The sequence below is a fragment of the Pleurodeles waltl genome, chromosome 2_1 (genome assembly GCF_031143425.1).
Source record: "Pleurodeles waltl isolate 20211129_DDA chromosome 2_1, aPleWal1.hap1.20221129, whole genome shotgun sequence".
NCBI classification, from domain to species: Eukaryota; Metazoa; Chordata; class Amphibia; order Caudata; family Salamandridae; genus Pleurodeles; species Pleurodeles waltl.
The window spans coordinates 93,441,038-93,513,126 of record NC_090438.1 but is presented as its reverse complement, the minus strand read 5'-3'; the positions used below and the strand labels follow the sequence as shown (position 1 = coordinate 93,513,126).

The 72,089-nt window shown below is 45.5% G+C and overlaps 1 protein-coding gene across 4 annotated transcripts; it reads right to left on the bottom strand.

The window, feature by feature from the left end:
• Nucleotides 1-14,193: 14,193 nt before the first annotated feature.
• AMER1 (APC membrane recruitment protein 1) lies at nt 14,194-61,648 on the bottom strand. Of its 4 annotated transcripts, XM_069210578.1 has the most exons (3): nt 61,541-61,627; nt 22,295-22,410; nt 14,194-18,705 (listed from the first exon to the last, which is right to left on the bottom strand). In XM_069210578.1, the coding sequence occupies exon 3, from the start codon at nt 18,601-18,603 to the stop codon at nt 15,136-15,138; it is 3,468 nt and encodes a 1,155-aa protein (XP_069066679.1). In that variant the 5' UTR covers nt 18,604-18,705; nt 22,295-22,410; nt 61,541-61,627; the 3' UTR covers nt 14,194-15,135. The 4 variants fall into 4 exon arrangements, with proteins under 4 accessions (XP_069066679.1, XP_069066671.1, XP_069066688.1 ...); XM_069210570.1 differs by lacking the exon at nt 22,295-22,410 and having other exon boundaries at nt 61,541-61,648; XM_069210587.1 differs by lacking the exon at nt 22,295-22,410 and having other exon boundaries at nt 61,573-61,628.
• Nucleotides 61,649-72,089: the final 10,441 nt, after the last annotated feature.

Sequence of the window (72,089 nt, the reverse complement as noted above, 5' to 3'; positions counted from 1 at the left end):
ACCTCATTAATGAGGCACACGTAGGTAAAACCATGTCTGGGTTGACGGTGTTCCCGTCAGGAGGGCATATCTGTTGTGTTCCAACAGGATCAGGACCAAGCCTGCCTTGCAAATCCCCAGCCTCTGTCTAAAGGGGCACATTCAGCAGAAACGATATATTCCTATAGGGAGGCCTGTACAATATCCAGTGAATGAGATTGTCTTGAATTTCTTCCATCGTCTTGTTGCTTTTGCATGTCTACCTGCCTGTATCTGCTTGCCTGTGTACGTGTCTGATATGGTCATGAATGTCCATGCTTGTCTAGCATGGTCCATGTTGGTAACGTTTTCCTATTTCAGTTCCAGTCTGAGAGACAGTTACACATGCGTTGGTGCTGGACGAGCACACATGGGACTAGGGCATGCAATCTGCAAAGAACTCGGGCATCAAAATGAGCCTTTTGCTCAGGATGGGGCACCTCCTTGTCCCGCTCTGTAATGACTCCAGATGAATGGTTTCCTGGAAATACTTGTACCAAGCTCTACAGATTCCTGTTCGCACTCGACCCCTGTCACTGCATCCAAACCACTTCCTGGTCTGCCTTTTCGTCATCAAATTTCCTGCGTCTACCACTACCTTGTCTGAACTTTGGCATGATCACCTTGTTCATATCTTTACGTTGCCCAAATCCCCTAACCACGTTAGCCACAAGACTTACCCCTACACTTTTCCTTACCTTTACTCCTACCCTTGTCTTTACCCTAATCTTAAATATTTCCTTTACATTCTCCTTCATAGCTACCTAGACACAAATTCTACACCTAACTTTCATCCTTAATATAACCCGAACTCAAAGTACTTCCCTTACCAACCGAATCCTAAACCTTCCCCTAACTTAACATGTTGGTTCTGTAATACCCTGATCCTAAAGCGGTCTCTTAGGTTTAACCCAATCCCCTCCCTTCACCATGCCTAAACCTTTCATTTACTCCAGATTTTGAGGGTTAAAATACACTAAAACCGGATAAATCATCATGCGAACTGTGCATCACAACTCTGCCCTACCTTCCCTTCTCCCGCTAACTCATCCATTCTGCTCACCCAGACACTTTAGGTTAAAACTATCAACTTCTTTCTTGAGAATGTGAAAGGCCAAACTCCTAGTTCCCTACGTAGCCTGCTCATCCCCTATGACAGCACAAATCAGGACTGGATCTCATTCTTTAGGATTTTAACAAGACCTTACTTCGACAAAGGGAACTATGCTCAATGCATCCCGACTTTTTCCTTCCAGCTGCAGACCACACAAATAATATGGTTAAACCTGTGCCAGATGTGATCATCAATCCTCCCCTCGCATTGGATGAACGTCCTGTTCTGTCGAAGGCTTATTCCTAACCACTGTCATAAATGCAGACTCTGGGCCCTGCAGCGCTGCATAACTACTGATGAATAACTTAGAAGTACTTGAGTAAGTAATAAGCTTGTCTCCAGGGCAGCAGGTTGTGTTGACGGTCAACAGGGGCACAGCTAACCAGGAAGCAATGTAGGTGCTCGACAATCCTTAGCTTGAATGCGCCTTCCATGCGACCCCTGGCAGCCAATGGGCGCCAAGCACTGCTTCCCAGGCAATCAAGAAAACTGCACAAATTTCAAATAATAACACCAAGGGGCAAATGTTGTTGGTGTGCCCCTCCCTTGGGCCAGGTGTTGGACCCGATTGGGGCCCCGCCATTACGGCATTGCTCCTTTATGCATTCACTTGACAAGGCTGAGGAGCAGTGAACAGGTAGCATGCCACACCTTCGCCAACCTTCCAACCAAGAACACCTTAATTGCAGTGTGGCCTGTGTGCAAAGTGTTTTGGGGTTATGTGTGATCACCAAAGTGCTGTTCCTTTCTGGTCACCTGTCGCTGCACTTAAGTATGAAATTAGACAAAGTGGAGTGAGGGATAGAACACGTGAGCTTAACATTGTTGTGTCTGGTTGGAAGGCCATCACTTGTAATTGTACATGGCATTTATGTAGTTCTTACTACCCCTGATGAAGCACTGAAGTGCTTTGCAACGAGTAGCACACACTACTGGAGAACCCAAGATTAGAGGATAGTAGAATAGTAATACTTTTTTTCTTCCTTGCATCAGTTATCTGAGGTTTGTGATCCTGATTTCTTTTGTGTTTTGTACAGCAAGGATAGGTTGATAGGAATGGATTTTAAACGGGAAGTAGTACTTTTTTTTGTAAGTAGTGGTTGGGTGTGCCTGTTGGTTGGGAGACATATCTATAAACAAAAATTTAAAAAAAGGGGAAAGTTTGAGAAGGGAATTTGGGGGGTTTACAGTCAGAAACATGAGAGATGAGTCAGAGAGTTAAAAGGTGGATTTTTTTTTATAGCAAAAAACTCTTGCACAAACATATATATATACACATGTGGGGCTTTATTGGCTGGAGAAAACCCCTATATATAAATACCCATATGTGCATACAAGTAGCAATATATACATGGTTGGATGCGCATATTTATCTTGTGATGAAGTATGCACATTTTTACATGATATCTCAAAATTTTGGTAACAGCCATAATCTCCTCTGTATATGCACCTATATAGACACAGAAGCAGCAATAATGTAATTGTCTTCTATACACATGTTATAGATATGTATATGCTTATAACAAACAGGAAGCATCGTTCAATCTACAATGACATGTAGAACGACAACTTTATCTCCATGCCATGAGAAACGGTTTGTCATGTCTGTGGGTACTGTTGTGTTGTGAGTATAGCTGTCATCTGGGGAAGAGCCAGCTCTTGTCTTATCTTCTGAAGATAAGTTGGTTGTCAGTGGATCTTAAGAGTGTGGGCAGTGAACGCCATAGTTTGGCTGCTTGAACAGAGAAAGATGTTCACCATGTTTCTTTCCTTGTATGTAGGAATATTGAGGCTGGGAGTTATTCTCGAACGTAGGTTCCTTTGTTGCATGTACTTGCTGATTTTCTTCCTGGTGGAGTGGTCCTTTGCCATGTATTGCTTGATGTCTAGTAGCTGTATATTATGGTCCAGGAAGGCAACTCAAGTCCAGTAGTGAAGTTTGGATGCCTTGCACCCTAGAGCAAGCAAGGAAAATAAATGGCCTCTGACTGCAGTTATGGCAGTATTATAAAGCAATTATCATGGTTCAATGGGTCGGCTCAAGCTTCTGGCCCTAGTGCCGCTGCACCTATGGTAGCTGCAGCCCTGCTAAAGTCCATCATTCACCAAACACTTCTTGAGGAATTGCTGTGGGCAATGAGTGTTGGCTATGTTGGAAGTGTTTTTGTTTTAAGGAAGATATGTAGTAGATTGCACTTCTCGGCACTGTGCCTGTTTCACTATGATTGTGACTGGAGTGGAATCAAGTAGTGAAATATATTTGCACAACCTGTACCTTGTGGGGGAAAATGCTACGGTTTGCGGTTGAGTGTAGTTCCAAGTCATCGGATGTCCATACTTTCTCTGTACAAGTGATTTCATCTATTTATTGGTCGGTGTGATCCTGCATCAACCTTCTGATAAGCACCAGTTTTTACTTTCCTTCCCCGATACCAAGTGAAACGAGAATGAGGGCTGGCCCTTGCCAGGAATGACTGTCTGGGTAATGCAGAGTACTCAGAAGGTAGAGCACCTGGCCAAAAGAAGCCAGCGAAGTTCTTGGAGCACTAATGTGATGCCTTCCTATGGACAAAGACGTAAGAGCAGTTGTGCTGCTACGTTGTGGACCCACTGCATATATGTGCAACACTGATTGCATCATTTCTCGTCATTTGAGGACTCAAAGCGGTTTGTTGTGGTTCAGAAACCCAACTCAGGTCCATGTCAACACAAAAGGGTTCATATCTCCATTGCTCAAATATTTTTAGCTCATATGTGTATAATTCAGAGATGTAAGCCCCCACTTGATGTCCACGACCCTGTATCGACCCCCAAACCCCATCCGGGGGGGAAATAAAAATCATCGGACCCTCTCCACATTTTTCACAAATATTCTGTTAAATTGGCAATGTTTAAATATGTCTAAACGTATTTAAACATTGTTGTTAAGTTATGTTACTGTTTTAAAAATGCAACCAAATACAGGTTGCCAAACATACGAGTCTGGTCAGGCAGGCCTTACTAACGTGCACAGGTATAAAGTGTGAATATTGGGAGTTTTAAAGACTTTTTAGAGTGCTTTCTGTTTTGAAACATACTCCTAGCTTGGACTGGTCCGCCCCATCCTTAGGCCATCCAGGGTCCTTCCTGCCTCCAGGAGAGCCACACTGCTGCTCAAGCGCTCTGGAAGAAGCTCTTCTGTCCCTGCCCCTCATGTTGGGGCAAGGAAGGGCTTCCAGACACTATCACTCCTCCAGACTTAGTAGCTGGTGAACTGATCCTTCCTGTATGGCAAGCAGTACAATGTACCTCGCAGCTTCCTGTGCACAGTATCTACTATGGCTTTGCAAGGGCTCGCAGGTGCACTGCAATCCCTTGCATATACACCTCGCATCAGATATAGCTCCCAGGTACACTATGCATATTGGCACATACCTTACGGAAAAAAGGTCCTTATTGTTGGTGATGCAGGGTTTCGTGCACTTATGTACCTTAGCACTAACGTGAAAACAAATGCAAGGAACACCAGGCTGGCTCACAAAATACTGACCTGGCACTTGGCGCGCACAATAACAGCCATTTATGTAGCAGAGACTGAGGGAAGTAGGCACACCTGTGATTCTAGGGCAACTGCATACAAGCAGCAGGTGGGCTGTGCCATTAAATGTCACGAGCAGGCGTTAGGGAAACGCACTTCCTTGCAATCTGTAATGATCTGTGGGGGATTAGCAGGCGGATTCCCCCTTTGTTCGATCAATTCTCATGAATTTCCACAGCGCAGCCCTGGAAAAGCTGGGGCCATCCCTGGAGCAGGATCTCTTTTACATAATCTCCCACGGCAACAGCAGATGAGACCCTAATTTGGCAGCTTGTCATACATCACAGATAATTAAACCACGTTCAAATTTCAATTTCCCTCCTGCGAGCTGGAGCGTGCTTTATCGCGGGCAAGCGCGTGCGGTTTAGAATAAAGAATCGGACCGAGCTCGTGCGCACGTCTTTGTGTCCACGATTAACTTTCCGGACTTCTTTAACAGCTAAAATGTGCGTATGGTCTGCAGGGCCAGGGCCAACAATGCTTCCATCCTTCCGAAGTCACTAAAACGAGTGCCAATTTTAATTGTGAGACAATTGTACATTAAAATGTTCTATTCAAAGCGCGTTGGCAATAGTGATTGTATGAGAAATTGTTTTGTGCAGATTTGCGCCGTGGGAGCCACACCTGAAACACAGGTAAAACACGATGGGACTTAATTGTGGGGGAACAGGTGTAGGACAGCACCGCAACTCTTCTACGCCAATGTGAAAAGGCAGGAATGCACCGCATTTTATGCAATACGGTGCACTCATGTCCTTTGTCCACGCACCAGCACACAGTGGACAGCCTGGTGCAAGGGTGTCTGTGTGGCACACAGGATTCTTTTTGCACAGCAAGCAGTACCTTCCTGCACAAAAACAATCCCGACAAGTGGTTTTGTCTTTCTATGTATGCTGCACAAAGCAGCACACACGGAAAGAGGTTAAAAAAAAAAAAAAAAAAAAAAGGAATACAAATATTTCTCCTCGTTATGCCTGCTGTGGGGAGGAGTAGAGTTTTGGCGCTTCCCCAAGGTTTACGTGATTAAGTAAATTTGGAACAGCATCAAAATCCATGGGTGTTGCGGTGGGAAAAACCCACCACAATACCCCTGGAATGCCTCTGGCGCAGAATAAAGCAACACAGCGACTTGCACTGCTTTGCCTTATTCCATATCTATGAAGCCATTCGATGAGGCTTTGCGTGGCCTTATACATATGGTTGAGAGGTTTGCGCCATTGGAGCATCAGAAAAAGAGACGATCGGGCAGTGCAAGCCCCTCAAACAATGCAGTTCAGTGGGGTGCTACCATGTATATTGGTCCCAAGATGGCTGCCAGCACCAAATATAAAAAATATATATATATATATATATATATATATATATATATATATATATATATATATATATTTTCTCTCTTTCTTTCCTAGGAACCCCACTCCTGGAAGGGATTCTAATTTTTCTGTTGATTAGTACTCCTCTACCAAATGTAAAGAGTGGCCCCTGAATCTTCCATCTCTCAGATAATTATCGACCATGAGCTGAATAGGGCCCCCATAAAGGGTTGATGCCCCGCCCCCTCTCCCTGAGGAGTCAGGGCCCCATCTGCACCGCAGAGGCTTGCTTTATGCCTCTGTATGAAGCAGCATGTTACTCCAAAGAGAAGTCATTACAGGGGAACCACATGGGGGCGTTTGTTAACAGTGGTTCCCCTCTGTAGGTGTTCTATAAAGTGTCCTACAGGTTCCCCTATGTGGGTGTTCTGTAAAGTGTCATATAACTGTCTTTTCAACGTAAGGTAGTATTCCTATTTTTCTCCTTGAGTTGTGCCCCCAGGGCAACACTAGCCCACATTTGACGTCACTTCCAGTACCTGCACCTCCAAGAAACAAAGATGGCTGACAAAGGCTCAGTCGCCTCTAGACTTGGTGGTGAAACACTTTGGGGGTAAAAGAGACCTGACAATCACGCTGCTGACACCCTGGAATAGGCAGCGGCGTGTGACAACAATACACTATGCCAACACTAAAACCGCCCCTTGGCACTGGATTGAGTGACATTACATTATCACGGCACTCGTGAGGTTGTTGGTGCTTGTGTGGTGAAAAATGCATAATGTAAAATTTCTGAGGCAATGGCAAATACCCATTTGAGACTGATGAACAGAAGAAAACCAGGAATAAGCAATGCGTTTGAACAGTCTGACATTCTCAGTAAAACATGTACTTCCAACAGGAGCAGCCTGTCAATAAGTTACCTTGTGTTCTACTGCAGCCTCTCAGAGTTTTCTAAAGAACAACTAGAGTGCTAACAGTCTTACTTATGACAAAAGTGTGGCGCACCAGAAGCCATCTTGATTGAATCAAACTGGTAAAAATTAAAACGTTTATTTTAGAAAGGAACAAAATGAGGGAGTTCATTTTGTCATAGAAATTATGGTTAGTGCTGTTGAACGAAAAATTAGGACGTCTTAAGTGAGTTCTCAAATATCTTTCTTTTTTATTTCATTAAAACATTCACACATGAGGACTGAAACCTGCTCTTGCAACACCAGCAGCAGACTGCCAGTTAAATCCCTGGCGATCAGCAGCTTATAGTGTTCTAATGAGTAACTAAAGTGCTAACATTCTGACTTTATGCCAAAAATGTGGTACATCTGAACGCCATCTTAGTGGAATCAAAGTGGAAAACTAAAAGCATTTTCTACTGAGGACACTTGCAGTATATAAGGAAATTTGGAAGGTTCCATAACAAACAAGTCTCCTAAGATGGCCACGGAGGAAAAGAAGAGCCCAAATGTAGCACACAGATCACCCAAATGTAGCCCAATGACAGACATGTGCAAAACTCTTAGGGGCATATTTACAAGCCCCTTGCACCTCCGGTGCATCAGTTTTTCCCCATATAAAAAGTAATGCACCTGCGGCACAAGGGGCTTGTAAATAACCCCCTTTCTTTTTTTTGCAGTTTTATATAGCACAGACCTCAAGGTATTGGAGTGCTTTACATGAGAATCAGTTACATTACAGAAGGACACATTCATTTTGGTACATAAAGACAGCAAATAATGTAAGAGTGCTTTCTCGCTATTTGAGAACTCAGAAGATATGTCAATTTAATTTTTTAGAGCACTAACCATAATTTCTTTGGGAATAAGACCCTCTCATTTTTAGATTTTCTAAAGAAAATGCTTTAGGTATACGTTTTTGATTACATCAAGATGATGTCAGGTATGCCACATTTTTGTAATAAATATGGAATGTTAGCAATCTAGTTGATTCGTTAGAATGATGTTGGGAGGCAGAGGTCAGGGGCGCAGACTCCGATAATTGAGGGCAGGGAGGAGGATGCAGAGGCAACAAGTTGGCCATGCTCGGCTGGCGGGAGGGGCAGTGGCAGTATAAAGAACCCTGGAGGGCAGGGAAAGGGGGAGGCAGGGGTGCCAAACCAATCATGCAGAACAGGCAAGAGAGGTTGTGGCAATATAAGAAACAACTGAAGGCAGAAGAAAGAGGCAGTACAACTATACATGCCAACAGACCCAATTCAGGCAGGAGACTCCCAATGTTTTTAAGCCCAGAACGGCTTTATTTTAGGTGCTTAAAATGTCCTCTTTTTCCAATACTACTCAGTGGGGAAAAACAATTCTCAAGGTTTTTGTTTTCAAAATCTCCCTCTTACCAAGTTCAGAATGTTGGCAAGTATGGTACATTGAATCACGGAGGGCAGGGGCACCAAACTGACCTTACAGGGCAAGTGTCAAGTTTTGCAGCAGCATAATACACCACACAGGGAAAGCGGGATGGCAGTGCAGCAATAGGGATGGGACAGGGCCATGCACATGGACAACGTAGAGCAGAGGGGAAGAGGCAAGGGCAGCAAGCTGATTGTACGGGACAGACAGGAGGGACAGTTGCATCATAACAGACCAAGCAGGACAAGGGGGGTGGGGGGCTGGTGCATGGAATCAGACAACAGAGGGTAGGGAAGATGTGGAAGCAAGCTAACTGATCAGGGGCAGGTGGAAATGGCTCTGGCAGAACAACTGCCACATAGGACTGTAATGAGAGAACACACACACACACTCACACTCTCTATGGGCATCTTACTTAACATATAAAAAAAAAAAAACTCCAGAAATTCACACACAAGAAAACTTAGGTTACAGGGACATTATAGTTAGGTTCAGATTTTACACACACAAAACCATAGAAATTCAGCTGTTAGTTATTTCAAATAACTATAACGCATGCTCTAAAGTAACTATAACTTGCGCCCTTGCCATGTACTGCTAATTACCCCAGTTATTACATCACTTCTGATGTCTTCTTTGACATCATTGATAATATCACTGTAACATTTGCAGTAAAATTATTGATGAGAAAACGGTGCATGGCGAGGGTGCAAAAACCCAAAGACTTGTACCAGTGGCATGATTTTTCCCAGACTGATCTGCCATTGGGGGCCCTTAAAAGCACTCTTAGGCTTAATCCTTGTCACTTCTGCATCAATTCTAGCATGTCAACCCTAAGGCGAGGAGACTATGATTAGGAATGATAGCGAGAGTCCTAAATGCATAATACTTGGTGATCCTGGTACAGCTTATTGTCCAGTTTTATTCCATTTATGTTGAGAGTCTGGTTTTCCCTGGTGGAATCAATGCAGAAGTGACAAGGGCTAAAACAAAGAGTTCTTTCCAGTCCAAGTGGCAGATTGGTCTGGAAAAAATAGTCTCAGTTGCCAGAAAAATTGAATTAATGTACCCTTTACTTTTGCAGGAAAAAAATCCTGAGTGCGAGCTCCAAATAATCATGCCACGGGTAAAAAGTCTGAGTTTTTACACAATGTGAGGGTACACAGCAAATATGAAGTGGTACTTTTTCAGCACTGAAGACAGTTTCCTTGAGGGCCGACCTCTGGCATATCAGAGATGAATCCAGTGAAACAAGAAGCTGTGGAAGCACAAAAAGGGAGGCAGCTGGTGGGGGAGGCTTCTGCCAAAAGCCATTGCTGTTTTTGGGAAAGCTGCTTGCACTTATGAAGTGCCCTCAGTACAGCAAGTCAGGTCTGGCCGGTCCCTAAAGAGGAGAGAAGCTGAACGTTTATGGGAGGAAAAAGAGACAGGCGTCTCATTCAACAGAGGGCAAAGCCACACATGCCCCTGCACTCCCCTACGGCTACTTGAGCAAGTCCAGCAGTTCATTTAGTTGAAAAGTACATCCTATGAACTTACAGGTACACAGGATATCAAATTCAGGGTTACACAGATGAATCACTTATATGTTAAAACCGATGTATATCCCACCTGTTGAGAAAGGAATCATATAGTAAGCTAGATAAACAGATGGGGGGTGTTTGTGTGTGTATATGTATGTATGTGTGTGTGTATATATACATCTATCTCCTTGTCGAATTCTGGCAGAAGCTCTGTGGCACCCATCTGAAACCCGCCTCATCACTTTGTGCCATCTCCGTTGTGACAGTAAGTACACACGTCTTGAGAAGTCCTGCTGCCGAGGTCAGAGGCACAGATCTTGAGTTTACATATTGTGTAGCATGATCAAGGTGCTAAAATCAGATGCAACGCAAGCAGCACGAGCGAAAGCAGCTCACTCAGTTATCAAGGACGGCATTTGTTATGGTTGACCTCCATGACCCTTAGAGACTGGGCGTGGCCGACCAATAATAACCGGTTAGCGTTACATATTGTCAAGTATACTCCCATCCACTCATACGTTCGACAACTAAATGCACCCATGCCTGACAGTTTCAGAAACAAAATGCGAAAAAGCGTTGACAACGCCAATCTTAGCCATGAGGCATTTTTTATGTATATTTTTGCATAGATATGCAATATACATTATAAGTGATAAAAAATAACAACGTCCCCATCTAAAGATGGTGTGGGTATGCCCACAAAAAAAAAGTAAAGATGAAATGGAAGCAGAGCGTGCCAGCTCTGGAACTGAAGCGGAATACTTTACAGGGAGATGTCTACATGAGCAAGAACATACCGGCACTCAGGGTGATGGGAGCCAATCACTGAAGTGATCCGAACCATTACCCCTGTGCCAAAGGATGCGTTTGGACGAAGCACAATTTGAATGACACTTGATCAGACCAATTGATGGAGAAGGCAGACCAAAAGCCTGTGTGTAGGTATATATAGACGTGCATTTTTTTTTTTTTTGGGGGGGGGGGGGGGGGGGGGGGGGGGACTCCTGAGGCAGTTAAAGCTGTTTCTGGACGCTGTACTAACGCAGCGCGATTACAATGCACCGCATTCATGGTGGCGACAGCTGGTGGCGAGCACGACCGGTCCCTCGCTTTCCTGTCTGTCGATTCGGGATTGATGCTAAATGAACAATAATGTCCCACTTAGATTGATTTGTGCAGGTCTGCGGAGCGCTCTCATCTGCGCCTCTAAACTCCCAACAGGCTAATTCAGACGAGAGCAGACCAAACGTGAAAAATCAAACCACACGCGAACCCTTGTTCACCAGCCCCTCGCCAACCCCCCACAGCCCGCACGGTCACATTAGCTCGGCGTCGCTCCACGAACTCACAGCGACGGTATTTAAAACGGACCGAGAGCGAATGTAGACGGCATTAACACCACCTGGGAGCGACGGACTCCTGACCCAAGGGGACTGTGCGTTATTGCGGGGTATCCCAAATGCAGCCACAAAACAGGAATACGGAGGGGATTCAGAATCCTTGTTTCATTTGTTGGACAACAGCCGCATCTCCTTGTGACGTCAGCAGTAAATTCGCGGGAAGGGACCACCACCGCCAAGGGACCACCATTTGAGTTTTTCTTTCGTCATAAATAACCTGGAAATCTCTCCCACTCATCCGTGCTCACTAGGACACGGAGTGCGATGCTCACTTCAGGGCCACGCTGAAGTGAATCAGTCACAACAGACAAGCCAACCACGCGTGGATACATGTGAAAAGATACTTTAAAAAGCAATGTATAAACACCACCACTATCAAATGTGCAAGTACCAAAAGCGCACTACATTTTATAGTTTAGTATAAAAAATACTGCCCACAAAAGCTTGTAAAACATACCACAAAACTTCAAGTTCAACACTGAAGATGCAGTGGTATTTTGAATTCCTTACTGAATGGGATCTTTAATCTGCCGAAGTGGCAGGAAGACGCCCAAGGCATTTATCACACGACGGTTCCCTCAATCCGCGTTAGGACATAGTCTTTCTTCTCTTGAGACCCAGGTCCTGCCATCATGTAGTCTTCTTATAGTGTCTACTGTATTACTGCTCTTGTTCCCTCCAGCCAGAAGTGTCTCCAGCTAGACAACGCCCTAACTCATGGCAATGGTAGTCTGGATAAGACCAATGAGAATAACATAACTAAAATATACAATACTAGGGGAATGATATGCTACTGGCTAGGCTCGGAGTATTTTGGCAGGATAGGTAAGGAATCTTTTTTGAATGCCACCAGCAAAACTAAGTCCACAAATGGGGAACTCACAAACAGATAGATAAGGAACTAAAAAACCTCCATTTACTAATTTGACAGATAAATGGTGGAAATGCCACTGATCACTGCCGGATTCACTCCCCACTGCAAACCGCATCAGCAAAGCCTTCAGCCTGGCAAGTCCAACTGAATTGAGACTCGTCACTTGCCAACCAAAGCACCTAGAAGCCCCAAGTAAGCATCACATGTACACAAAAAAGATATACCATGCAAGTGCGCCCACAGGAACAAATATTAAAGCCATGTCCAGTGAGGAACCGTGAATTACAATATACCACTTATATTTGTATATTCAAGCACCACAAATGAGGGGATTCGAACAAAATAGCCACACCACACAAGGTGTCATAGTCATTTGCCAATGTGTCTTACACCCCAAACTTTAGTGAGCACAAGTGAGCCAGAGTGGGCTTTAGGCTACACTGACAAATGATAATACGCAATGCGATAACCCTTATTTGGACAACACATTGTCAGTGTATGGCGTGACTACTTTGTTTGAACCCCATCATTTGCTGTGCTTGAACATACAAATATAATTTGGCATATTCAACTAATATTTACACGTATCTGTAGGATTCTTCCTCTGTAATTGTTCCAAAAGTTTTTTCTTTTTTTTTTAAATTTATTTTGGATGTCACGAGAGGACTTAACCTTGCAATTTATGTACCTTCGAATGATTCCCTTGTCGGCGGTTTACCTGATCAATAGTTGGACACCTAAGCCCACAAGAGACTCCTGGGTTGCCTTTTAATAAGCACTAAAGGAATTTAAAGGGGCCTCAAGATGGGGGAATGCCTGGGATAGCCAAGAGCCCATCAAAAATGCCCTTTAGTCAACAGAGAAAAACTGATTTAGGTTGATGGCATTAAAAGAAGTCAGTTGTGCAATTCAGGCTGTTGTCGCAAATCGAGATGCTGATCAGCAAAGCAGCTAGGCTAGTGGGCTCACAAGCATCAAACTGTTTTCACTTACCTCGCAAGAGGTTCCATTCTGTATATTCCCGTGTTTTGCTCTCAGGTACTGCTTTGCTGCAGGTCTGTGTCAAACATAGCTTGGTCGCCGCTGTCTTATGGCTTTCAGGTACAACAAATCCTACTGCGGCACTGTGAGCCTAAAGACAACATGCACATTTCATGTAGGCCCCACAAACACCTCTTCTTGTGCCATCTGAAATGTTGACAAGATATTTTTGGAGGAGACATTTGACCAAGCCGCAGTCAAAACTGCTGTGGAATTTTATCTGTGAAGCACCAAGTGACCTCTAGAAACGCATCAGAGGCACAGAAAACAGCAATAGATGCCAGTGTACCAGATTGCACCCAACACATTCTGATGTGATGTCATTGGAGAGCTACGGCCAAGGAAAAGTTCTCCAGAGCACTCGGACATCTGCAAGGACATTGATAAAGTGAAGGATCGGAGGAAAACAATATCACGTGACACCAAAAACACACCTATGTCCTTACTGCAGTCACAATTTTGCTCATCTGTGAAAAATGGCAGAGTTAAAACATGGCGTCTTCTTTAAACATTTCAATTAACTGCTTTTCAAATAAGTGATGGTAAAAAAATCTGTCGCCTACCACGAACATTTTCTCTGTTACAAAACATACACTCCAGGAATGTAATAAACTTAACTGAGCAAAAATACTTTCTCATAAACAGATTCCTTTTAGATTTTACCTTGGTCACGGTGCATGAGAATGACACTGGCTCCAGGTCACTGGTAGTGCAAAGGCATTTACTGGTAAGCAAATTGGCATCTTTGCCCCTAAGCACTCAACCTTTTCATGACAGTGAATGGGTAACCGTGTACAAACTGTCCAGTGGTTGAGCTGCCGGCAAACAGGTCCATACTCCTGCGTTCTGCACAAGTAACTAATCCAGTCCCATTTCAGCATTTGACGAGAATCTCAAGAAAACAACAACAAAGGTCTGTGGGCCTGTCTTAAAAGGAGGGCTGTCTCTGAAGAGCACATACTCGCAATCAAAGTTATGGAAAAAAAAAAATTTATTGACAAACAATTCCTTCCATTCAGCACCAAAATGTACACAGTTACAAAGGCGTACGCGGTCACCTCGATATGTATTGTGGCATTGTTACAATATTGTGTTCCTGCAAAAATCTCCATGTACACTACATACTTTAATAAAATAAAATACAAAAAAAAAAAAAAAATCAAGTGACACCGTTGTCTTTGGTGATTGGTATAAAACAGTGAAAAGAAGAACAGTGAAAAGAAGAACAGTGAAAAGAAGAACAGTGAAAAGAAGAACAGTGAAAAGTTATGCACACCACTTCATGTGCTCTAGTGTTTTATGCTTCAGTGGTAGGGCCACCTCTTCTTACTTAGCTGCATTCAATTGGCCAAAAGAAAGAAAAACAAAATATACAATTTAAAAAAACATTCAACTACAGAGCCTAATTTAGGCTGCTTATCAACCTCCAGTATTCTAAATAAAAGAATACCTTGCTCATACGAAAATAATGAAACTTCCTTCCAAAGAAAATTGACTCGACCTGCTACAATGTATCTACAGCTATCAGCTGAAATAGCTTAACGCGTACATCAACTTTCAAGTGCAGCAGAACCAGGGCGACCCAGGGGCGTTCTAGATGTGATCATGTTTGACTGGCGTAACTTGGCAGTATATAAAAGACCAGCATGACCCATCACCTGGATACCTGTGCACCCGCGAGCCTTGCACGTGGCGGTGCGGGTAGCTACGCTGTAGTGCTCGCGCTACTTGTGGAAGCCTACACCGCTAGTGCCGCTTCGACTGAGTGTTTACATGTATACCTGCAATATAAAAAAAAATTACAATCCCCATACATTATGGCTAAGCGCACTACAGGAAAGGCAAAATAAATCTATTTAGACACATTTTCCTACATTGCTAGGAACATTGTTTTTGCTGCCGAAAGCAAGGTCTGCTAGACTCCTTCTGCGCTGCCAAAAGTAAAAGAAAGCATTTGGTTGGTGTGGTAATCGCTGCAGTCATCGGTCCAGCAAGCAGGCATAGGTTTAACTTGCTCTATTCTGCCTTTCTGCAGCACTTTTTGAGGGCTTTCGTAGCGCTCAGCGAAATTTGCAGAGTGTTTTAAGGTTTCAGTGTCATTTGGGTTAAACTGAGGCGTTCCTTGGGTGATGCCTATAGGTTTACATTTTGTTACATTGTCAGAAGACTGAGGGAAGCAAAACCGAGGAGCATCTCCTTTTTGCCCCTCCCAATGCAACCCAAGGTCAAGCTTCTTTTGAATCTGACCTGCATATTGCTGGTAAGAGCTAGAAACCTCGGGGGACTGCCTGCCATTTCTCAAGAGAGGTAAATTGGATGGCCTCACCATCTGTCTAGGGCTCTGGTTACTAGCCGCTCTGTTCTCCGGCCTTCCCTGAAAAACCCTTCTGTCCAGCCTCTGCGGATCGCTTTCACATGGCACAGATGTATGCGAGTCACTACTCCAAACAGAAGCGCCACCATTTTCAACCGTATCCCATCTCTCTTCAGCCTCTGGAGAAAGATCATCATTGTAGTGTAGTGACCTCAGCCACTTGGCAGCTGCTTCTCCACCTTCTGCATAAAACGGTGGGGCCCTTTCCCTGCTGCTACTGAACTCAGAGGAAGTCAGAACAACTTTTTTGACAACCTTTTTTACTGGAAGTTCACACGACCTAAGGCCATTTCTTGACAGGCGCAAGTTGGCAAGCTCGAATTCCAAGCTTTCCGTGTCAAGTGACCGACTTCGCCGGTTATGAGACAAAGGCGCTGGCATCGAAGAGCCAAGTCTATAGAGGCTGAGATGACGGGGAAGACTGGACACGCCCCAGTCGCAGGTTTGAAGGGTGCTTTGGGTGCCCATGTGAAACATTTGCTCGTCACATTCAGCAAAGGATTCTTTCTGCACAAAGTTGCTCTCAAAGTCTTCAAATGATGCATTGATCTCTTCCTCTGCGCTAATTTCAATCTGCTGATCAAATTCACCTTCACCTTCATTTTCAACATCAACAATGTCAAAGTTGACCATCGTTGGAAGAGAAGTGAGATTCTGAGTAAAAGAGGAACCAGAATCCGAACTCCCCAGGCTTTCCGAGAGACTAGAGAACAATGTACCATTGCTGGTGAAGTCCACTAGAGCTTGAGTAAAGCTCACTGCCTGCTCACAGTCCAAAATGTTGTTTGGGCTTGTGTCAAACATACCATCTTTAGGTTCTTTTGACAAGCCGCTTGCTGGGTCGGCTTTTCGGATATTCAGAAGCATCTCTGAACCATTATGGCCACTGGTGCCCAATACCACATCATCAGCATCCAAATCAAAGTTACAGCTACTTTTCTTTATTTGCACGTGGCCATTAGACAGCGTTCTTTGGTCAGAGTTTTCACTATAGAACCTACTCAAAGAAGGCAAGGATATCTCTTGAAAGTCTCTCCAGGTTGGATGCTCAATTCCAGAATCTGAAAAGGCATCATTAACACTAGTCCGGCTTGAATTTTGAGAGACCACCTGCTCGCTATTAAGGCACCTTTGTTTTCTGCCAAGTAAGGCAGCTGTTCTATTTTTACATTCAGCATTTTGTTTGGTAGAGTGTCCTTGATTTGCATATTCATTTTTCTTAAAAATGGGCGCCTTGTTCCGATCCCACAGCAGGATCTGCTTTTGAATTGCAGCTAATCTTTCTTCCTCTGTTTCCATTGTACCCATTTGCTGTCCAATAATTTGCATCACATTTAGATCACTTGGAAAGCTACTGTCTAGAAAATGGTCAAAAAGCTCTGGACAATATGCCTCATTTTTAAACAAGGATTTTCCTCCAAGAGGGGGACTCATGAGGCTATCATCTGCCTCATAAAATTCATAAAGTGCATCCCCGCTGTAGCTGTCTCTGGGAAGACGGTCCTTCTTGAAGTCATGGCTGAGGCTGTCTCCTGTGTCCTCATCCGGCCCTGGGGTGTTGGAATCATAATAACCTTCATCGCTATTGGGTGCAGAACCTTGGTGGTCACTCTGCGGTGTTAGATCTGCGGAGTCCACGACACCCGCTTCAACACTGAGGTGAGTAATCTCCATCTGAAGAGAAGGTGCAGGGTCCAAAACATCCTGTACCTTCAAATAACTTTCGTTAGGCCTCACGTCACGGCTCACGTCCCCTTCAACAGCCTTTTCCCACAAACGCTGCAGGTATTCGTCTCCCAGCTCATCTGGAGTTGCCATTTCTTCGCCGCCTCCTTGATAGGTTACAAGGCAAGAGCTCCTTTTAGTCAGTTCTCGACTCCGCTCTACTGAAACTGTGCTGTCGGCAATGCTGTCAATATCTTGGTCGGCTATGATGTCTCCACAACCAGTCAAGGAATCAAAACTTTTGAGAGACGAAACATCATCAAATAAGAGACTGATGTGTTCTGCAGAGTGTGTGGATACTGGTTCATTATCCAGGTCCGCAGAGTTAGTTTCTGGAATGCTACCATCATCAGATTTGGCACAAGCAGTGACTGCATCCAGGTTTACATTGTTACTATTGTTTGCTGTCACGTTTTCTTCAGTGTGCTTAGTTGCTAAGCACGCTTCTGCACCGACGTTTAATTCTAATGCTTTAGCAACATCATCAATGTCCGAGGGTTTCTTTATTTTGTTCAAAATATTTTTTTTGCTTGGACTTTCTATAAACGCTGCAATTTGGCCTTTCTCCTTAGCATTAGGAGCATTTATGTCCTGGTGAGCAGCTGGGTCGGTCCTCGGCTTTTTGTTTGCCTCATTTACGCCTACTGGCAACACATTCAGTTCAAGCCGGTCTTTGTCGGGATGATGGGCCTTGCTCTTTTTGTGTCGACGCATCCCACTGAAGAGTCCTTTTAGGCCTTTCTTGGCTTTGGGTAAAGACAACGTCTTCTCTTCTTTCTGTTTGGAGTCCAGACCCTCTGTGCTGGTCCATGACGAGGCTCTTGGGTGGCTTAAGTCAAGGCTGGCAGCAGCCTGGATTCCCAAGTGAGCACTTTGGGAGCTTGGGAGTGTCTTAGCGCCGTGATGCTCGTGCGGATTCGAAGCTTTCTCTCCATTGGAAATAGTCTCCAAAGGCCCTCTTTTCGACTGGGCGTAGCTGACGTCACTGATGCCGTCATGGGTCTTGCTCTTACACAGGCTCTTCTTCGAGGCTCCCTTTCCAGGGTTCTTAGTCCTACCACTGAAGAAGTTTGGAAGCGTGCAAATACTTTTGCGCACCCCAAAAAACTTGAACGACGTTTTCTTCTGCTTTCCTGGAAGCGGCTGTTCAGGTGGGACCTCGGCTTGCTGCACGGGCAGACCTGCTGCGTCACTCTCTTGAGCCTGGCTCCCGGGGACTTCACAGCACATGGGCTTTGTTTCAATTGTCGCCTGTCTGCCATCATTGCTGCAGCACGTTTCCATGGCAACAGACGAAGATGCAGGTGTGGTTAGCTGGCAACGCGAACTGCAGATCTGGGATTAGATTCCTCTTCAATCTGTGCAGATGGCATCATCACTACGGCTCTGAAGAAAAAAAGTGACAAAAAAAAAATTTAATGCTAGCCTCAAGATACAAGTCTTACAAATCTTCGACATGGGCGCATTTAACAGTTCTGTTTGCGGAAAATATCTGCACATTAGCAGCAGTAAGATTCTAATCTCCATGTCTCTTGTAAATGTTTAGTACCATCAACCACATTTTGAAGACTAGACGAAACAATACTGCACTGCGTAAGACTTGTTTAACTGGCACAGAGGTACACGACACGCCACCTGGATAAGAAAATCTAAACGCGTGTGGGATTAGAAACGAAAAGTCACTCTCCAGGCTATGGTGGTTCCAGGATCACACACGGATAAACTCTCTGCTTCAACTTGCTTTCATATATTTTCTGGCTAAATTCGGACACCGTTTCTTTGCCTTGCGGCCACCAACCCATGCCCAAGTGGATCAGAAACCGAAGCAAATACGAGATATTAGGGGACCCACACGCAACTCAAAGCCACAGGCACTAATATATCTGGAGGCGAGAACAACGGGGATAAGAGGCCTGGGCCTCACATACCCTGGACGCTAAATTGCAGGTTTCCAAAGCTGCTCTTTTTTACAACTGCTGTGTTTACACGTCTACATGAATATAACAATGTACACATTTTTAAACACCGTGTGTGTGTGTTGGGGGAGGGTGAGTTGTATACTTAGGGTCAGAACCGGAAATGCAAATTGCAAATGGTTGAGAGGTGTAGGGGGAGGGTAGATCGTGAGGTGCAATGGGAGACTGTGTGTGTAGGTGACTGTCACGGAAAAGTAGTCTTTGCAATGCTTTTTAATGTTCACATTCATCTTACTTAAACGTTGACCTTAAAAGAGTTTCTGGTGGCAATTTTAGGGACCAGCTGCAAAACTGGTGACCAGCAGAAGCTGGGAAGCGACGTGACCAGCTAACCCACAGAGATGTGATATTACCATTGAAAAACGCCGCTGTCATTGCTAGTTGTGTTCATAGCACTAAGGTTGCGATATCCAGCAGGGTGAGAAGACCATTCCTTTGGCCTGCGGCATCGGTCGCCCGCAGAGCATGTGTAGCCGTCAGAGAAACAGGTCACGTTGCAGCACGGTCAGAAATACTCTGCCAAAGCTTGAGCACAGGAACACACGGAGCAGGATAGAAATCAGTGAAAAAATACGACACCTTGTCATGCGAGTGGACACCCAACACGTTAGGCGTGTAATAAGAGTCTTGTGCAGTGTTCTCTCTGAGATCTGAAAGTGGACAAGGCGCCTGCATCTCACTGGCGGCCATCTTGAAGTGTAGTTCACGTTTTTATGACATCTGTTTAAGAGTAGGGAATATTTTTGCGGGGATGGAGAGAATAGTAGTTCCTGTGTTTTGAAAGTGCAGGACTGACCACCACTGCATGGAATAATATTCTGGTGTCAACGCTGACTACTTTGACTTGTCTCGTTTTCCTTTCTGCCACAACATAAAACCCACCTAAGGGCTATAGGTGCTATTCTATTTACTAGCTTTTCTTGTGTGCACATTGTGTGTCAAGCAATCCTTGGCCTCCAGTGTTTGTCAGTCAGGTGATCCTCCAATGGAGTGGCAGACTGGCTAAATCTAATTTAAGCATATGTGAAGGTGTCAGAAGAAGGTCGATATACTACAAAGCCAATTACTGGGAAGCACTGCTGGGGTGCAGCTGTTTTAAAAGAATTAAAACAAATATATCACCCCCTAGAAGGCTTTCACAATAGGCTGGTGATCAAACATTACAGGAAAAATGTGGGGCGAAAGGCACAGTCCAAGAAATATTTTAAATTTATTTCATATGTCGAAGGGAAAGTGAGATAAATACCGAGTATGCTGCTACCAAAGTGGGTTGGCTGTAGCCTGCGACTGAACACATTAATTCATCAACAGGTGCCTTGTGATCAAATGTTACTGAAAACTCAAAGAAGTTATAAGTAGCTCTATGGGGAGGATCGGATGTAATCATTCAGAAGACTATTTAGTACCGCTAGAAGCACAGAGCTGTCAGAGAAGTAAGTTCAGAAAGTCTGGAAAGAAATGGGTAGTGAAGTTAATATTCTTACCGTACTCAAGAGAAAAAGAAAGAACATGGATAAGGGAAGTCTTATCCTACCGGAGAATTATAAATGATGCTGCAGATCTGTTTCAGTCATTAAGAAAGTGCAAAGAACTACCCCGTGAATTACATTTGTAATTCGCTGAAAAGAGAAGAGACATTTTGTGAGAGTCTGTTTTGATGTGGGAAAAACAATAAGTTGTAGAGATATTATGAATTATGACGTGGAAGTAGAAGATGGGTTTGCCTTATGTTTGAGGGAAGGGGATCATTTGAGAAGGGAAAGAAGGGTTGCCTTGTGGTGATTTAAAAGTGGACGGGTGGATACCATCGTAGATGATTGCGCATGGTACACTATAAAAAGGTAAAAAGTTGTTTGACAAACCTTGGCCATGGAGGGATAAGTTCCAAACAGACACATCCTGGGCTTACTCAGGACACACAATTGTAAAGAATGATTACATTTGATCCAACTGGGAACTTAAAGGGAGAAGAACCTGCTGTGATAGGCAAGGCAACATTTGGGAGGCCACACCAAGAGAAGACCCAAGGCCAAATCCACTAACATATGTAGCAGGAAATACATGAAAAAGTTAATATACTGACTTGGAGAACAAGTTCCGGGAAATACTTAAAATAAGCATGGAAATGTTCTAAGGGCCCAAACACAAAATTATATTAAAACATGCCATTGCTGCGAGGCTACGCATGAGAAAGGAGATAGCGAAGGGAATTCAAGGAAGTGAGCTGAGTGCTACACATATCATAGAAACACACAAACACAAAAGGGTGCGTGAACTCCTAACAGAAGAATCTGCAATGGTAGACTTACCTACTGCTTTACAAATATGATTAAATATTAAGAGAAGACTCCACACCCACATTTAATGGTAGCATGCTTCATCATAGGTGCCTTCCCCTCATTAAGGCATGTAAATACCACTCACATGGGTTCAAACACTAGTTGGGAAATTGTTATATAGTTTTTCTTCTGAATAACTGCATTGATTCATTTTCTGCTAACACCTACTATGAGTATGCTCTGAAGCAGTGGTTCCCAACCTTTTGACTTCCTTGGACCCCATTTTATCATTATTGGAACCCAGGGACGCCCACTGAATCATTATTGGAATCAAGGGACCCCCACAGTGAGTCATTGCTGGAAGCGGAGACCCCAGGCCTAAACATGATTAATGATTTGAAGCGCAAAAAAAAATACACAAAAAAAATGCACAAGCATTCAAACACATCACAAATGATATTACATTTTATTTAGTTTGCAAACAAATATAAATAAAAAATCATGTTAATATGAAGGTTGGATCCTTTCTAAATTCAATTGAATCCACACATCGTCCATACTATATTCTGTGTGATGCGCCCGCACTGCTCCCACAAATCAATCTGAGGATACCAATTTAATTTCAAGTTCCTTGACATTTACCGTACATTTTAAAATGTTCAATTGTACATTTAGCAACTTTATTTATATACACTTTATTAATCTGTTAATATTGTTTACTTTTTGAAGCAGTTGCAGATTCCCTGAGGAGTCTTCGCGACCCCCCGGGGTCCCCAGCACAGGTTGGGAACCGCTGCTCTTAAGGTGTCTTCTTTTATTCAGAGGGTACCCATGTCCTGGTTTAAAAATAGTAATTTAGTGTGTGTTTCGAAACCAATGGTTCATACATCCAATCAGTAATCGTAGTTGCCTACATATTTCAGCCGGTTCTAACCAGCCTGAATTGGTCCCCAGATTTCTACTGGTCTATCAAATCCCAGTTTATATCCTTCAGACTATGGAAAGCATGCACTTTTAAGCAGAAGCATAAGGATCTAATATTAGTTGTTTAGCATGTAAAAATTGAAGAAGATCCAGAGTACGAAATACATTTGATTAACACATGCTTACATACTTAAATAACCTGTTAGTGATCACTGCAAAAAAAAAAAAAACACACACATTCAGGTGGGTTCCTAAGTAGAATTACATATATAGTGTACACTGTGCACAGTTTGTAAATCACAGAACACATACATGTTTGCACATGGCTATACATGCCAATATACATGTACAGCAGATGGATTCTATCATGTGCGCACCCGCTGGTGACCCAATGTATCAAATTTTTTTTTTTTGGCACAGAAGGAGTGGGCACTTCCTTGTGGTCAAACTTCTAAGAAAATAAAATTAGGAGGCAGGTGTTAGATTGTTATCCATTATGAACTCTTCTCTCAAGCACTTGTGATCAGGGTCAGATCATACATCCCTTGATTCCACTGATCACTGGACAGACAAACACAAGATCACAGAAGGGCAATACAAATAAGAAAATTGTCAGATCTGGCCTTAAAGACGACACTCTTGCTTGCAGGGAGAACGCAAGTTGGCCAAAATTTCTCTCACTCCCTGATTAAGTGTACATACATAAAGATATGTTAGAACCTACTGAGTGCTCAGCCTGGCTTTCTCCTGTTGATATACCTAAAATGTTCTGACTATGCGTTTTAATACTTTTTCTAAGGTGTCACTGCTTGAATGAAGGTGTCTGCATCAAAAGTGTGCAATTACCAAATCTGCATAAGAGATGCTTGATAGTTTCAGGGACTACAGCATTTCTTTCAATTGACCTGAATACCGCTTGCAACCAGATCAAATTGGCACACGAGTTAAAACACCTTATGGTCTTTATCAAGCCAAAGGCGATGCAGCAATATAAAATGATGCCTTGTGGATCTGGCAGTACAGTTGTTATATTTCAAAGGCTGATGAGCAAAGTCTTTTAGGGGATCAATGGAGAAAAAACCTTCGGAGACAACCTTTTGTCAAAATAAGGTGGCGCATGGCATTAATTTGAGGTACTTATTGACAACATCACAAAAGGAGACCCTTACTATCAGAAGTAGTAAATTCCAAGTTTGGCAAAGAGTAAGGCACAAAGTCTCGAAGTGAGAAATTTGACCAAGGCGAACATGTCAAACCAACTGTGTCTGCACCCAGGCTAGAGACAAAAGTACAACTTATTTCTAGGATTTACAGACGTTTCCTCAAAGTTTATTGAGAACAATAAATTGCTTATGAAGCTGCTTCGCCAGCTGATGAAAGTTTTTTTTTTTTTTTTGTGGGAACAGGGACCAGAAAATCGTTTTGAAATGATAAAGGAGGGACTTGTTGCACCCTTTGTAGTGGGGAAAAGCAACATGGCTGTTCTGGAAGTTAGTGGTTGTGATCTGGGAGCAGTTTTGAGAAGGATACGAATGAGGAATGGATAGTTGTGAATGAATCTTTAGCACTGCAGCCAGCATGAACAAATATTCAGTGACTGGGCAAGAACATGGGCACTTCCACGTGTATCTGAAAGGACCACATACTGTTGTCTTATGCTTTCAATCCTTTGTTGCATGATGGAGAATGTGCCGAGAACACAGACTGGAGAGACAGGTGGGTTATTGGGGATACTACTAGGGCTAGAAGGGTCTGTATAAAAGTTGACTGAGTATAATGTGAGGTAGCCGTTTAAGTATGTTTTCGCAGAAGTAAGAGGGTTTAAGAAATGGTCACTTGGGATTTGAAGGAGCACTTGGTCAGAGGGTGACCGGAAGAGAGGCATCTCATAGGTGATTGCAGAGCTTAGGGAAAAGTTAAAGAGGAGTTGATGCTGACCAGAAATATTATGTTCAGAGGGAATAAGATCATACCTTTGGAAAGGTTGCAAAAAGACTTTGGCATTGTCCCAGGAGGGACATCTGGCAATAAAAGAAGAAGCAGGGAATATTTCTGCTGGCCTTTTATTGATGCGATCTGGACTAATAGGTGAGACATTTTTGTAGAAGCAGAAAAAGTAACAGACGGTCAAGCTGTGCAGTGTCACAGCAAGCTTGGTTAACAAACCGGATTGTCTTCTGAGAACATGGGCAACAGATATAATGGGACTTTTTTCGGTACTGCCCTAAAGATAATCTTTTTGTAATTGTATTGATTATTCTTCCTAAATGGCCCAAAGTGCACAGGGTTGGTAGTGTCACCACGGATATTGTAAATGCTTTTCTTAAGATGCATTTTACCAAGAAGCTCTTCCAAATGGGATTGTATCTGAGAACAGACAACAGTTCACGTCAACTAAGATGCAAGACTTCTTGAAAGATGGCAGCAGAAAACACTTCTCGCAGGTGCGTACCATACCAAGGCTAACTGCCAAGTGAGGCGCTTTAACAGGCTAGTCAAAGAGTTGCTCCAGTTGGCTGCGAAACCAGGGTTTTGGTTTATAGGGAAAACACCAAATACGGGAGTAGGGAAGTCACTGTTCAAGATGCTGCAGGGAACTAATCGGTGTTTGGTAAATAGTCATAAAAGTTTGAATACGGTATGTGAGAATGAAAAGATGTAGAAAAAAGGTAAAACTTACCAAAAACAACAAGCATTTGCAATGCAACAGGTCTCGCATTTCTCAGAGTTAGAGATATTAGCAGTTGTAAACTCCCAATTGGACTTTTCCTGCCTTATTAAATGGAAAAAAGAGCGCGATCGCGCTGCTACAATTTACTTGTAGTGAAGCCTAATCAGCAAAAGTGCAATTATCTACGTAACTGGCAAAAGTGCAATTAACTATGTAACAGGGTCGATGTCATGCAAAGCGCTCGACTTCTGCCCAGCGAGATCACGCTGCTAAAAAAAGAGAAAAAGTAGTCCACAAACCGGATGGAAAACAGCGACCCTCTTACGTTTTCAGTACTTGGTCGCTGCGCTCGAGGAGGGCTAACCACCAGAAAAGGCATGACGTATGCATGCCTTCCACTAACGAAAGCAAGCAGCTTTTAAAAAGGCAAGCCCACAAACCAATGAAAGACACTGACGTGACCTGGACGAGGCTCTGAGCCCTTTTCTAACTACTATAGCGTCTTGCAAGCGACAAGCATGCACAATCGCATACTAGAGCGGCTCGACCCTAAAAAAGGGAAAATATACCAATATTCGGAGAGGTGGCACGCAATTTGGGTAGGCCAGAGGGTGAGGATTAAGAAACTAAGGTTTGATAATGCATTCCACACACTGCTTAACATTGGTGTTGTGGTTTTTAACTCATTTGCTTGCTTTGCTTGTTTTAGGCTATCCAGCATGACTTTGTCCCTCTCGTGGAAAACAGCCTGTTTACTGGCTCTCTGACTTGCTTGTATTCTTCCATGAGTGCTTGCTTTCTGTAAAAAGGCATTTAAATTTGCTCTTATCTTATGCCATTTGCTGTGGATTAAAAGTCACGTACTGTCTTCTGAGGGAACTCAGTGTTTACTTTTCTTTCTCCGACTTCAAAGTGAGAGGAAATATGTGGCTTTCTTACTGGATAATGGGGGGTGGCAAAGGGTTTGTTTTTCTAGCACACAACATTTAAATGTCTGTAACTTAACTGTGTAAGTATTTCAAAATATATCAGAATTAGGAAAGCACTAATAAGGCAATTTTTTTGTTGTAATTTTGAAGTGTGGTGGTAACATATTTTAATATGATCAAAACAATTACATATTTTAGGGGATGTCATTTCCACACAATATTGTTTGTGTGCTGTAATGTTTTCTTAGTAAAACTGAATGCAAATTGTAACAGCTCATTTCAATTGAAAATGTGTTGTCTGTAATGGCAGTGTGCTATCATACCATGAATACTCCACTCTACGGCACAACACTCCACTCCACTCCACTCTGTGATACTATGCCACTCCACTCTAAAACATTCTACTCCACTGTACCACCCTTTACACAACTCCCTCTTTGCCACTTTACTCCACAACTCTCCCCTCAATGGCACCCTAACCCACTCTCTGCCAATCCACTCTAAGAAACTCAACTCCATGCCACTCTCCTCAATGCCACTAAGATTTAGCCATGCTGAAGAGCAGTCACGCTGGTCTACAGCATGGGAAAAACACATTGGCAGAGCCAAAATCTCTTGCATAGGCGCGACCTATTGGCTTTGCACAATGCTTGTTTTAAACTAAATTACAGAGGGGAAGGGAAGGATGTGTGGCATATGCAAACAGTTGGTTTGGGAGACGGGGGGCCTGAAATGTAGAATATAAGGGCTGAACGATGAAGGGATAAAAAAGCCGAACATGTGTACTTCTTCTGGGGAGGGTGGCTGAAGACAACAATGACAGGAAGATGACTAATATCCATCTTCACTCCCATGCTCTTCTGCGATTACCATCTACTCTTCCCTACTCATAATAGTTGGGGGGTCTCTGCACCTCACTGGTTCTTCATTGAGTTTTTCACTACTATGCACTTGGCAATCACATAATTTCATATAATAATCACTACTTGGCTCATTGCCATCTGACCACCCTCTCCCAAACCTTACACACACACACACTCAGCCTCCGCCCCATCACGTTGATGGTCTCTGCTCATCCCCCTTCACTTTCCCAGTTCTGGTCTTGCAGCTGCTTCGTGCAGCTCTCCACTGTCTTTGCATCCATCCGATAAGCCCATTCCTTGCCTCGTTAGTACAGTGGTGCCCCAGCTAGCTCTCAGGGGCTGATCCTGGGAAGGTTTAACAGGATTATGGCCTACTTCCAAGCAGGCTGTGCGCCTGGGACACAAAGGACCAAGTCATTTCCTGAAGAGGGGGTATTCCAAGCGGAATGGAGCGCTGCACAAAACTATGAACATCAGTTTGAATAAATGGCCAGGGATGCGACAGGCAGTGCCCTATCTTTGGAAGATAGCTTGACACATTTACTGATTTTCCCCACCTCGGTTGGTGCTGCATAATAAATCTAACTTTCACGGACTGAAGGGAAGCAGCACCACCCTGCTTCAGAAGTGAGAAGCAGTTACAGCAGAGTCTGTGCGTGGCGGCTAGTAATGCAGCCAGCAGGACCATGGGACTAGACCGACTCCCCCGCTCTGGTGCTCTGTGGCTGGAAGATACAATGCTAGCATGTGCTGGGATTTGTACGGTTTCCTGCAAACAACTCTTCCCCGCGTGAATGTATACTGCAACAAAAGGATATGTCCTACTGTTGCCTATATGAATATATCTTGTAATAAACTGCTTCCCTTAACTTTAGCCTGCATGGATGTCTAATGTAACATATTCAATCTTAACATATGGCTGTTTGGATATAAATTTTAATACATTTCTTCCTTTCACTTTTGCCTGGACAGACGTATATTTTACCAATTGTTTTCCTTTCACATTTGCCTGGGTAGATGTGTATTTTACTAAATTGCTTCCTTTCACTTTTGCCTAGGGCTGGTTAATTCAGGGGACACTGCAAAGAACACTCAGGAAAGCTGCTGCAGCCAAGCATCCACCCACTTGTACTTTCCACCCCAAACCTAATGTAGTTGTGGATTGTACCAATATTACCAGTGTGGTGGCTGCAAACCGAGTACAGGGACCCTGTTGCCTTTCCGGAGAGACAATAGTGGGCAGGTGCCAAGGTAGGTCGTACCTGCTGCACTGGTCCAGTAACACACCCACTTCTGTATGCATTAGAAAGAACAATGGCCCGCTACCGCCAGCCAGCAGACGGGGCGCACTGTGCCTGCACTGCAGCGGGCACAGGCGGTAACAACCAGGTGATTACATGCGAGTCCCACTCAGCAGCATCATCACGAGCCTGTATCATGTAGCTACTCGTGGGTGCTACTCAGCACCATTGGAACTTTCCCACTATCATGTACGTACAACTCAGTACCATCATTACGTGCCTGTAATCATGTGATGTGGTTACTACTCAGCAGTATGATAACTTGCCTGTATCAGGTGGTTACACGTGCAAAACACTCAGCATCATAACATGCCTGTATCATGTACGTACACACTGTTACTACTCCCCATCATCATAATTTACCTGTATCAGGTGGCTACTCAGGAGTTTGACTCAAAACCATCATTACTTGCCTGCGACACACGTTGTACTTTCTTTTAGGTCTCGCAGACACCAAGCCTAGCCTGGTATAAGTACAGCATGACCCACGAACAAGGGGTGGTATTAGCAACTCCTAGACAGCTATGGTAGGAACACATCTGACAGTGGTATAACGTTGCCACTTATAGAGGAATATGCATCAAATTTTCAGAAATATTTATTTGAAGCAGACAAGAGTACTTAAGTACAATTCAGATGGGGGGTCAAACGTTTCAATGGTGATAAAAAAAAAAAAATACTGCCTACGGTGGGGTGAGGGGACAGGAGTTAGTGATATTTTTATTCCCAACTTACAAAAGCAAGGCGTAAAATAATTGCAAAGTAAAGCATTATCCGGAGCTCTGTGTACACTGGTATTGTTTCAAGCATGCACTAAAGGCTCTAGACCATGTGTAGGGCATCTTAGTGATGCAAACTGTGCAAAGTCATGCAGTTTGTTTGCAATGCCTCCTTGATAAAGGGAAAGGTACAGAAAAATCACAACTACAGAGCGTACCGGTAGTGGTCCTCACACATGATCTAAACATGATGGACACCCTGGTGCGGAGGAATGTGTGCTGTGCATCGGAGTGGAGGCCACTTTCATGACTACATGCGATACGCAATATGTAACATACATTTGAATGAAGTATGGTGCACGGCCATAATATCTGGTAATTTCCAGGGCACACAGAAGTATAATTTGTCATGGTGTGACACTATAAAACCCATCGTGAGATAGCTTCAGTGGAGGGTTTGCTAGGGTGCCAGAGAGCATCATAAATACTCAGTGATAACTTACATTTTACATCCTAAAGGACAACGCTGATGATATTACACAATGGCAACACAAAAGGATAATGGACTGAGTGTTGAACAATGCAAACACTCACCCCCAGTCACAGATCTGGATTTAATACATCGTTCTTCTGGTCACCATGCCACCCCAGTTTGGACCAAGTCATATGCAAATCAGTCTTGACCCTGTTCCTCAAGGGAACAGTCCAGCCTGAACTGCCGGGCTAGGTCCTCCCTGGACCAGAAACAAAATCCTGAGACCGGTTTCAGGGTATCACCCTTCATCAGCCAGGCTAGCTTGAATCCAGTGGCACAGTGAGCACGGGACCCACATCTGGACATACCCTTCCCACTTACGGCAACTTTAGCAACACAAAAGGACAATGGACGGAGTATTGAACAATGCAAACACTCACCCCCAGTTTAATCCATTGTTCTTTTGTTCACCACGCCACCCCAGTTTGGACCAAGCCATATGCAAATCAGTCTGGACCCTGTTCCTTGTGGGAAAAGTCCAGCCCGAACTGCCAAATCAGGTCCTCCCTGGACCAGAAACACGCATCCTGTGACTGGGGGTGAATGGTTGCATTGTTCAGCACTCCGTCCATCATCCTTTTGTGTTGATATCACACAATAAACAGCATTTCTAAAATAGGTGGAAACAGATCTGGAGATTGTAAAGGATGCACACAATCCGCGAACTGCATATATGTTCACACACCCACACTAGCATGAAACTGGTACAGAGGGCCGTGAACTTGTCCGAAAGGACTATTGCAGCTGTAAGATGCAATACCTCGTCATCTGCTTTTTACGATCAACAAAAACTTGTGACGTTTTGATTCATAATTGATCAACAGCATGATCCAGTAAGCTACTATCTTGTTGTCGTATTTACAAGCATAAAAAAAAAAATGTTGATACCTAGCTACAAATTTATTTAGAACGCTAGAAAGATGACAGCCTATCCAGATCCCACCCCACCAACCCAATGCTCAGAGCCATGCACATAGCTTGAAACAAAGCGCAATGTCTCCTTGGAGTTCATCCCGACTCCATATGCGGGCCCCCACATGTGGTAATGATAGCCTGTGCATCGGAGGAGGAGCCCCACTTGGCCTAAATTGAGCACGGCTAGACTCCACAGCCTCAATCAACTAACGGATGATGGACTCAAGTCCTTTGAGCGCTTGCAGGAGGAATTCGGCCTCCAGCCACAGCAGAAATGGAGATACCTACAACTACAACGTTGCCTACACCACTGTCTTGGGGCAGAACCCTAGAACCTCTAGTCCTAGTTGGTGGTATCCTACGTTACGACCCGGGGATGCTTTAAGGTAGTGACATCCAGTCTCTATGGTGTCCTCATGAATTGCCTCTTTTCAACAACTCTCATCCACATTCTACATACTAAATCGTGCTCTCGACTCTGGGTGACAATAGAGTAGGACTGGTGGGATCTCATGGAGGCCCTGGGTAAGGGTGCGTGGGAAGCAAGGCTGAAATTCTGCCTGCTTAAGTCACTATATCACTGGCATTGGACACCAGTGAAACGCCACAGGGCGGGCTCGAGGTGTGCAGCTAATCGTTATGACACTGCACACGTTCTTTGTGAGTGCCCCTCCATCCAGCCCCTTTGGGAGGAGGTGGGGAACAAGCTAGGGGCCTCCAGGGCACTTCAGACGCCTTTATCCCTCCCTCTTATTCTTCTCCATGACTTTGGAGGCTCCCCTGAACTGAGACCACAGCGTCACCTCCTACACGCAGCCCTTGCGATGGCGAAGATCTGTATCCTACGTCACTGGAGATCCCCCTACTCCTCTGACTCCTGAGGAATGGACAGTGGCAATGATACAGACTGCAGCCCATGAACGTGTCATTTACAACCTGCAAGACCAATCAGCACTCTTCGAACAAAATCAGGGCGCCCTTCCTAGGAGACAGCCCTTCAACCTGAGTACACTGCACGGCACTCTGCTTTCCCACCTTGCATTGGGGTTGCGGCTCCTCTGGTGGCCCACCTGCCCCCTCCCTGTCCCTTCTCTTTACTTTTTTTTCCACTATACCCCACCTTCCCTCCTCCCTCACACCTACCAATCCGGTGACAGTTTTGCTCTCTTTTCCGACTTAACTTGTTTCACCTGTATCTTTGTGTGCCCTTCTGCACCCCTACATTGTCCCCGCTCCACATGCCCAATAGTGCTGTACCATTGGCTCTCCCCGACCGACCGGACACCTCAAATTTTCTGCCCTCGTATGCCCCTCCCTCTTTTCTCTGCTCCCAGCATTTTCATCTGCCGCGACTGAACTGTGTCCAACTTCCGCAATATATATCCTTAGGGATTCCTATTCACTCCTAGTCTTTTCTTTGGATAGCCAAGGCTCTATTGCTATTTTATTTCTTTATCTGAGGGGCTTTGTATTATCATTACCGTGCATGTTGTTTTCTGACTTTCCCCTCACCCCTCCCCCTTACACCTCCCATTCCTTCCCTCTTCTCTTATTTTACTGACAATAGTTACTGATTTCTTCTGAGTTATTGTCTCCGTCATGGATACCTTCTGTAACGACATTTGCTTTGGTACGGATATCCTGTATATTCAATAAAGAATTGCTAAACAAAAAGAAATGCAGAATGATCCAGCAGCTTGTACTGAAGCAAATGGAAAGTCAACTTCTCTTCTTGAAAAAGGAGCCGAAACAGAAAGAGATGAGCAGAGGGTTACACAATGAAAAACATATAGTTAAGACAATACTGGAGAAGAACACATTTCTCACTAGATCATTTTTAAATTTCTCCGCTCACACAACTTGCTCAAGTATAGGAATGCAACTAGCTCTCCTTTATGGAATTGTTGAAGTAATTAAGTCATATATGTGGTAATCCACACACACACGAATCTGTTCATTCGCAGGTTTTGCTGTTCTACAACCATTAAAAGGAAGTCGAGCTGAAGTTGCCCTTAAGTACTCAGTGAATTCTCGGCCTCAAATTCCAACAGGGATTATAGAAGTAGGGTTTATATTAGAAAGGGAACTGAAAAAGCACTTCTTACTGCGCACACCCAGTTACTGCAAATAATCAGCATGGAACTCATGCAGAATTCAGTACATGTACGAGCTAACGCCGGAGACTCTCCATGCTTGAAGAAACGAGGGGTGCCTGCATCAACAGATGGCACGGGGCGATTTAATGGGCAGATGGCACGGCCTCTATTCTAATAACAGATGGCACAGGGGTATGGGCTGAAGACATGAGTCAATACATAGGGTCCTACCGCTGAGAATATACTTCACGCATTATACAGAGTTGCTTTACTTCTGTGGCATTTCACATGGACTTTGCAAGTAGAAGTGCATTCGTTTGTTTGCTTTCTTGCACGAAAAAAAGGATGGCACAGGGAAAAGAAACGTTGCGCTGTTTTTTTAAACCTATTTTTGGGATCGACATCTTTATTTTCACAAGACTAAATGTAGTTTTCAAGCCCTTGGAAAAGAATAGACTGGTAGGGCAGACAGACACACCTACACTATACCCAGGGGTCGGTTTTCAATAGTGAACAGTGTGTTGTCTCCTCTGAGCTCCTGACATGTGACAAACGTAGGAACGAACCCCTCAAAATCCTATTCCCTTTACTAACCAACATCATGTGATCGTTTCATCTATAGGGCCCCAGGTGAGAGTTCTCGAAGGTGATCGGAGACTCAATTTTCGTATATTGCAGGACTTCAAATCTGTGCAAGGCATGAACCACATTGTTACTGAGGAATGAAGATGAATTTGACAAGGTATCGAGGGTGGAAAACTGAGGCGAAGGGAATACACGTGAGCGTGCATCAGAAATGGCAGCTACCGTGCTAAACCATAGCCAAAGCACCAATCAAAGTTGTCATCACGAAGCTGAGTTGGACTAATATATTTTGCTTTAGTTGTATTTACCAAAGCTATTGGTTAACTTAAAGGCATATAAGGAGTAGTCAGCGATGAGGTGGCCTAAGCTGGTCGCTCCATAGCTTGTGATATGAGTCAATCAGTGATGGGATGACCTAGGCTGGTCCCTCCAGTCTATGATGTGGGCCACTCAGCATCAAGATGACCCAAGCTGGTTGTGGTGTAGTTAGGATGTTTTTATCTAAATGGTTTCACCTCAAGGGGCCCTCAAGTCTTAGTGGTGGTATGCTCCAGTTAAAATATGTAGAATGTTTATGTGAAGAGAAGCTGCAAACAGTTGCTGGGCAGACCACTCTGGACTGCTCAGCAGATTGGAGTTTCTCCATTTTGCAAAACATTTTGGCAAACGTACCTCGTCAAGTCTTATTTCTACACTGGTCCTTTCCTTGCCTAAGTATTCGAGGCGGTTGCTGATGAGAAGACCCAAGCTCATCCTTCCCTAGCCTATGGCAAGCTGGTCCTTTCCTAGCCTATGTTATGGGGTAGTCAAGCTATGGGAGACCAGCTTTGTGTCATCAAATCACAAAGTGCTCTGTGTCTAAAGTTATGGAGAAACCAGTTTGTCATCTCATTGCTAAGCTGCAGGACATTCAGCTATGAGATGCTGCTCCTGCCCTAGCCCACGATAAAGGACAGTAAGTGATGAGAGGACCTAGGCTGGCCCCTCGCTAGCCCAGGTTAGGTTACATCTATCATGAAAGAGAAAGAGGGCAGACTCAGTTAACAAATGCAACACTAAGACGCTGCCCCTTCTGTCTCAGGTTTTGAAAAATGTGGTCAGCTTCAAGAGGAAGCATTACCAGACCTTCAGTTCCTCCATGAGTGAAGTTGTCACTTATAAAGCACAGCACTCGCCCAGGTGCATCTTGGCTCGAAGACCAACTCAATTTGCCAAAATGACAGTGGCTTTAATAGAACAGATGAGTTTTACGAGATCATCTAAATATATGGTGACCTTCAATCCTATGCAAGGTAAAAGGAAGGGCATTCTATGGGAGGCCATAACTGAGAAGGAGTGTCCCCCTCAGTGCCGCCCCAGACCTTCTGAAGTGTGGAACTGAGAGAATGGGAGCACTTTGGATACAGTCTTGAGAGAATAGATTTCTGAAATCTGGATTTGGTGTGATTAATACAGCCTTGTACTTAATCCTTCCGGGTACTGGATGCTAATGCAACTTGTGACGTGCATCGGATAATGTAAAATTTTGGGCCAGGACTTCACCCCGGTTTTAAAAATGCAGGCAAAAGGCCTGGAGTTGGCTTCAATCTTAGGATTTAAAGCTTTTTTTTTTTAAACCCCTTTACCAACCACACCTTCCAGCCACTTGGAATAATGCCTGATGGGGAGGAATTAGCGGTAAGATCAAGAGGGCTGGACACAGATATAGATTTAAGGATGCTAACTCGTTTCACAAGGCAGCAGAACGCGTGTCTGGTAATAAGTGGTTAAAAGAGACTTTTTACATAGTATTTGGTAATTCTCTCTCAATTTTTCAACGTTTGTAACCCTCGAACAGCCAACAGCAGCCATCTTGTTGAGTGGAAAGTACACGTCGAAAGGAAAGCCTGAAGAAAATGACTGGAAGTTTGCATTGACTGGGCACTTTCAAATGGAAAGTAATTAAAAATTTGTGAGAAGATATTTATGGTCGAGATGTTCAGAGGCTATATTTTTGCTTTCCACAGAGTGCAAGTACTCTTACTTTAGGAAAACATCCTCACATTTCCTCCAGGGCAAGGGAAGAGGTAACTTATCAGAGTGAAAACAAGGGCGGAGGACATAGTCAGTTAAATTCATGAATGTAAGTGTTTTTTCTGTACAAAAGGCAAATATTTTTCCTCATGGAGAAAAAGAAAAGTAACAGCAAATTCTCTTTTGATTCGCATAGTGATATATGAAAACACACAGCTATTACACTTGTGTATCGAAAGAATTACGCATTCGAGAACTCAAATATCTAGAACTCATAGAGCCAACGCTGGGGGCAGAGATTTTTGTCCAACAGGTGAACTGTAGTACTCACTACATGTAGCACTGAGAGGCTAACAATATTCCCCCTTTTATGAAATAGAACCAATCTTGGTGTTTTTTTAAATCTTACCAGGCCCTCGAGGTTTTAGTGTTCAGAGGCTCATAAATCGACTAGTTTAGCGCTATTAAAAAATAAAAACATGATTAAAAAAAGATCTCCAACTGTGCTCCCTGGCCCCAGTTGCTAACAAGAGCCTGCCTGCAGTGTGCTGGCTACAGCAAACACTGTGTGCACACAGCACTGGGAGACACCATGTCGGATGACTGAATGGTAAAGGCATCCAAGTCAATAAATAGATCCTGTAGGTATAGTGTATGCGTTTCTCTTTTCCACACCTCCTGCCCTTTCATGTAAGTAGCACATCTATGACAGCATATCTTTACCAAAGACATTGTTGTGCACCGTGTGCGAGCTGTAAGGCCTTCTTTGGTGGGGGTGCATCATTCCACAGCGCTCCTCTTGTAAGCTGGACCACCCGTCACACGAGGACTGTGAGGCAGCATGACACTGCCACAGAGGGGTAAATCAAATCAAATCATTAACATTTATAAAGCGCGCTACTCACCCGTGCGGGTCTCAAGGCGCTAGGGGGAAGGGGGAGTTACTGCTGCTCGAAAAGCCAGGTCTTGAGGAGTCTCCGGAATGCGGAGTGGTCCTGGGTGGTCCTGAGGTTGGTGGGGAGGGTGTTCCAGGTCTTGGCTGCCAGGAAGGAGAAGGACCTCCCACCCGCTGTGGAGCGGCGGATGCGAGGGACGGCAGCGAGCGCGAGGCCAGAGGAACGGAGGAGACGGGTGGGGGCATAGAAGCTGAGGCGACGGTTGAGGTATTCCGGTCCCTTGTTGTGGAGGGCTTTGTGTGCGTGGGTGAGAAGTCGGAAGGTGATCCTTTTGCTGACTGGGAGCCAATGCAGGTGTCTCAGGTGTGCGGAGATGTGGTTGTTGCGGGGTACGTCGAGGATGAGGCGGGCCGAGGCGTTTTGAATACGTTGCAGGCGTTTTTGGAGTTTAGCGGTGGTCCCAGCATAGAGGGTGTTGCCGTAGTCCAGGCGGCTCGTGACGAGGGCGTGGGTCACGGTTTTTCTAGTGTCGGCGGGGATCCAGCGGAAGATCTTGCGGAGCATGCAGAGGGTGAGGAAGCAGGCGGAGGACACGGAGTTGACTTGCTTGGTCATGGTGAGAAGAGGGTCCAAGATGAAGCCGAGGTTGCGGGCGTGGTCTGAGGGGGTCGGTGCGGTACCAAGGGCCGCGGGCCACCAGGAGTCGTCCCAAGCGGACGGGGTGTTGCCGAGGATGAGGACTTCCGTTTTGTCAGAGTTCAGCTTTAGGCGGCTGAGCCTCATCCAGTCTGCGACGTCCTTCATGCCCTCTTGTAGGTTGGTCTTGGCGCTGGCGGGGTCCTTGGTGAGGGAGAGTATAAGTTGGGTGTCGTCGGCGTAGGAGGTGATGATGATGTCGTGCTTGCGTACGATGTCGGCGAGGGGGCTCATGTAGACATTGAAGAGTGTCGGGCTGAGCGATGAGCCTTGAGGTACGCCGCAGATGATCTCGGTGGGGTCTGAGCGAAACGGTGGGAGGTAAACTCTTTGAAAGCGGTTTGAGAGGAAGGGTGCTATCCAGTCCAGGGCCTGGCCTTGGATCCCGGTGGAGCGGAGGCGGGTTATTAGGGTGCGGTGACAGACGGTGTCGAAGGCCGCCTAGAGGTCGAGGGCGACTGTTTCACCGTTGTCCAGCAGGGTTCTGATGTCGTCTGTGACTGAGATGAGAGCGGTTTCAGTGCTGTGGTTTGTTCGGAATCCAGTTTGTGAAGGGTCGAGCAGGTTTTTGTCTTCCAGGAAGGTGGTAAGCTGTTTGTTGACGGTCTTCTCTATTACCTTGGCAGGGAAGGGGAGGAGCGAGATGGGGCGGAAGTTTTTCAGGTCGCTAGGATCAGCCGTAGGTTTCTTTAGTAGGGCGTTGACTTCGGCGTGTTTCCAGCTTTCGGGGAAGGTAGCAGAAGAAAATGAAGAGTTGATGATGGCCTGGAGGTGCGGGGCGATGATGTAGTCGGCTTTATTGAAGATGAAGTGAGGGCAGGGGTCCGATGGGGCGCCGGAGTGGATAGAGTTCATGGTGGTTTTGGTTTCTTCAGTGTTGATGTGGGTCCAGGCGTTGAGGGTGATGGCCGGGGGTGTGGGTTCGGTGATGCTTGGTTGGGTCTGGTGTCCGAAGCGGTCGTGGAGGTCGCTGATCTTGCGATGAAAGAAGGTGGCGAGGGAGTTGCACAAGTCTTGTGAGGGCGTGACAGCGTTGGCGTTGGGGTTGGAGAACTCTTTGACGATGCTGAAAAGTTCTCGGCTGTTTTTGTCCAGTCTGTTGGTGAAAAAGTTCCTTTTGGCTGCGCGGATCAGGTGGTGGTGTTCGCGGGTTGCCTTTTTGAGGGCGGTCATGTTGTCGGCGGTGTGGTCCTTGCGCCAGGCCTTCTCGAGGGCGCAACAAGTTTTCTTCGATTCTTTAAGGGTGTCAGAGAACCAGAGAGGTTTTTTGGTGATGGCCTGTTGATGCGTGCGTCTGAGGGGAGCAAGGTTGTCTGCGCAGTTGGAGATCCAGTTCGAGAGGCTGAGGGCTGCGTCGTTGGGGTCGGTGGTGAGGGTAGGTTGGTTGATGGCGAGTGCGGAGAGGAGTTGCTCTTCAGGGATTTTGTTCCACTGTCGACGAGGGATGGGTTGAGTGCGGAGGTGGCGGGTCTCGCGACGGAATGTGAAATGGACACAGCTGTGGTCGGTCCAGTGTAGAGCGGAGGCGTGGCTGAAGGAGACGTGTTTGCTGGCGGAGAAGATAGGGTCAAGCGTGTCTCCGGCGATGTGGGTGGCGGTGTTCACCAGTTGCTTGAGGCCGAGGTTGGCGAGGTTGTCGAGCAGGGCAGTGGTGTTGGGGTCGTTGTTTTGTTCCAGATGGAAGTTGAGGTCGCCTAGGAGGATGTAGTCCGGCGAGGGGAGGGCGTGCGGGGAGGCGCCCAGAGGAAGGTGCTCCATTAACAGGGTCGGTGAGGGTGGATGCTGCTGGCAGTGAGTTCATTTTCTAGCTATCCCTCTCTGCATGCTCACCCTTTAAAGGTGAGGTGAATGGCTATTCCACCTCTATATCCATCCATTTATATGCCACCCCATCCCATCCCTGTGCCCCGTTACAGACTCCATTATACCAACTCCCGTGAACTTAACCCTCTGCTTTATGGGTTCTTCGTCGCCTTCCCTCCTCCCGCTCCGTGAACCCCCCCTCCCGTTATTCCCTCGTGGTCAGTTGTGTAACATCTGAGCACGGACGCTCGACTCCTGAGGTGATCCTGGAGTGATTGCGGTCAGCCTCGGGTGCAATGGACGCTCCCACCTGCGGCCTTGCGCGCGTGCCACGTAGGTCTTCCCAATCTAAAGACCATGCGCACACCGAAACAAGCCTTGGCAGCAGCAAGGGCAACCTTAGAAGGATGGGTCATCACGGTTACCAGCTGATGGACCGACACACACACTCTGAGGCACAGTGACACGAGGCCCTGACAAACACTACAAAAGGAAAAGGTGGGGCAGAAGGTGGTAGGGAGAGAAGTCATGTGACAACTGTCAACACAACCTGCTATATTTGGTATTATATTGGGAAGCGGCAGAACATTCTGAGAAGTTCTAAAAATAGTTACACAATTCTGCGCCAAATCAATAAGTTGTCCGAAGACAAGCCTGGCTCTCTGTGAATAGATATTCTTTACATAGCATGGGTGCCCAACATGGGTCCTAGAAAGCAGCCCACATTTCTATACGTCTTTCCCATTTACGCGAATTGTGCGCAGATGCATCCTACGTAGACGTCATAAAAGGTCTGACACGGACAAGGCCGTCCTGGGCACATGTCGGACAGCCCTGCTCCGCAGAGTGCATTCAGTCTTCTCCAAGGTTCCAACTGTGGGTATTTTATAAAATATATATTTTTTAAAAGGATATCAGAGTTCTTTTACAAAAGACTGGGAAAGGGACAGACAGCAATAGGACGTCCTTGTACAGACTGGGAAACGGGTAGGACAGTGACGGGACGTCCTTGTGCAGACTGGGAAACGGGTAGGACAGTGACGGGACGTCCTTGTGCAGACTGGGAAAGGAGTAGGACAGTGACAGGACGTCTTTGTGCAGACTGGGAAAGGGGTAGGACAGTGACAGGACGTACTGTGCAGACTGGGAAAGGGGTGGGACAGTGACGGGACGTCCTTGTGCAGACTGGGAAACGGGTAGGACAGTGACGGGACGTCCTTGTGCAGACTGGGAAAGGGGTAGGACAGTGACAGGACGTACTGTGCAGACTGGGAAAGGGGTAGGACAGTGACGGGATGTAGGAAAGTACCATCTTGCCTGGCATGTTACCCCCATTTTTCACTGTATATATGTTGTTTTAGTTGTATGTGTCACTGGGACCCTGCCAGCCAGGGCCCCAGTGCTCATAAGAATGCCTGAATGTGTTACCTGTGTTATGACTAACTGTCTCACTGAGGCTCTGCTAATCAGAACCTCAGTGGTTATGCTCTCTCATTTCTTTCAAATTGTCACTAACAGGCTAGTGACCAATTTTACCAATTTACATTGGCATACTGGAACACCCTTATAATTCCCTAGTATATGGTACTGAGGTACCCAGGGTATTGGGGTTCCAGGAGATCCCTATGGGCTGCAGCATTTCTTTTGCCACCCATAGGGAGCTCTGACAATTCTTACACAGGCCTGCCACTGCAGCCTGAGTGAAATAACGTCCACGTTATTTCACAGCCATTTTACACTGCACTTAAGTAACTTATAAGTCACCTATATGTCTAACCTTTACCTGGTAAAGGTTGGGTGCTAAGTTACTTAGGCGGTCATTCTGACCGCGGCGGTCAGCGCCCGCCAAGCGGTTCCCTCCGAAAGACCGCTCTGCGGTCAAAAGACCGCGGCGGCCATTCCGGCTTTCCCGCTGGGCCGGCGGGCGACCGCCAGAAGACCGCCGGACGGCCCAGCGGGAAAGCCCCTTCAACAATGAAGCCGGCTCCGAATGGAGCTGGCGGAGTTGAAGGGCTGCGACGGGTGCAGTGGCACCCGTCGCGATTTTCAGTGTCTGCAAAGCAGACACTGAAAATCTTTATGGGGCCCTGTTAGGGGGCCCCACGACACCCGTTCCCGCCATCCTGTTCCTGGCGGTAATTACCGCCAGGAACAGGATGGCGGGAAGGGGGTCGGAATCCCCATGGCGGCGCTGCAAGCAGCGCCGCCATGGCGGATTCCCTGGGCCAGCGGGAAACCGGCGGGAAACCGGCGGTAAACCGCCGGCTCCCCTTTTCTGACCGCGGCTTTACCGCCGCGGTCAGAATCGCCCAGGAAGCACCACCAGCCTGTTGGCGGTGCTTCCGCTGCCCTCCGCCCTGGCGGTCATGGACCGCCAGGGTCGGAAGGACCCCCTTAGTGTGTGGGCACCCTGGCACTAGCCAAGGTGCCCCCACATTGTTCAGGGCCAATTTCCCGGACTTTGTGAGTGCGGGGACACCATTACACACGTGCACTACATATAGGTCACTACCTATGTGTAGCTTCACAATGGTAACTCCGAATATGGCCATGTAACATGTTTAAGATCATGGAATTGCCCCCTCTATGCCATCCTGGCATTGTTGGTGCAATCCCATGATCCCACGGGTCTCTAGCGCAGACCCTGGCACTGCCAAACTGCCTTTCCCGGGGTTTCACTGCAGCTGCTGCTGCTGCCAACCCCTCAGACAGGTTTCTGCCCTCCTGGGGTCCAGCCAGGCCTGGCCCAGGAAGGCAGAACAAAGGACTTCCTCAGAGAGAGGGTGTTACACACTCTCCCTTTGGAAAATGGTGTTAGAGCTGGGGAGGAGTAGCCTCCCCCAGCCTCTGGAAATGCTTTCATGGGCACAGATGGTGCCCATTTCTGCATAAGCCAGTCTACACCGGTTCAGGGACCCCTCAGCCCTGCTCTGGCGCGAAACTGGACAAAGGAAAGGGGAGTGACCACTCCCCTGACCTGCACCTCCCCTGGAAGGTGCCCAGAGCTCCTCCAGTGTGCTCCAGACCTCTGCCATCTTGGAAACAGAGGTGCTGCTGGCACACTGGACTGCTCTGAGTGGCCAGTGCCAGCAGGTGACGTCAGAGACTCCTTCTGATAGGCTCCTTCAGGTGTTGCTAGCCTATCCTCTCTCCTAAGTAGCCAAACCCTCTTTTCTGGCTATTTAGGGTCTCTGTCTTTGGGGATTCCTTAGATAACGAATGCAAGAGCTCATCCGAGTTCCTCTGCATCTCTCTCTTCACCTTCTGCCAAGGAATCGACTGCTGACCGCGCTGGAAGCCTGCAAAACTGCAACAAAGTAGCGAAGACGACTACTGCAACTCTGTAACGCTGATCCTGCCGCCTTCTCGACTGCTTTCCTGGTGGTGCATGCTTTGGGGGTAGTCTGCCTCCTCTCTCCACTAGAAGCTCCGAAGAAATCTCCTGTGGGTCGACGGAATCGTCCCCCTGCAACCGCAGGCACCAAAGAACTGCATCACCGGTACCCTGGGTCTCCTCTCAGCACGACGAGCGAGGTCCCTTGAATCCAGCAACTCTGTCCAAGTGACTCCCACAGTCCAGTGACTCTTCAGTCCAAGTTTGGTGGAGGTAAGTCCTTGCCTCCCCACGCCAGGCTGCATTGCTGGGAACCGCGACTTTTGCAGCTACTCCGGCCCCTGTGCACTTCCGGCGGAAATCCTTTGTGCACAGCCAAGCCTGGGTCCACGGCACTCTAACCTGCATTGCACGACCTTCTAAGTTGTCCTCCGGCGACGTGGGACTCCTTTGTGCGACTTCAGGTGAGCACCGTTTCACTCCACTTCGTAGTGCCTGTTCCGGCACTTCTGCGGGTGCTGCCTGCTTCCGAGAGGGCTCCTTGTCTTGCTCGACGCCCCCTCTGTCCCCAGACGCAATTGGCGACATCCTGGTCCCTCCTGGGCCACAGCAGCATCCAAAAACCCTAACCGCACGACTTGCAGCTAGCAAGGCTTGTTTGCGGTCTTTCTTCAGGAAAACACTTCTGCACGACTCTCCACGGCGTGGGGCATCCATCCTCCAAAGGGGAAGTCTCTAGCCCTTGTCGTTCCCGCAGAATCTTCAGCTTCTACAGTCCAGTAGCAGCTTCTTTGCACCCACAGCTGGCATTTCCTGGGCATCTGCCCATCTCCGACTTGCTTGTGACTTTTGGACTTGGTCCCCTTGTTCCACAGGTACCCTCGTTTGGAAATCCATTGTTGTTGCATTGCTGATTTGTGTCTTTCCTGCAGAATTCCCCTATCACGACTTCTGTGCTCTTTGGGGAACTCTAGTGCACTTTGCACTCACTTTTCAGGGTCTAGGAGAGGGCTATTTTTCTAACCCTAACTGTTTTCTTACAGTCTCAGCGACCCTCTACAAGGTCACATAGGTTTGGGGTCCATTCGTGGTTCGCATTCCACTTTTGGAGTATATGGTTTGTGTTGCCCCTATCCCTATGTGTCCCCATTGCATCCTATTGTAACTATACATTGTTTGCACTGTTTTCTAAGACTATACTGCATATTTTTGGTATTGTGTACATATATCTTGTGTATATTTGCTATCCTCATACTGAGGGTACTCACTGAGATACTTTTGGCATATTGTCATAAAAATAAAGTACCTTTATTTTTAGTATATCTGTGTATTGTGTTTTCTTATGATATTGTGCATATGAAACTAGTGGTACTGTAGGAGCTTCACTCGTCTCCTAGTTCAGCCTAAGCTGCTCTGCTAAGCTACCATTATCTATCAGCCTAAGCTGCTAGACACCCTATACACTAATAAGGGATAACTGGGCCTGGTGCAAGGTGTAAGTACCCCTTGGTACTCACTACAAGCCAGTCCAGCCTCCTACACGGGACGTCCTTGGAAAGGGGTAGGACAGTGACGGGACGTCCTTGTACAGACTGGGAAAGGGGTAGGACAGTGACAGCACGTCTTTGTGCAGACTGGGAAAGGGGTAGGACAGTGACAGGACGTACTGTGCAGACTGGGAAAGGGGTGGGACAGTGACAGGTCGTCCTTGTGCAGACTGGGAAAGGGGTGGGACAGTGACAGGACGTCCTGTGCAGACTGGGAAAGGGGTGGGACAGTGACAGGCCGTCCTTGTGCTGACTGGGAAAGGGGTGGGACAGTGAGAGGAACTCCTTGTGCAGGTAGGGACAACAGTGAGAGGACAGCCTTGTGCAGACTTGGAAATGGGCGGGGCAGAGATAGGAGGTCCTTGCGCAGACTGTGAGGGTATCCAGCGCCTGGTGCTGGACACCCTCATGGGTGGCAAGCAGCTCAACAAATCCACCTTACATCACATTACTGGGAAAGGGGTGGGGCAGCGATAGGAGGTCCTTATCCTAGTTGCATTATTAACAATAAAGGTAATTATTGCCCCCCCAAGTTGCTTTGGGCTTCAGCTCACTCCTGCGTGTCAGGGGAAGGGCTATCCATAGCTTTATTGACCTACTAAGCACTCAATAAGGTAGTCTTCTGCAATATCATATTTTAACTATTGTAAAACAAAAATATTGCATCCAAAATGTCGAATACCACTATACTGCGATGGTAAGTACAGAGGCAAGTATATATTTACTCCTTAAATCTCCACAAACATGAAGCTTGACGATCTGCCCACTCGCAACACTGTAGTAGTAAAGTCTGGCTAACACATTTTAGTAGCACAGTATTTTCTACACAATATTATGGCATTCATCCATCAAAAAAACGGTAGCAAAAATGGCCTGCTTGGTTTTTACTCTGAACTCGTAAATTATGCCCAGTTCACGTGCCAGATTTTAGTCATGGTCCATGCTCCAGGATTTGGGAAAGCAAATAAATAAATACATAAAATGTAAAACGTAATCAGTTAAACGTTAACAGCTTTCCAGCAAGTTTTCGTTGAACAGAAAAAAGTGAAAGGTTGATCTCAACACCTTCTTCTGTCTTCCCCAGTCTAGAATTTCCCATCAGCCAATTGCTCTTGAAAGGAACAGGGTGCCAAGCCCTGGAGTACCCTATTAGACACATGTCCAGCTGGGGAAGCCAAACTAACAAGGTTTCAAAACATGCCCAAAACTGATGAACTCAAGTGGATGTAAAAGTGAATCCCACAACCCAAGAATTGGATAAAGAATATCGTAAAGGCAGTGCTTAATTTATGCCAGTGCTTGCAGGTGGTGAGCTCCGGCACTCAGTGTTCTAGACTGGAACATATTTTTCTTCATCAGACTTGGACCCAGAGGAGGAAAGAAAGGCAGCAAAACGAGACCAGAGGATGCTGACTAAGATAAACAGCGATGAAAGGAGAAAGCAGGATAGGAAGAAAACATTTGATAGACAGCGGCAAAGAAAAGGGAAGTGGAAGAGGTATGAGGTAGAATCAAGTTGCGGCAACCATAATATTTGGCAAACCATGTTATATGCAGTGCTGGTGAGCACCTGTGCGCTCCTATACTGTTAAATGTATTACAGCAGTACTGAGAAGTGACGGTACTCTCCCCATGAAATGAAAAAGGGCAAGTACCTAGTACTGGTCAATACCTGCCAATTTCAAGAACTAGGTATATGGGATTAACAAGAAACAGTACATCCAGGTCCCGGATATGCACTCACAACAACAATGGCAACAGTTTCTTTTCAGCGTGTAATGCCTTGGTTGAACTTGGAAAGTTTTCACCATATCAGCAATGCCTAATATTGCTAAACGTTCTGTCCCTAACTCGCTACATCTCTGCTGCATTCGGCTCCACAGATCTCATTTCTCAACAGGCAAAAAAAAACACAAGTTAGATCACTGAAATATGTTCCTATTTTATGTACTTAAAGTAAAATGGCGTTTTGGTATTTATTATTCCAACTATTCTGATGATATACAGCACAGAGTTCCAGTTTAACCACCCTCTCTCTGGCTGAGTATCAATCAGTAAAACGCAAACTACATGCACATAAAAACTAAAGTGAGAGGACTGACTGTATACGAGATACGTAGCTATTGCAGCGTAACTAAATTATTTTACAAAAATCATTTACCACAGCAGTCCGCAATGCCTATGCCTTCCGTGTGCTACCGTAATTCCATTTATATTTAAAAATACAAATATAAACCAAGCTCATTTAGGAAGTTACAAGTCTGAATGTGGCAAGGGCCAGTTGAGCACTCGGAGACCCCTGTGTTCTAAGTGCTACGCACGGGACTGACACCCTGGGAAAAAGTAAACCTCTCTCCTTCCCCGTAGCCTCATCAGTTGTCATTATTATTTCTTGATGGTGGCACACTATTTCTCACCAGGAATAAATGCAACGTCTTCCATTTATACTACAGTAAAAGCAAATTCATAAACATTACCTTGTCCAGAAATCTTTGGCCTGGAGACCAGATCCCTGTCCATACAGTTTAATGATCACAAATCTGGACCTCACTACCAACTGTTCAAATGGCAGAGCTCTTATGGGAATGTCATATTTACTAAGTCGGTCCTCTACCCACAAAAATAAAGAGCTCCAGTCTGGGTACGTTAGTTCCTCACGGTACTTTTCGCTGGAACACTGTCCTAATCTCCACCAATGCCAGATCAATTCCACTTCTGCCATGAGTGAAAGGTGTACCGCTTATATTTAACTCACTCATTCATCCTCCTCTCTGATGCGCTTCAGCCAGGCTTGCCTGTGTGCCTGCCTAGCAGAACACTAACTTTAAAACAATGCGAAACGTCATCTTAGGGCCAAGCCGGCAGGGCGAACACACTTCATATAAGAACCTCAGCATCTTTAGCGAAGAGTTTTACCTGTCCTGGAACAAGGGGTAACAGGGGTTGATAAATTACTTCTTGTTGGCGTTCTGTGAAGTATATATTTTCCAATGGTAAATTGGACGCATGCATATAATAATTTTGGGCAAGGGTTATTTAGTCAGGGGTAGAGCTCATTTTCTTATGTTGTTTACCATTCTCGATAAACACCAATAAGAAAGGCCACCACACTTTCAGGGGCTTACGTCAAACAAGTCCCTTCTCTAGCAGTAAAGGGCATCGCTCGGTTTTACGATGCATACATCCTACATCGCATTTGGTTATCCTTGAAGCCAGAGTTTTGTGTCGGGCTGCAGTGCACGTGGCATGGTACCAGGGTGCTCATTTGTCGTGTGATGACAAAGCATTGCCAGCTTAGTAAAAGCCATTCAAGGGCACCTGGCCAATGGAATGTAATACATCGTTAAAGAGGCCATCTGGTGAAGGGCACACACAGGACCATTCTAGAGCACCCGGTGAAGACTGTCGCCATGAAAAAGTGAGTAAAGGGAATTGTTTGTTTTTTAAGATCTACACGGGATGGCTCATTATAATAACATTGCTGAAGGATGCTAGAAGCGACTTGTTCTCCAGGATCTAGGCGGTAAAGTCCACCTGTAAACAGTACTCCTTGTAGGCAGGCTGTTGGTGAGTGACTCGACATCCAACCACTCTCCCTCCTAAGCTGAACTCATTCAATCAAAATTTGAGATCATTATTTGAGATTATTCCACTTCTTGACACTCAGATGCAGATTTCTAAGCGTGTGCAGTCTGAAGTTTGACTCAAAAGAATGATGGTAGTTGGGGGGGGGGGGAATCAATTTGTTAACTCAAATTGTGATGCACCTACCATTTTGCTTTGCTGGTTACAAAACGTAGAAAACTGCATCAAAACGTGAGCATGAACTAAAATAATGTAGCATTGTGCTCGAATTTAAATGAGTATAATCGAACTGGGCAGTAAAAAGGTGAAACTGCTGCGTACCAGCACCGAGTGAAAGTCCTGTGACATTCTTCGATAAAGGGTGGATTTCAATCTTAAACAAAGTTTGATAAAAATAAAGAATGTAAATCAGTTACAAATAATGGAAAAATAGGTAGGTTTGTTTGGCACTGCGACAGAAAGATTATTTAGTTCACACAATGGTCAAGGCAAACAACAGAACATGCATTTCTCAACTCAGCATATTCAACCGGGGAGGTAATAACTCAGAAATACCAATCCCCTATGACTCAGTCAGGGAGACGGGGTGCATACCAAGAGAATGTCCATCAACCAGTGAAACCTAAAAGTACAGGAGCAAGATGCCTATGGTAGACACATTATGGGCAAACACTACCAGGAGCACACAATATAAAGCAATCACAGACATGGATTGAGGTGCTAGGTACTGATCAAATGCCCCCAATAGGAGCATCTTCCATTCCGAGTTAGCAAATCACCAGGCCTATAGATTCAACACCAAGGTGCTAATGAAACGGCAACCACGGTGTTAAATAACTTATAAAATTAGCCACCAACTTCAAATCGTTCTGGTATACCTGGTGCTGTTGCCCCTCCTCCCCTCCTTGTTTGGAGTCTCTCTCCCATTCCTGGCCTGAGATTTGTTCTCTTTTAAACAAGTTGCTTGGAGGCCTGATTCCTTTTTTTGTTCGCCTTCCTGGAAGTGAGGGCTCTGGATGACAGTGGCACTCAAAGTCTGCTTTTCTCTTCCTTTTTCTCTTGCATGGCTTTTCAGAGGTCTCAAGGTTCTTGTTAGACCTGTCAGCTTTAGGGTGGTATTCCCCCAAACCTTTCACCTTTTCCCCTACTGTTTTGCTGAATTTGTTTTTGTTGGCTGAAGCACTCTGTGCACTTTAACACTGCTGACCAGTGCTTAAGTACTTGTGCTTACTCCCTAAAACATGCTAAAGTGCTTGTGCACACTCTTTAAAACATGAATGGAATACTTAATTTACTTATAAGTCCCTAGTAAAATGCTACAACATATGTCCAAGACCAGTAAATTAAATGCTACTAGTGGGCCTGCAGTACTCATTGTGCCACCCACTTAGAAAGCCCTTTAAAACAGGTCTCAGGTGTGCCACTACAGCATGTGTGCAATTAACAACCAATTTGACTCTGCAAAATAAACATTTTGCTAAGCCTAAAACTCCCTTTTTTATGCACTTAAGTAACTGGTACGGAATAATTAGCCCATAGGACAGGGTGCATTATATTTAAAAAGTTAGGCATGTACTTTTAATTTTTACATGTCCTGGTACTGAAAAGCTCACAAATTTGTTTTTCGTCACTGTGAGGCCCACCTCCCCCATAGAAAAACATTAGGGTACCTTATTACATTTAATAAGTGATAACTTTCAATTGGGAACACATAGAAATATCATGTTTGGTGTTTAGAGAGTTGTACCTTACAATTCTCTTTAACATTCTTTAATCGTAATTTAGGTCACAATTCTGAAAATGACACTTTTAGAAAGCGGACATTTTCTTGTCCTAACCACTTCGTGCCTGCAGTCTGTTCCTGGCTCACATGGCTAGGGAAAGTTGGCAGTTGGACACTGTGTATTCCTCCTAGACAGTAAAAGAAAGGCAGACTAGGTGTTGGAAGCATGGGAGGGGTGGAGCTGTGTAAAACCCCATTTACATTTCAAAGGAGCTGTCTCAGCACACACACTCATACACAAAGAGCTTGCCACTACCTTTTTGTGATCCCAGACCCAATGAAACCTAGGCACAAAGATAGGAAGTGCTAGGACCAACTGTGGGCGGTGGCACTCTAGAAGGTTCCTCCAGTTCAAAGCTGGCATCAGGTATAAAAATAGGACCCCTATATCCACTTTTCAGTACACTCTTGGACATGTTGATACTACAGAAGAAGGACTGCCCTGCTCCTTGAGGCCTGCCCTGCTCTCTTAGAAGGAAGACTGGACCTGCTCCTTTCATCCAGGTACAGTGACTCCAAGGGTCAGCTGGCTGACCTCCTGTTCCGAACTACAGGGGTCCATCAAGCTCCACAGGCCTCCCTGCAACTGACCTACTGCAACTGGAGCTGTCTGAGCCTTGCTGGTCTCTGCTAGAGTGAGTACATGATCGCCAAGAAGCACCGCCCTGGGCCCTTGGCTGGCATCCAAGAACATTCCTTTGAAGAAGGAGAAATCCTGAAGTTTTGGGCTCTAAATGACCGAGAACGGGCCCATTCGTGCTGGGATCTCGCCGCCGCGATGATGGCCAATATGAAACTACAATGAACCGGCCTCTTTGCGCTACAGCGACTGCCAGCAACAACCAGAAACACAAGATCTGTACTTCACGCTACAGCACTGACAGCCAATGGTGATCGCCAAGGTGAAAAGCAAAGATCACCTGCAACATTTGACAGGATCTTCGTGCTACAGCGATAACTGTCCATGACTTCCGGCCTACTCTTAACATCCTCCTCCAAAACTGGACACTTCGCGCCAGACTTTGAAAAGGTTGCTTTTTCAGCAGGACTAACATAGTCCCTGCATCCGAATCATGCACTTTTGCGGTAGGCCTGAACTTGTGACTCCCCTGAGTGGTGCTTTGTGCTTTTAGACATTTATACTTACCTAAATTGATTTTTTTTTCTGTTTTCAGTTTATTGCTCTTTGTGTGCTCTTACACATTGCCTCTAAGTTAGACCGCTTGTTTTGGTGCCAAGCTAACCAAGAGCTAAGCACAGGTTTATTTAGTGACTTTTGCGGTTTACACTGAGAGATTGTGGTTATTGCTTGAGAAGGGTCTTCGCCACTTTCAATCAAAAACTTAATTTCTCACAGTTCTGAGGTCCACATGGAAGAAGTTCATCCGGTTCAGGTTTTTTTTCTTTCCATTCTGGGTGTTGTACTCTTGTTGAATAAATTTAATTCACAAGTCATCTGCAATCTGTATTTTCATAGCAACAACAGTTTGACATACCAGTCTGCAGGATAGTACATGGTGCTACTGACTGCAAGGTACAATGCACGAGAACTGCCTTTCCCTTTTACTTGGTACTGCAGGGTATACAAGAGCACTGCACAAGACAATAAAGATCTCAGGCAACTATTTTTAGTGTGGTCTGTGCAGACTAAAAACAATGACATTTCGTATCATGTACATCACTTTCAGGATCACATAGCTCAATTGAAAGCGGTTAAGAGGGACAGGAGGTTTGGATGAAATCCCTGTGATATTTTTGCGCGCACAAGTAGGGCAGAGTATGTTGACCGTGTTTTAGAAATGAAAGAGGGGTCATAAAAATCGCCAGTCGCCCCATCCCTAAGCTTTTAATATTCTATAAGTGGGTAGAATAATGAAAACATATTAAGCAGATTTCCCACGCTTAATACAACTGTAATTTACGGTGACTCTTCTTGCATGCAATAAAATAGCTCAAGAGCTGTCGATGAGCCCGTCGAGCAACAGTAGCTTCTGGTGAAGGAATACCCCAAGGATGAAACATAGTAGCATTTCTGGGTGAGGGTTTGCGTCCCCTTTTTAAGGGAAACTATATAAGTGCGATATAAGAATGCACAAACAAGAGTGAGTGAAATACCACCCTAGTATAGAGCTAACCGATTTTAAGAGTAATACTAGATTATGCACAAACAGGGACTAGATAGGCAGATCACAGTGTCAATTTTCATGAAGACACATGAACACTGGGTTAGGATAGCAAACATAACCTGTCTTGCTGATTAATGTCGGCAGTCAAAGCAAAAGCATACCTGTCATCTAGAAACCACAGTCTTTCTTTTACAGCAAGCTCTGCGATGAAAGGACAGCCTTAAGCCAACACCTGAAGGGATGGAAGTAGGGCCAGAAGTATAACAGAAACAAAAATTGATGGACTGGGATGTTTGAGTCACTCTGGGTACAATCTATTAGATTGTTTTAAATCAAGTATGAACCATTATTTATAGGGCACCCCATAGATTCCTGTGTAACATTGCCAATCAGGGAGAGGGGTGGGTTTACAGGGCATTAGAGGTTGCAGGAACGGACTACATCAAAAGGCCCAAAATGCTGGCAAAGCACGAACCCTGTAGCACAGCGTACTGGCATGAAAACACTGAAATCAGTGGCAGTTCTGTCAACAATGTGCTGGCACTGATACAAGTGGCCTCTCTAGGTTGCAGGTAAATGATGGTCATTGGGCCCATAGAATCTGCAAGTTGCTCTGGACTGTACACCAGGCAGTTACTGGAAAGACCATCAGCCTTCCTGTCCAGCTCTAGCTGAAAAACACAAATTAATTTTCATGTAGAGGTGTGTTCTTCTGGTGGCCGATCGACAGTAGAAGAACTGTGCTCTTCTAGTACCAAGCATCTTTTAGTGAAAATGCTAATCTGGGACTAGTGCATTTCTTATTCTTGTCTAAGGGAAACAAGCATTGGCAAAGCCAATATGTTTCGATTATGCTAGATCTATTGGCTTTGCCAATGCTTTATTAGACGTCATGGCTTAAAGTCAAGGAAAAAAAGCGTTATGGCAGTGTTGACTGCCACATATTGCTTTTTTTCTTGACTTTAAGCCATACTGCATGGCTGGTCACGCTGCTGTGCAACATGCTTCAACAAAGCCAATAACTCTCGCATCAGCGAGACCCACTGGCTTTGCCAATGTTTGTTAAATCCATATTTACAACTGTTCATTCAGACAGTCAAGGCTGTGCTCCCTCTATCACAGAATCCTTGAGGAGTTCAAACTAAGCAAAGAGATTGTTTCTTGCAATGTGAGTTAAAAGTCTCTTTTTCGAACCACCCAGCTGGAAAATGAGGGATATTTCTACTGGAGTTCACATGAATCATTCAGAGTCAAGTGGATGCTAATGTCTGAAGGATGTTTTCACTGAACTCACACTGAGGGGAGGTTGGGGGCATCACTGAATCAGTAGAGAGATAACATGCAGATTTCATTCAGTTGTTTAATACTAGCAACATCTATTGGTAAAGAATGTGTTATACCAAAGGTTTCTGGGCACTACCCAGGAAACAAGTAAAACAGTAGAATACTAAAATCGGTTCAGCCAACCAGGAGGCTCTGAATGCATGAAATAACCACTGTTGTGCACCTGTATTTATTGCGAGCTCAGCGAAAGTGTGGAACAGACATGATGCAGGCTGGTGTGAGGGGGCGTGTGAGGGCGGGAAAGAGTGTGTTTGCGCGCGCGTATCAGGCTGTACAATGTGTGTGCTTATGTGCGTGTGTGTTCTCCTGTGGCAGGTTAGAGTGAGACGACAGCAGCTGTTAATGCCATCACCAGAGGTCATTAATGTTTAAGTAATAGCAAGGAAACACGTTCTTACTCAGTGAGCAGGCCGGGCTATGCTATAGCGTAGCACAGCTACAGTAAGGGATTGGTATGGTTTTATTTTTGTTTTGGCTTGAATATTTTGGGCAGAATTGTGTGCCTCATTGACAAAATGTTTGGGCTATCTCACATGTATGTTTCGAGCAAACCCTGTGGCGATTGACGTAAGATGTTAGCTACACCCCTGGCATGGCGTTTGGATCCACTAGCATCTACAGGGCAGATGTAAAGGCCTGGGCGGATGTATAGGATTAAACCACGTCCCCCAGAGACAAAATTAGCAGCAACCGAGGAGCATTGTTAATCATTTCAATTATTGCATGATCACAAAAACACAAGCGTTACATATGTAGACGGCCGTCTGTTTAAACCATCTGTGTGGAAAATAGAAACGAAAGCCATTCTTACAAATACACACATGCTGCAGCGCATGTCTACGGCTGTTCGCCTCTCCCAGCTAGACAGGAGTCACGGACAGCGACCCGTACCTCTCAGTGCTGGAACTGCATGTCTGTCGGAAATCTGCGTCCCGGCAGCACGGGCTCGGATACTTCCAATGAAGCTCGTGCCAAAAGAGGAAACACCTTCACCACACTCCTCCTACACGGTGGGCCCCAAGGATAAAGTGCACCCCAAAAAGTACCATGGGAAGCATATGGTATGTGGAAGGACACTGGCCAGTAATCAGTGGCAGCGACCGGAAGGAGTACTTCGTCCCGACTCCACACGGCGTGGACAGCAAGGCGGCAAAGCAGCAGGAAGTGAAAGCAGAGGACGACGTGCAGGCCCATCCGAAGCATAAAAGAGAGTGTGAAGGGCTTTGGGTGGCGCTAATGTTTTCTTATTGAAAAAAAAAAAAATGATAGGTGGAACTCTCGAATTAATGTCAACAACTGGTAATTGCCTGCAACACATTCCGGTCCATGTTTTTCTGTGCCTCACTTATAAAGCCGAAAAAGGATGGAGCTGGCCTGGAGTTGCTTATGATCATGTTCAAAGTGGGCGTGGCCTAATAGCTCGGGCTGGACTATTTTGATTAGAGAAAACCTAGTGTTGATTTGCATATAACTGGTCCTTGTCAGAGGCGGCACACGTGGTTAATGCCTGCCTGTAGTTGGGGAGCGGTCAACACAATGATGGACTAGAACACGACCCACATTAATTACCAGCAGCAGTGATCAAGACCAGCATTACACACATGACTATTTTGTTGTTATTTCTCTCCCAGCCCAAATTCCCACAGTGGCCTTAAAGTTCGAAAAAGAGATGGATGGTTCCGATTAAAGAGGCTAGGCCGATTAACGCTTAAGTTAAACGCCGAATTTCTTGCTCGGTCTAATTCAGAACAAAAAGGGGAAAACAGAAAGGAGCAGAGATCTCCACATACATACACCCTCAACACAGAGAGAGAGGAGCGTAGCTGTACATACAAAGCAGCTGCAGAAACTGATTATCATAGGGATTAATAGCCGCCGCTGCAAGTTATTAATGCATGCAGGGCAAAAAGAAGGATCAACGAGTTACTGTAGCAGATAAAGATAAACCATGCAATATTCATTCTGATAGCATCAGCAAACAGTAGTTAAAATACACGTGCCAGACTAGGCAGCATTTATGCAATCGATTCGTCCACATAATTAAAAATTTGTATTTTGAGTGAAGAGATGCCTCGACTACCAAACCAATGCAATTAAAGGCTTATTCTGCTTCTGCATAGTCTCCTGAATTTTATCCCCATCTGAAAAGCATAAACACGCCTTTCGCTGAAACAAAAAAGGTCCATGCCACTGTCATACACGACATGAAACACTTTTAATAACCTGCCACGAAGCACTACGGCCGATCAACTTAAAATACTGCACCATCCTTAGCTCATCAACGCAGCGTTACAAATACTGGTGAGGGGCACTTTCAAGGAGTTCCCAACATTTGGAGATCATAAAACAGAAGTACTGCTCTGTTACCCAAGCAGCATCGTTTTGTGAGGCCAGGCGAGGAGGCCAGGATTCAAATTCCAGGACTCTGGTTCGATTATAAAACCAAGAGTCAGGTGTACCAGAGCACTCACAAGAAATCCCATCTTAATGAATTCAAGACTTTGCTTGGCATACATGGTCGTTATGCCGCATCACTGTCTTGCTACATATGCATTATGAAAAGTAAAACTGTGTACTAATGACACCTGGACTATGTACTCTTACAGAGAAGTCGCATTTGTTCAACGGTCTAGCCTTTAGAATGGATTAGAAGAAAGCGCAGTCTGCTTTTCTCCTTCACTAGCCTTCAAGCTATGAGAAACCCTGCTAGAAGGGAATGCATTTCCTTAGGTGCTTCATAACCATGGGAGCTAAAAGACACATAGATGTTGCATGACAAAAAGCGGTCAACATGCGTTGCCCGATGTAGTTTGATACGAGATTAGAATTGGATCATAGGCACAGACTGACAAGTTAAGTGATCAAGCTTTAATGGTTCAGCTGTGACATAAGGGAGTATCCCTTCTGAAGATGCCCGACATCGAGTCATGCGCTGGTGAATCTTCACTGGAGAAGGCTTGCTTAAAATATTTTCAGTAACAGTAAATTTAGGGGTTCGCCAAATATGTTCCAAAAGCGGGGTATTCTACACCCCAGAGGTCTTTCCTCATGTTTCCTCTGGTTACACTTCAAATGAACGATGGGCAGGCAGTGCTAACGTATGGGGTTTGATTGTGGCCTACTGGGGAATCTCATATCACGTGTTACACGTAACACACATAAAAACCAAGAACGTGGATAGCAATTTTTACGTTGAGCCTACCAAACAGCACAAGTCGCCTGGATGCAAAACCCCTACTGCGGGTTTACCGCCTCCCAGCTGCTACCACTTGTTGGGTTCACTGGCACTATCATTTGCTTGCTTCTTATTTGATGGCTTTCCTTGTCCAAGCTTGTCCATCTTGTGTTTATCTATTCACTGGAGCATAGCCTCTTCACAATCTCTCTGACTGTCTTTTACTCATCCACTGCTCACTAAAGAGAAGTACATTTTTATTTTGCTTTACAAGCTCTATGAAAATTATGTTGTGTTTTCCAGCTCTCTCCCTCAAAAATTGTTGCTGGTCCCTTCCTATTAAAAAAGTGCCTTTGAGCTACTAGTTCAGCTTTTTTTTTTTTTATTATTGGCTGATCCACCACAGAATAGTAAATAAAAAATGGCACTGTCGGTTTGTAGGTGTGCGTTCAGAGAGACACATGCGTGTGTTACCATGCATTTGTGTGCCTACAACATAATAAGGATGCTGTGGCCGCATTACTGCCCTTTTTGTCACTATTTTTGTCTTTACTGGCCATGCCCATGTTGCACAGCATCTTGCCAATGTGGTACATCATCGCTGAAAAGCATTGGCAAAGTCAGCATGTCCCAGAGGAGAGACCTACTGGCTTTGTCTACACTTGTTAATTCTACAAGCGGTGACTATTAGTATGGAGTAAATGACTCCCATCTGTCTTCTATAGCATTTTGTCAAACCTAAAGTATTAACATTAAGAATTATAACATCTGGGGATAGTATCCAGCCCTAAAATCACAAATGACTTGATAGGCAACTCAGGATTGTTATGTAACCCAACCCGTAACGATAACAATTAAGTAGGTGTTTAGTTTTAAGCTACGAGAAGACTGGAATAACAAATACAAGCCCCCGTGTCGAATCTATAAATATATTGTAATTTTACTACTTATATAAAGTTATTATTTTGTCTGCTATAAAAGACAGCATATTTTTTAATTAATTTTGAAGCAGCTATGAATTTGAGAGCAAGCGCAGTTGCTTGTCCGAGTAATATTTTCTACAGCTGATTCACCATCCTTGAGAGCAGTGTGCCTCTTCCAAGCTCCTTTGCAGCACGGATCAGATGTTTCTCAACCTACCACAGAATTTGACTATCATTTAAGTTTGAGTTTAGAAATATACACACACACACAAAGGGAACAAAACAGAATGAGTCATTAACCCTCTGGCCAGATATGGGTCACATTCAAATGCCTACTCCATATTGATTTATAACACCTTGCCTGTCCAAAAAGTGCTACAAGTTATCGCAAGATGACAACTAGCACTTTACAAAACACCTAAATAAACAGGTTCCTCTTCAGAGGCTTGAAGGAGTCCTGTCTGTAGATGCAGCCCCATGGTATTCTTCTCTGAAACCTCAGCTCTTCACCCGCACCTTCTCTTTGTACGTGAAAACAGCTGGGAGAAGCGAGCAGATACCCACTCTCGGAGGGAGGAAGCTCTGTGAGAAGGGTCCCATCTTTGTTGCATAACAACCCGTTTGTGGTTGGAGCCACAACTTAAGAAACGACTTATTTGGCTTGGTGTTTAAGTCCATAGTTTTAACTATGTAAAAATGCTTCACTGGGCACGGACATAAACCAGAATAAACGATATATACGAGTGCATGTGCTTGAACGTGGTGTTGTGACACTTTAAAGCAGTTTCTGTGCTTTGGAGTAAGTGCATTCTATGAACTATGCACTACAATGCCTTCAGTTCCACGTCACAGATCATGTGCTACAAAGGGTTTTGAAAACATTGCAAAGCATATGTTTTTGCAAAAAACAAATTGCAAGCCTGCACCAGGAAGTGGATTTCCTATTTTACAAACACACATAAGCATTTGTTTTCAGAAACAAGGCTAAGCGCACGCTGCTCAGGCGAATGTACAACATGCATACACAGCCATCGATCACAGTATGGCAAATCGAACATTTAAATCGGCAGTCTATAAAGAGAGTAGCTTATGCTAAATTATGTTTAATATTTAATTTGGATAACACCAACATGTATTATATACAGCACACTGCATCGAAACCACTACAAACTGCTGTAGCAAGATCAATATAAAAAAAAGTTGTTGTTGGGGGTCATTCCAATTTCAACTAAGTCACAGGGCATGGACTTTTCAAAGAGCTTTGGTAATGTCACAATCACCTGTATTTTGTGCAGTGAAGTCGGATGCACAAAGTGTATTTGTATTGGCCTACAAAGCGAATAAAGACGGGCGTGACTTGCATCAAAACAAAGCACCTTTGGACAAGGCTAGTGCACAATGCAAACTGTGTGTAAAGTCTAAGCATGTTAGCGGTAAAACAAAGTGGTTCACACATGACATTTCCTGCATGGACCATTGAAACAAAAAGTGGCCACACCGTCAGAAGTCTGAGCCAGGCAAGAGAACTACAATGTGGGTGAAAATAAAGGAGCCTCTCTGGAAAGGATTAACTAAAGCTGCGCGGAACGTGAGAGCGAGCCCTCTCCCGCCTCCTGACAGCTGCTCCCGAGGCGGATTAACCACAACAATAATAACAAACCAGCCGGAGCAGGCGCCGGCTCCCCGGAGGCCCGCTGCCTGGGAAGGGAGGCTGCCAGCAACAGGGCCGTCGCGAACCACAGGCTGACACCGGAGGAGCCGTGCTGGGGAGACGGGGCCAGCCTGGAGCCGGCAAGGAAGGCCTAGAGCCACCGAGCTCCGCTGGTAACCACACACCACTAGCCCACGGTTCCTCGTGGCGAGGAAGGGCCAGTCTGCAGCCAGCGCCCGGTCACAGCAGAGAAAGGCCTGGAGCAACCGAGCCCGTCACAAACCATACCCAAAGCTCTTTCACGCGAGACAGGTCAGCTGACATACAGAGCACGGTTACAGCACAGGGAGGCCTTGGAGCTAAGGGACCCTGGCACAAACCACGCACCACTAGCCCACGGTTCCTTGGAGCTAAGGGACCCTGGCACAAACCACGCACCACTAGCCCACGGTTCCTCGTGGCGAGGAAGGGCCAGTCTGCAGCCAGCGCTCGGTCACAGCAGAGAAAGGCCTGGAGCAACCGAGCCCGTCACAATCCATACAATGGCCCAAAGCTCTTTCACGCAAGACAGGTCTGCTGACATACAGAGCACAGTCACAGCACAGGGAGGTCTACCAGCAGCCGAGCCCTGTCACAAACCACACACTGCTAGCCTAAGGCTCTCTCAGGGTGAGACAGGTCTGCTTACACACAGGGCACAGTTACAGCACAGGGAGGTCTAACAGTAACCGAGCCCTCTCACAAACCACACATTACCAGCCTCAGGCTCTCTCAGGGAGACAGGTCTGCTGACATACAGAGCAGGGTTACAGCACAGGGAGGTCTACCAGCAACCGAGCCCGTCACAAACCACACACTGCTAGCCTAAGGCTCTCTCAGGGAGACAGGACCTGCCTGCATACAGAGCAGGGTTACAGCACAGGGAAGCCGAGGGGCAACCGAGCCCGGTCACAATCCATACAATGGCCCAAAGCTCTTTCACGCAAGACAGGTCTGCTTACATACAGAGCACAGTCACAGCACAGGGAGTTCTACCAGCAACCGAGCCCGTCAAATACCACACACTGCTAGCCTAAGGCTCTCTCAGGGTGAGACAGGTCTGCTTACATACAGAGCACAGTCACAGCACAGGGAGGTCTACCAGCAACCGAGCCCGTCAAATACCACACACTGCTAGCCTAAGGCTCTCTCAGGGTGAGACAGGTCTGCTTACATACAGAGCACAGTCACAGCACAGGGAGGTCTACCAGCAACCGAGCCCGTCACAAACCACACACTGCTAGCCTAAGGCTCTCTCAGGGCGAGACAGGTCTGCCTGCACACAGAGCAGGGTTACAGCACAGGGAAGCCGAGGGGCAACCGAGTCCTGTCACAAACCACACATTACTAACCCGAGGCTCTCTCAGGGCGACAGGGCCTGTCTGCAGCTAGAACGCGGCCACAACACAGGGACATCTGCCAGCAACCGGCCCCGTCATTATCCAGAGGCTGAATGCTGGGGGGCAGGGGGGGCAGAGCTGCCTGAGCCAGCACAGGAAGGTATACTAGTACCCGAGCCCAGTCACAATGCACAGATGAAATGCTGGCTAGACAGAGCCAGCTTGAAATCAGCAGAGGCCACGAGCCCCACACTGCAGACATACTGGTCTCACGGACCAGTATAGCAAAGGCATGCCAGGGTTAATTCGGCCCCCTGGAACCAGCATATTGCAGAAAACTACCCACGGTGCAGTCATGGAGACCACAGACCAGGGAAGTCTCCCAGCAAACGAGACAAGCTGCAAATCACAGACTGCTGACCCGAGGCTCTCTCACTTGAAAGCTACGCCCATCACAAGATGTAGCCACGGGGTATGTGTGAAGGAAAAGGACTCGCGTCCAACTGACCTCTGTTACAGGTGACACAAGGTAGCGGCCACCACCATCACCACTGTCTGGAAACAAGGAGACCCAGTCACAAACCATGCGCTGAACCCCTGTTGAGCACAACTTTGAAAGGTACGTCTCTCTGAAGCCAGCAACAAAGGATCAGTTGGTGCACACAGTGGAACTCTCACAAACCACAACCACGGTAGTCACCACAAACCACGGCCAACCTCATCACCACCAGGTAAACGTCTGCAACCAAACCCTGTTACTACACGCACATACCCCTGATTTCTGGCAGAGAATAATACATACACCCACACCCCTCAACCAGAGAGTCTTTGATAAGCCACTTCTCACAGTCAGACACTTCTATGGCAGTGAGCATCTGATATATCCCCGAGTCAGACAAGTCTGAGTGGCTTTGATAGACCAGACACCTCCCCCTGTTAGACAGTCTGAAGTGGCTGTAATAGGCGCGGCTGTAAATTGACACTACTGCTATTCTGTCGACGTCTAACACAGCATCTCTTTTTACCTATGCGCGTTTAAACGTTTAAGGGTAGTTAGGGACTGGACACCCCCTGCAGCCAGTTAACTCAGAAAAGCTGCCGTATGTCTACCATGCATGTTAGTACATTTGATGAACTGTAGACAGACACCTCCATCAATCGAGCAAGTCTGAGGGGATGAAACGATCAAAGAACTTCCTTGTTCAGACAGAAATTGAGAGACTAGCGACAATTAAATCACTAGGACAAGTTATATCTTGCTTCGTAAACTGTACTGACGGGTACAGAACTTGAAAGAGTATGTCGGAACGGCAGCCGAGGAAAACCTCCATAATTTACACAGTTTTGGTGGGTACCTGGAAGTTCTACAACTTCCAAACATAAAATGCACACACAGATATACGAGCCAGTGAGAGTCAATAACCCTTCGAATAAAAAAGGCTCAGATTTTTGACATGGCTCTACCTGTGGGGTGGTGTTCAAGGAAGAAACCTGAGCTTGTTAAGGGGATGGAGAGACTTCTTTCTGTGAATAGGCGGGAGGGTAGATAGGCTGTGGGACCTTTCTGGATGCCAAAGTGTGCAACCCCCGTAGGGATTTTCAGAACGGGGTGAATAGAACTAAAGTGACTTTTTTGGGTCATCAAACACAGGGACTGTTTAGAGATCTGTTCATCAAACTAGAAATCTTGTTTTGTCTAGTCAAATTCAGTAACCGGTAAACAGTAGAGAGTGGAAAAATAGAGGCGCCTTTGCAAATAAAGTTATTTTTCCTTGGAACTGCTGTCCAAAGTTCGTGCTTTCCCATGGATACGTATCTCAACAGTTTGTACTGAAGTAAATAATGTAAGACTCTTCTGAGACGCAGCCAAATAACCACATGTATTAGGAGTGTGTAATGGTACCAGTGAGACCATACGTGTAACACACATGGAAGGGGGGTATCAACCCCCCCGCCCCCCCAGAGAGCTGCTGCCTGTGAAGCCCCATTTGGATAAGGGGGTCTCACAGCCCCCCAACTCGTACCTGCACACCCCAGACTGCCAACCCGCAGCCCCCAGTTATAGCTACGGGCATACTCCCCGACCCCACGCACTCCTCCCAGCCCTGCCCGCCGCCTCCACCTCCGGCCCCTCCCGTCCGATGATAACCCCTGGATCCGGTGGCCCCGTTACCTGGGCTCTCCCGACCCCGGCATCGGCGCTACCTGCTCTGCACCGACCTCGCAGCCGCCCCTTCGCCCGCCGTAGTCACTAGTTGCCGTTTAGACGAAAAACCCTTCGCAACGGCGCAACACCACGTGATGCATACGTCACGAAACAATATAGTGGAAGCCTGCCAGGGTGGGAGTTCAGAAGAAGCGCAACCGTCCTTCAAAAAAAAACCCTACCAGTGCAAGTCCTGCCGAAAGAGCCCAAAACAAATCCAACCTACAAAAGTTCGAGAAGAGGCTAAAAAAGAGCGACGAACATTGAATCAGGACGCAAGATTATCAATGGAAAAAGAGCTGTCGAGAGCTAAAAGCACTGATAGCCGTTGCTTTTTAGGGTACTGCTGCCCACCTTCCTTGGAGCGCTGTGCTACCTTTTGCCGAGGTCCCAGCTTAGAAATACCACATACATACGAAAAGTACCGGTGAACATACATCAGGAATCTTGTTAGGAATTTTATGGTCTGCATTTCAAAAGGGAACAGTTGCCACCCCTATTGATTCTCCTAGTATTCTGACTGGCTTTGTCATAAAAATATTTGTGATGGAGCCTACATTTTAGCTCTGTTTCTCATGTCACTAAAGTCAGTAGACTGCGACAAGTTTATATTATGAAAGCAAGATGAGGGGAAAAACTGACATAGAAAGCTACACTGACAAGCATTTTAAAATGTGCAGTTAGCTTGTATTTCACAGTTGGACATTGGAGCCTTTTCAGTTAAATCACATGCTAGAAAGTTAAGGTTGATGGTAAAATGTAGTTTAGACTCTAAACTTATAGCCAATATAGAAACAAATTTAGATTTCGTGTGTTTTATGAAAGATTAACTACTTTAAAATTACAGGCAAGTGAGAAAACACACTTCTCTGTTATACCTAATGTAATGCAATAACAAAGCTTTTCCAATTTATCTGAAATGTTTTAGTTATAATGATGAAGTGATGTTAATGCTGAATTTATGTTTGCATGAGTGTTTTATTAACAAGTATAAATCAATTACTTTTTTTTTTGTGTTAGGATAACCAAGGCACGCAGAGCTTGCATTTTACAGTTATGTAAAAATGCTGAATTGTTTTTTATAATGCAAAGTTTTTTTATATTCTAATGTGTTAAATTCTATAATGGGTTATATTTAAATGTGTTAATTTCTGTATGATGTTTTACCCTAGCTCAATGGTGCTGTTTCCAGGCAACCAGGATGCTTACACTTCTGGAAGCCGGCATGGGGATTCCAAGAAGCTGAGTAGGCAGACAGTTGGCCGAGATCAGGAGCTGATCAGGGATCGTTATATGTAGCTCCAATAAAAGTTGTTATATATTCGATACAATTTTGCCATTTGTCTTCCCAAAATTGGTGACGAGGATGGGATGCGTTAAGAGGACCCTTGAGAAAATAAGGACAGACTAAGAAAAGTTTTGCGGATATATATTGAGCCAATATGACCCCTGGATCGGTTATAAAGAAAATGTATGTGCTATTCAGGAGGCTGATGTTGGTGGCTGATCTGTGCATTAGGGACACTGAAAGAAGATAAGGTACAGCTCAAGTCTGTGAAATTCCCAGGCTGTGTGAACTTAGCGATAGTCACCATTCATTTTAGGCACAAGACTGCCTTCCGTTTCTTGCATAAGGTGTGCAAGTGCAGCAGATTGGGGAAGTCGAGGGCATTGTCAGGCCTCAGAGATAAACAAAGAACAGACTTACCTGTTCTGGGTGCATCTTTTGAAGGTGAGGCACGTTCTCTAGTCTGCGGAGAGGTCTGTGGCAAGCTAGCAAAACATGCACCTCTGAAAAGCGTTTTTCGAATTGATGATGTGCCTTCTCAGGCTAATGCAGCGGCTCCTGGCAACTAACTAGGCGTGTACCTCTGACGTCGGACGCCTTACGCAGTTCACATAGGAGTGCTTGACACCTTGAAAAACTTACATCATGAGTAACTTAGCAACCTGCTGATGCGCAATATATGTTAAGATGGAAAAATAACGCGATCAGTCGAAAGCATTTTCTTGCACTATAAGAAGAGCGTTGTGCGAGGCATCAGTGACAGGCACACAGTAACCAGGAAAAATCAATGCTGCCTGTCAGTAAAATATCTGTGAAAGGCACACCATAATAGGATTAACCAACGCTGCCTGTCTGTCAAGTTTTAATTATCGAGGAAACCGGTGACAGGCACACCCATTCAACACAATCTACCTAAAAAAGAGATAAGCATGGTGGGAAATTTCAAAGGTGACTTATATTGAAATTAACTGTTTGCAACCACATACAGTGGACATATTAAACTCGGTGACAGGCACACCACCTGTCAATGAATTTATGTTTTTAAGGGTTGTTAATGAATGACACATTTATTCCAGCATAGAGGCAACAGTTTTAAATTTAGTGAAATGCAAATATTGAGAACGTTTTTTCTGAGTAAATTGTCCTGAAAGGTTCTTCACCCGGGCTGAGGAAAGGAGTGTAGTGTTTAAAGTATATCCAAATAGGAATATATTTACTTAAGATGGCATCGCAATCTATACCCCCGCCACCAGCACTTTTACAAAACCCAGGACAACCATGCATGGGGTGAGAAGACTAAAATGAAACTTTTGAAACTTATTTAGAAGCCATAGGTGCAAGCAATTATGCAGCAAAGAGGAAATTAGCAATTGTTAAACATTGTTTAGGACTGGAAGGGAGAAAAGTACTGAAAACCTTACCGAGAACTACATTAGAAAGAAAAATTATAGATGCAGAGTCAGACAATGAAAAAGAAGATGAATATGAAGAAGCCCCAAAAGCTTCAGAGGAAAATTATGGGAAAAAAGTTAGCATAGTAGTGGAAAAACATAAAAAAAATGTCCTGGGCTCAAATACAAGAAGAAACAATAGAACAATATATAGCAAACATGAGAAGACTTGCAGTAACATGTAAGTTTAAAGATTTTAGAGATGAAATTATAAGAGATCAGATAATAAACAGGATGCATAATGTTAAGATTCAAGAAAAAACATCTTGGTCTGAAGAATCCCACCTTAGACAAAACCATTGAGGTAGATGAAAAACACATCTTGTTATATAAAGGAATTGGGAGGTGTTGGGACAAAGAAAGAAGGCTATGAAACAAAGATAAATGAAATGGATGTAGTGAAAAGAGCTATAAAGAATCTGAGGAGGAATAAAAACTAAAAGAAGAGATAAAGAAAGGGCAAAGACAAAAGCTTGTTTCAGGTGTGGACGTCTGAAACACACAGCTGATACAGATCATTGTCCTGCAGCCAAAAGCAAATGTTATAAATGTAAAACAATTGGGCACTTTGCAAGAGTCTGTATAATGTCTGAAATTCCAAAATTCAAAAATTGGTAAATTTGGTAGAAAATAAAAATATGACAGAATATGATGAAATATCATGTGAAAGTGATGAAGAGGATGTCAACATGTTGGCAGTATGTGAAATGGAACCAGCAGTGTATGAAGGGTCCAAAGTGAAAAAGGATAGTTATCATCCCCCCAAGTGCGTAGTCCAAGTAAACAGAAAAGAAGTGCAATTCTGAGCAGATTCTTGCTCCCCATTTACTCTCATCAACAAATTTACATGGGAGAGTCTGGAAGTTTAAAAATTGTACCCAGCTAATGTAGAACCAGAGGGATATTGTGGTGGGAAATTGCCAATTTTAGGGTATTTTATAGCAAACATGGGATTTCAAGACAGGCAAGTTAAAGGGAAACTAAATGTGGTTGAGAAAGGAAGATCCTTGTTGGGATGGAAGGAGCAACATGTTTTAGACTTGATCTTAAATCCCAATCACCCTAAATAAGTACTGTTAACAATGTTGCAGGAGGAGGATGAATGGGTCAACAAGTTTCCTACATTATTCATGAAAGAGTTAGGTTGCTTGAAGAAGTTTGAGCACCTCATTGTGCTGAAAGCGGGGGCAGTACTGAGAGTGCACAAGGTACACAATGTTCCGCTTGCACTGAGAGGCTTCTTAAAAGAAGAACTACAGAGACTGTGCAAGGAAGGCATTATAGAATCCATTGAGGCTTCAGAATGGTTAAGTCCGATTGTAATCGCTAAGGAGCCCAATGGGAAGATTCAAATGTGTGTAGACCTGAGATATTTAAACAACAATATTTGGATTCACCGTCATCCCCTTCCCTGCATAAATTAAATCTTAGCAAATGTAAAGGGAGGAAAGTGTTTTACCACTTTAGACCTGTCAAGTGCTTATCACCATGTGTTATTAGAGAAAGGTTTTGTTTTGTGAGGATATCTTTCGTATGGAGGGATGCCCAGCAGAGATATTGATGGATAATGGCCCCCAATGTTTGTCAGAGGAATTCAAAACATTCCTTAAGAAGTGGGGGATCAAGCATTGCAAAACCCCAGTATATATCCTAAAGAGAATAGTCTGATAGAGCGATTTAACCAAGTGTTGGTTGTGTATTAAGCTGGCAACTTCAGCTAATGTCTGTTGGAGAAGCCAAGTCAAAGATATGCTATGGAACTACAGAACTACTTCTCATTCTGCGACTGGGGAGACACCTTTTTACTTACTCAAAGGTAGAGTACCATGTACTGTAGCAGTGCCAGCATGGATGTCCAGGTCGGGAAACAGAAAACTAAATTATCGATGGTTGTAGGAGAGGGTTGAGAAATATCAGGCTGCTTACCAGTGAAGACATAATGAAAGAATAAAGAAAAGTAGCAATGAAATTGTGCCAGGATTGCTTGTGAGAGTATCTTTAGACAATTGGGTGAGGAAAGGTTGCTCCAAGTTTTCTCCTTCTAAGAAAGTGATGGAAGGGAGGAGTAACAATATCAAATTGTGAGACGGTAAATGGTGGAATGCTAGAAATGTATCTATTTGCAATGAAGCAGAATGACAAGAATGGTTAGGGTTAAATAAGGACCTAACTGTAAGAAATGATATGTCACGTCAGAAGAGAGCCAATCAAAACCTAGCACCAGAAAAAAATAAGACCCAAATGGCTAGGAAATTACATTTGTGAGTAAACATATATTATCAAGGACATGTGTTTCCGGGAATTGTTTCTATAAAAAGGGGGATGTGTTATATTCTAATGTGTTACATTCTGTAATGTGTTATATTTAAATGTGTTAATTTCTGTATGATGCTTTATCCTAGCTCAGTGATGGTGCCTCCAGGCAACCAGGATGATTTCACTTCTGGAATCCGGCATGGGGATTCCGAGAAGCTGAGTAGGCAGACAGTTGCTAGTGATCAGTAGGTGAACAGGGTTTGTTATATGTAGCGCCTATAAAGTTGTTATATTCAATACAGTTTGGCATTTGTCTTCCCAAAAGACTTCTTTCAGATTTCGTTCCCATGAGAAGCAAAGTCCCATTTGTAAAAAGTATACTGTTCAACTGTAGAAGAACTATATCCATTTGGTCTTGAGAGTTTTGTATTACAGGAACATGGGCTGAAATTGTATACATTTGTTACAACCCATTGGGGTCACACGGAAAAGGAGATGTTCCCATGATAGACTTGGGAAAATGTTGAACGGTTGCAACCTGAAGTCTAGAGATAATTTATGATTGGATCATGTCCCTTTAGCGTAACATTAACTGACACTAGAAACCAATTGGAACATTTCATGTGGATTAATATACTGTTAGCTGATCGAACTTTGTGGAGAAGCAGTCTTGTCTTGGTCTGAGACAGACACTTTCCTGATGCTTGCAGATGCCTTGCTGACCAGATGCTCTGCTGATGAAGATTTCCTGAATGCTGTATCCCTTGGAGAGGTATATTCCTCTCTGCCATTTGCCCTTGACCCTTGAAATGCGCCCTTTAGGTTAGAATCTCCACCATGCTGACGCTTATTTTTAGGTAGAGTCCTGTAGCCCGAGTTATTCTGTTTTTTTTATATATATTCTTTTTGTCCTTTTTTGTATTTTTGTATTTTGATTGCATGTGTTTCCCCCAACACATATTTCCTCAATTTGGTTAGCTGTGGGGTTGATCTAAAATCAAATCAAATCATTAGCATTTATAAAGCGCGCTACTCACCCGTGCGGGTCTCAAGGCGCTAGGGACAAAGGGGGTGGTTATCGCTGCTCGAACAGCCAGGTCTTTAGGAGTCTCCGGAAAGCGGAGTGGTCCTGGGTGGTCCTGAGGCTGGTGGGGAGGGAGTTCCAGGTCTTGGCCGCCAGGAAGGAGAAAGATCTCCCACCCGCCGTGGAGCGTCGGATGCGAGGGACGGCGGCGAGTGCGAGGCCAGAGGAGCGGAGGGGGCGGGTGGGGACGTAGAAGTTGAGGCGTCTGTTGAGGTATTCCGGTCCCTTGTCGTGGAGGGCTTTGTGTGCGTGGGTGAGAAGTCGGAAGGTGATCCTTTTGCTGACTGGGAGCCAATGCAGGTGTCTCAGGTGTGCGGAGATGTGGCTGTTGCGGGGTACGTCGAGGATGAGGTGGGCTGAGGCGTTTTGAATGCGTTGCAGGCGATTTTGGAGTTTGGCGGTGGTCCCAGTGTAGAGGGTGTTGCCGTAGTCCAGGCGGCTCGTGACGAGGGCGTGGGTCACGGTTTTTCTGGTGTCGGCGGGGATCCAGCGGAAGATCTTGCGGAGCATGCGGAGGGTGAGGAAGCAGGCGGAGGACACGGCGTTGACTTGCTTGGTCATGGTGAGAAGGGGGTCCAAGATGAAGCCGAGGTTGCGGGCGTGGTCTGCGGGGGTCGGTGCGGTGCCGAGGGCCGTGGGCCACCAGGAGTCGTCCCAGGCGGACGGGGTGTTGCCGAGGATGAGGACTTCAGTTTTTTCAGAGTTCAGCTTTAGGCGGCTGAGCCTCATCCAATCTGCGACGTCCTTCATACCCTCTTATAGGTTGGTCTTGGCGCTGGCGGGGTCCTTGGTGAGGGAGAGTATAAGTTGGGTGTCGTCGGCGTAGGAGGTGATGATGATGTCGTGCTTGCGTACGATGTTAGCGAGGGGGCTCATGTAGACATTGAAGAGTGTTGGGCTGAGTGATGAGCCTTGAGGTACGCCGCAGATGATCTCAGTGGGTTCTGAGCGAAACGGAGGGAGGTAGACTCTTTGGGAGCGGTTTACGAGGAAGGAGGCGATCCAGTCCAGGGCCTGGTCTTGGATCCCGGTGGAGCGGAGGCGGGTGATTAGGGTGCGGTGACAGACGGTGTCAAAGGCAGCCGAGAGGTCGAGAAGAATGAGGGCGACTGTTTCACCGTTGTCCATCAGGGTTCTGATGTCGTCTGTGACTGAGATGAGGGCGGTTTCAGTGCTGTGGTTGGTTCGGAATCCGGTCTGTGAGGGGTCGAGCAGGTTGTTGTCTTCCAGGAAGGTGGTCAGCTGTTTGTTGACGGTCTTCTCTATTACTTTGGCTGGGAAAGGCAGAAGGGAGATGGGGCGGAAGTTTTTCAGGTCGCTCGGGTCAGCCGTAGGTTTCTTTAGTAGGGCGTTGACTTCGGCGTGTTTCCAGCATTCGGGGAAGGTAGCAGAAGAAAAAGATGAGTTGATGACGGTCTGGAGGTGCGGGGCGATGATGTTGTCGGCTTTGTTAAAGATGAAGTGCGGGCAGGGGTCCGAAGGGGCGCCGGAGTGGATAGAGTTCATGATGGATTTGGTTTCTTCCGTGCTGATGTGGGTCCAGTTGTTGAGGGTGATGGTCGGGGATGTGGGTTCAGTGGTGTTAGGTTGGGTCTGGTGTCCGAAGCTGTCGTGGAGGTCGCTGATCTTGCGATGGAAGAAAGTGGCGAGGGATTCGCATAGATCCTGTGAGGGCGTGACGGCGTTGGCGCTGGGGTTGGAGAACTCCTTGACGATGCTGAAGAGTTCTCTGCTGTTGTGGCTGTTTTTGTCCAGTCTGTCGGTGAAAAAATTCCTTTTGGCAGTGCGGATCAGGTGGTGGTGTTTGCGGGTAGCGTTCTTGAGGGCGGTCATGTTGTCAGCGGTGCGGTCCTTGCACCAGGCTTTCTCAAGTGCGCGACAAGTTTTCTTTGATTCTTTGAGGGTGTCAGAGAACCAGAGGGGTTTCTTGGTGTTGTTCTGTCGCTGCGAGCGTTTGAGGGGAGCAAGGTTGTCTGCGCAGTTGGAGATCCAGTTTGTGAGGTTGAGGGCTGCGACGTTGGGGTCGGTGGTGAGGGTGGGTTGGTTGGCGGCGAGTGCGGCGAAGAGTTGCTCTTCAGGGATCTTGTTCCACTGTCGGCGAGGGATGGGTTGAGTGCGGAGGTGGCGGGTCTCGCCAATGATTATTGACTTAATTGAATTTTAATTTTCTAAATGATTGTGAAATCTGAGCACCACATGATTTCCATGTTTCAGAACTTTCTGTTAACTTTCTGTATTATTCTTCTTGAAGCTTAATTTTGCTGATGTTAGTCCGCCTGAACTTATTTCGTCAACTTGGGCAACCCTTGGTGATTATGTATCTTTATAACTTGGTTTTGCGCATAGTCTATGTTTGACTTGGCCTTTTTTGCATGGTCAGCTCCAAACTTTTTTACTCCTTCCCCCTATTTTTTCTGACCTGTTTTTGTTGGCTTTAGGACTCTGGGCACTTTACTACTGCTGACCAGTGATGAAGTACAAGTGCTCTCTGTTTAAATTGTATTTGTGATTGGCTTATCCACGATTGGCATATTTGATTTACTAGTAAATCCCTGGTGAAGTGCACCAGAGGTGTCCAGGGCCTGTAAATCAAATGCTACTAGTGGGCCTGCAGCACTGATTGTACCACCCACACGAGGAGCACTGTAAACATGTCTTACACCTGCCACCACAGTGTCTGTGTGGGCAGTTTGGAACTACCAGTTCGACCTGGCAAGTGTTCCCACTTGCCAGGCCGAAAGCATCCCTTTTTCTACATGTATATCAACCCTAAGGAAGGCCCAAGGCAGCCCCATTGGCAAGGTGCGGTGTATTTAAAAGGCAGGACATGGTGTATTTTACATGTCCTGGTGTATTTTGCATGTCCTGATAGTGAAATACTGTTAATTTCAGTTTTCAGTTTTGCCAGGCCTATCTCTCCCATAGGGTAACATGGGGATTGTCTTGAAATATCGTTTACATGCAGTTTCCCAGAGATGTAGAATTTGGGGTCTCTGAACAATTTAAATATACATCTTTTTGCAAAGTTGATTTTTAGATTGTAAGTTTGAAAATGCCACTTTTAGAAAGTGGGCATTTTCTTGCTTAATTATTCTGTGCTGCTGCCTGGATTTGGAATACACGTCTGGGTCAGACTGACAGTTGGGCTGTTTGTGAATTCACTCTAGACAGTCACACAAAAGGAGCTGAGGTGTGTCCTGCATATCCTGATGGGTCTTCCTGGGCTAGAGTGGTGGGAGGAGCTGACACCTGCTCCTGAATAGGGCTGTGCTTGTCCTCACACAATACAGTCTCCTACCTCCTACAGTATGTCTGGAGCCAGGACAGGGAGAGGCAGGGTCTTGTGCACCACAAAGACTTTCCTTTGAAGTTTGCCTACTTCAAAGGCAGAAATGAGTATAGGAATTGGACTGCAGACCCCACAACTTCAGAACACTTATGGACGGAGGACATTCTGCCAGGGAGAAGAGCTGTATGATTGAGGAGGACCTGTCACTCTGCCTGTTGCTTTGCTATGCTGGCCTGCTACTATTAGGTCTGCCCTGGGAGTGAAAGGACTAGACTTTGCTTTCTACATCCTGCTTTCCACGGTTCTCCAAGGGCTTGAACTGAGCTTGTCTCCTGTTGTGAAGTCCCAGGGACATCAAAGACTTCATCTGCCAGAGCCTGGGCTCTTCTCCTAAGAATCCTGACCTGCCAAGTGGTACCAAATCCAATCCCTGGGCCCGTGGAAGTGGAAGCTAGTGACCTAAAGAAAAATCCATGCACACTGGCATTGCAGCAGAAAAATTTATGCATTGCCTGCAATGTGGCTGAAAAATCGATGCAGCGCTGGCGAAATCGCCACATCGCCTGCTTCAGTGCGGATCCATCATTGACGTGCATCCGGATTTTCCACACATCGTCCCTGGGCGTCAAATTTCCAACATCAGTGGAAGGAACGGAGGCTGCGTGACCAGAAATCAATGCATCGTTCTCCTGCAGGGAAAGAATCGACGCATCGCCTACCCGGCGGGGAAAGAATCGATGCACGACCTCACTTGCGAGTAAGGAATCGAGGCATTGCTTGCTTTTCTGATGCATCACCTCTCCTGTGGCTTTATGTTTTACACATACCAGGTACTTTGTGCTAAAACAATATATCCATTGATTCCTATGGATTAAGACTCTTAACTTTAAAATTGATATATTTTCTTATGTATGTTGGATTTTTGTCATTTTGGTCTTGTTTAACTTAGATAAATATTGGCTATTTTTCTAAACTGGTGTAGAGTACTTTTGTGGTGTTTTCACTGTGTTGCTGTGTGTGCATACAAATACTTTGCACATTGCCTCTGAGATAAGCCTGACTTCTTGTACCAAGCTACCAAGGGGGTGAGCAGGGGTTATCTTATGTGTGTGACTCCCTTACCCTGACTAGTGTGAGGATCCCTACTT

Excerpts from the sequence above, each read along its gene's own strand:
- AMER1 (XM_069210570.1), bottom strand. The coding sequence starts at position 18,603 with ATGGAAACGTGCTGCAGCAATGATGGCAGACAGGCGACAATTGAAACA.